We start from the raw sequence: 71,139 nt of genomic DNA on the forward strand, positions 1-71,139 counted from the left end.
TAAATAAATAAAATCTTCCTAAAAAATTAAAGTATAATGTAGCTGAAACAGTGTATTTGCTATTAAAAACATGATGGTAGAAAAAACAATGCTCTTAAAAAGATACAGCTTAATGAATTAATGACTTTGGGGAAAATGTTTACCAATTCCTGGATGGAATTTTAACATTTTCAAGCATTAGTACTTTATTTTTTTTTTAAGATTTTATTTATTCATGAGAGACACAGAGAGAGAGAGAGAGGCAGAGACACAGGCAGAGGGAGAAGCAGGCTCCCTGCACGGAGCCCGACGCAGGACTCGATCCCAGGTCTCCAGGATCACACCCTGGGCCGAATGCAGGCGCCAAACCGCTGAGCCACCCAGGGATCCCCGCATTAGTACTTTAAATTATGGATTGTGTGCAACTTCTCTAATTCTCCTAACAATGAATTTGTTCAAAATAAAATACTCTGTCATTTAGTTTCCAGATGAAACACAAATCAGAAATATTTTAAAATTTGGACAAGGTTCCCCAAACTATGTGATTAATTGGTTGTATAAGTTATTTTTATATTAGATATTAGGCCAAAAAGAAAAGGGGGAAAAAAAGTCTTCCTGAAATGTGTTCCTAAACCTCTTGAATCCACATCTAAATCTGTGTGTTGGAGGAATACTCCACGGTGCTTCTAGAGGCAGCCTGTTAACACTCTTTACGTAACGAGCAATTCTTTTCCTGTGCTGATAATTTTTCCATGTGAAAAGTACTTTACAATTGGATAGTTGTCTGCATAAAGATAAATGTTGAAACATGAGATAAAGGACAGAAATCAGAGAGCATAGACGCAATAGAAAGGACTAAAGACAGGACCAAAGGTAGCATCTGCTCTTAAGTGGTGGAAGGAGAAAGAAGTAACAGAAAAATAAATAATAAATGTGGCTCAGGGCGGGATACCCAGCAAGGATGCCCAGGAAGCTGAAGGAGGGGAGGTCAAGATGCAAAGGATGGTCCCGCAGCGTGTCGAGAGACCCAAGACAAACGGAACAACTGGTATACACCTGGACATTTCCACCGAGATGTCCTAGATTATGTCTTGAAATAGTTTTTCTGAGTTGGAAGTCTCATTTGTCTCTTTGCTCTCTTGCACTTAAAAGTGAGTACCAAGCAAAGGCTGAGTGTTTCAGATTTGATAGTATTCCCAGTATATACATTTACTAAGAGTATTTACCATAAAGCACTAACCTGAACAGTATTTACCCAAGCATAACAAAAAATAGGATTTAACTATGAAACGGTCGTATTACGACACTAGAGAAGACCTATTTTTCGTACTTGTTAACGCATTTATATCCTTACACACTCACAAATACCTCCAGGTGCTCCACACACGAGATAGCAAAGAAGTCCAGAGCGAGACCCTAGTTTTAGTCTCACCTCTGGCTCCAGCCCATTTCTGTATGAATTTTGGGTAGTTCGTTTTAAGTCTATGTCTGCTCTGTCTAATATGGTAGCCACCAGCCACTTGTGGCTGTTTAAATTTAAACTAATTAAAAGTGAATAAAATTTGAATTCAGTTCTTCTCTCTTATTAAGCTACATTATAAATGCTGGGTAACTGCATACCTAAGTTCTCTTGGATAACACTCATCTAAATCCTTTAACTGAAATTATTCATCACTGACCACAAACATAGTATTTGTTTATAATGAGGATAGGCAAATTCTAAATGTAACAAACTAATTGAAACTATATTATGTGCCCTTAGCATTTCTGTGCCTCTGCATCTCTGTGTGTCTCTCATGAATAAGTAAATAAATAACATCTTTAATAAGTAAATAAAATACTTCATCTAGTTTTTTCAGCATCAAACAATATATTGCAACGAACAACACATTTTAATTTATAAAAATATTATTAGTGGCTCTATAGAATTAATAATTCATTTAGCTTTCACTAATGATTTTTTTCTTACTGTAATTTAACTTCCATATTTTACCCTCACCATTAATATAAATTTCAAGTAGCAATCAGTACACTGTAGAGAAATTCTAAAATGTAGAGAATGTAATAGGGGATAAAGTATTAATCCTGCCATCTTACAAAGATTTTTGAGAGATCTTTATTTTTTTTTTTAAGATTTTATTTATTTATTCATGAGAGACACAGAGAGAGGCAGAGACACAGGCAGAGGGAGAAGCAGGCTCCTGCAGGGACCCCGGGGTCTCACCCTGGGCCGAAGGCAGACACTCAACCGCTGAGCCACCGAGGCGTCCCCTTAAGAGATCTTTAATAAATAAAGGATCAAGTTTCCAGTTTTATGGTCCATGTAAAAATAAGCATCCTTCCTCCTGGTCAGCACCTTGTGCATGCAACACATTGAATCTAGTTCTTTTGATTGTCGGGGTTTTTTTCTCAGGGGATTTTCACGGTAGACTGTGACTTCCAAAGGAATGGAAATGCACAAACTGGCAAAAGAAGATCGGTTTGGCCTACAGTAGCCATTCGTTAGTTTAACTCATCTGATATGGGAAAAGGGATGCGCTCAGAATCCAGCGAACCCCTAGAAAAGGAGAAATTCTACGGCTTCTAACCCACAGGTAGTGGGGATCCGCTGGCCTTAGACGGCAGGCCTCAGAGGCCCCCACTGACTTCTCTAGTGAATGACCAGGCGATGCAATGACCGCGCGTTGTCATTCAGTTGTGGTTGAACCCTAACTAGGCTGGGATGGCATTTTCTAGATGGGGAGAGAGTGGGGACCACTGCGGCTAAATATGAGGCATTAGTAACTGGTCGTTTACATCCCTTGTTTCCATTAGAGGCAACTACTCTGGATGTTCCCCTTTTGAACACCTTTTCTCTCCTTTTTCCTGACTCTGAGAACTGGGTAATCTTTAGTGACATAAATGGAATAGCTTAATTCTAAGGGACTCTTGGGGAGAACCACTGGCTCATTAAGATGGTTATTACAGAAAATGTTTTAAATACAGAAAAGTACAAAGAAAGGAAAATCATCTGTAATAATACCACCAAGAGATAATCATTGCTTACATTTGGACGTATAGCCTATCCTTTTTACATGTATACACAGGAAAAAATTTATATATATTTCTATTTATATATATTATTTACATAATTGGAACCTACTGTTCTATAACATACTTTTTCACTTAATGGTTGGTGACGTTTCCCACCTCTGTAAATATTCTTCAAGAATATGATTTTTTGGGCAGCCCCGGTGGCTCAGTGATTTAGCGCCGCTGTCAGCCCAGGGCGTGATCCTGGAGACCCAGAATCGAGTCCCACGTCGGGCTCCCACCATGGAGCCTGCTTCTCCCTCTGCCTGTGTCTCTGCCCCCCCTCCATGTCTTTCATGAATAAATAAATAAAATCTTTTTAAAAAGAATATGATTTTTAATGTTTATATATTCATTATATAAACAATTATATATACATTAATAATATTAATGTATCCTATTATTTATTTAACAAATCTCCCATGACTTAATTTTGAATTGGGTTGTTTTCAGTTTTTTCCTATTACAGACAATAGTATATTAAACGTCTTTGCACATCTTTGTGCAAATCTCCAATTTTTTTAAGATACATTCTTTGTAGTGAAATGATAGAAACAAAGAATATAAAAATGTTAAAGATTTCTAAAATAGGGATGCCTGGGTGGCTCAGTGGTTGAGCGTCTGTCTTTGGCTCAGGGTGTGATCCTGGAGTCCTGGGATCGAGTCCCGCATCGGGCTCCGTGCAGGGAGCCTGCTTCTCCTCTCTCTGCCTGTGTCTCTGCCTCTCTCTCTCTGTGTGTCTCATGAATAAATAAATAAAATCTTTAAAAAAATTTAAAAAAAAGATTTCTAAAATATATATATTGTCAGATTACTCTCAAGGAAGTTTGTACCATTGTAGACTCCCACTGGCATTGCACATTTCCCAACAACCATCTAAATTACGCATTGACATTTCTTTTAAATGTAGATTTTTTTTAAAACACTGGCACCTCATTTTAATTTGCACTCCTTGATTTACTGGTAATATTGCATGTTTTTCTTAAGTTTTGACCTTTTACCTATGTCCCTGTGACTTACTTGCTCATTGCCCACTTTGGGGAGGAGGATTTTTTTTTTTTAGTGTTTTTTTGTAACAACCCCTTGTAGTTGATGGATATGATCCCCTTATCATGTGTTATATGATTTCCCCCAAGCCTCTAGTTTGACTTTTGATTCTGCTTGTATTTCCAAAGTTATTTTCCTGTTCTGTATATGGAAGAAAATATAACATGTAAATGGCAACAAAATATTTTGTATCTTTACTATATAAATATCCTTCTAGGCAACTATAAACTATTTTTTCTTATTATTAATCTCTCCTTTGTCCTGAACATTGAGTGTGTGTGTGTGTGTGTGTATGTATTTTATATAAATATTTAGTGATTAGGTTTGAAGGTAAAATATCTAGAAAATAACCACCCACTTTTTCCCTATGAAGTATAAGTTAATTAAGCCTGACTTGACAGTGGCTATTTACTCTCCTTCCTATTGAATAGCTAATCCAATTCATTCAAAACTTCATTTGACCTTAAAAAGAAGCAAAACTGGGGCACCTGGGTGATTCAGCTGGTCGAGCATCCAACTCTTGGTTTCCCCTTGAGTCATGATCCGGGGTCATGAGAGGAGTGAGATGGAGCCCCTTGTTGGGCTCTGTACTCAGTGGAGAGTCTGCTTCCCCTCTATCTCTCCCTCTGCTCTCCCTGCCCCCATGCACTCTCTCCAGAATAAACAAACAAATCTTAAAAAAAAAAAAAAAGGGAAAAAGGAAACTGATCTGTCAATCATGTTCTTCACGAAGACGCAAGTAACCTATGCAAATCCTGCAACGAGACCATATAATGAACTGCATATACAACAAAAAATTCTTCAGAGCTGAAGATCATATTTTCTGAAAATGTCATATGATCTAGGATCTACTCTTTTTTTTTTAATTTTTATTTATTTATGATAGTCACAGAGAGAGAGAGAGGCAGAGACACAGGCAGAGGGAGAAGCAGGCTCCATGCACCGGGAGCCTGATGTGGGATTCGATCTCGGGTCTCCAGGATCGCGCCCTGGGCCAAAGGCAGGCGCCAAACCGCTGTGCCACCCAGGGATCCCCAGGATCTACTCTTATTTTGTTATAATTTTGCACCAATCGCACACATAGCTCATATAATATAGTTATAAAATGTTCTCTGTGATACACATTGCTTTACAATTTTTTTCTCCATCAAAGTACCTACACTACCCACAAAATTTCACATCATATTCTTTCTCTCCATGGTATCCTAATTGATAGAAAATTAAACTAACCTATTATTTGTACATAAAGGTGATGATGGCATAGTTCTTCTAAGTCTATATTTTATGAGTATATTAAAACAATTTGCTTCAACAAAAGTCATAACTATTTTGAGTATTTAATCCTCATTCTGTTTTTCTGCTGGAATGAGTTCTTTCTTGTGCGATGTTCTAAATTCGCAATATCTTTTAAAAAATTGACTGGTTATATCAGTTTTCCTTACAATGACTAAAATTATCATAGAAAATTTGTTTTTTTTTTCGGGACAAACTTGTCGGAATCAAATTTAAAACACTCACTAGCATATTCTCTATAATGCTATTCTTCCAAGAAATATAAGAGTAACCAAAAAAGGCATATTTTGAAGAAAAATACTTGTGGAAATAAGTATATACAGTACAATGTTGTAAGTTGTGAATATTCAGTAAATGAGCCATGACTGCCTATTCAAGACTATCTCACTAAAATTAATCAGTGTGCTTTTTAAAATAATTTGCTCTTCTGAAAAGAGTTTATAAACATGTAGGAGATATGCAAAATTTATAAAGCTGTAAATAGAACTTGCTAGTTCTGCATAATTGGCAAATTGCACTTGTGCTAAAATTCTCCAGGCCACAGCTGGAAATTGCAATGTAGATAATATTTTATGCATCTTATTAGAATGAGGAAGGTGATTGTATTTCTAGGAAAATATTTTACTTACAAATCGTGTATTTTGGACTAAGGATAAAATGTTTGGTAAATGTTTTCTTCAGTGAATTATACACGTTTTGCTCCTTAACCCTGGTTTTGAGAGGCCCCAAAACAAAGCGATCCTGGTATTTAAAGTGCGTGGGCTTAAGAGTAAGGATTTAAGAGTAAGAGGTTGAGAGATGAGGACAAGAGTCTCCAGTCACCTAGTACCTAGTGGTTGAGATCTGCATGCTCTTGTGACAGAGCAAACAGGCTTTGGATGTTTAGATAGTGGTGGGTGGAAGATTGAGGCACTATAAACACTGACTTTAAGAACTTTGAACCCCAGGAGAGCCCTCCCAGTACCAGCATTGGTGGAGAAGCTTGGAGGAGTCTGAGCTTGGCTGGTTAGCAGGTCGCAAAGAATCATAGGAATGGCTGGAAGAGCATGGGGAAGAGGATGCAGTTATAAAGACATATTTTTAAGCACTTTGAAATCGGTACCATATTTTTAATTCCTCTCAGTTAACTGAAAATCATTGTGTGGCTCTAAGAAGAGAGGGCAGTAAGTGCTGGGGCTGGAAGTAGAACTTAGGCCTGAGTGACTCCAAAGCTCAAGCTTTCCACCACTATGTCATACTGCCATTTGGTGCCTAACTGTGGGGCCTGTGGGTGCATGTGTGGGCATTACCCCTTATATTTTTAATTTTCTTTTTAAAATTAAAAAATGGGATGTTGACACTGTTTTGTAAAACTGTTTCCCTCACCAAGTATCATATTCATGTAAGACTTTAGGCTTCGGAGAACTCTGGTAACGATGGCTCCAGGTATGTAACCTCGAAGCTGATAACCGTATTTAAATAAAAACCAATTCCCTCCATAAGGAACAGTCCCAGAAGGCCACACCAAACCTACCACTGACTCGTGCCATTTATCTGACAGCCAGACAGCCAGCCAGCCAGCCCCGAAGACGTGATGAGGGAAAAGACGATGGTTCAATTTTTTTGTCTTTGTAAGAACAGTCCAATTATGGAGACCTCCACGACCATAGACTCACCAACTTTTTCCCACTTGGAATGATTTGCACTAGTGTGTAGAAATAGCAGGAACATAATCTTCTCCACTGTGTCCTCAATTAATGTTTCTACTCATTAGGTAATAATAAGTAACAGTGAACTTTCAAAACACTACAACTTTGTTGTTACAGTAAATAAATGCGTTTCCAAGATACACAAGAAGCAGATACGTGAAGTGAGAAAGTTAATTTTTAAACTACTTTTTAACAATACCAGTTATGTTCCACTATGGAGAAACATGTAGTCCTCCATGATAATGTTCTATTATCCTTTTTTTAAATTTTTTATTTATGATAGTCACAAAGAGAGAGGGAGAGAGAGAGAGAGAGGCAGAGACACAGGCAGAGGGAGAAGCAGGCTCCATGCAGGGAGCCCGACGTGGGACTTGATCCTGGGTCTCCAGGATCGCGCCCTGGGCCAAAGGCAAGGCGCCAAACCGCTGCGCCACCCAGGGATTCCCCCCCTTTTTTTTAAGAATAGATTGAGAGACAGAAAGAGAGGCGGGAGGCTTGGGGAAGAAAGGAGGGTAGAGGCAGATTCCCCGCGGAGCAGGGAGGTGAGGGGGGCCGTCTCAGGACCTGGAGATCATGACCTGAGCAGAAGGCAGACAGACGATCAACCAACAGAGCCACCCAGGCACCCCGATGTTTTATTATCCAATTTCCAAGTTGCAGTTCATGATTACATAAAGTCAGATCGTTGGTGTTACTAACATGGAGGCTGGCAAATCACATCCAGGTCCTTAAGATTTGTTCAGTGTTTTGCTCTATATATTCTCGGCCCTTTTCACGGGAGCAAACTAGTCTTTCCCTCTAACTCCTGTGCTATGTGAACAGAGAAATCACAACAAATTTTGGGGTCCCTGCCCCTTAGTAGGGTATAAACATTGTTACCATGAACTTGAATTAAAAATGGATTCTTAAAAAAATAAATAAATAAAATAAAAATAAAAATGGATTCTTGAAAAAAAGAATAAAAAAATAGAAAATGTGCCCCTCAAGCTCTCCATCCTTGTCTGGAATGCATTTTCTCATCTCTAGCATAAGGGATTTAGAATCGGTGAAGGCCAAGCACCATTTCTTTCAACTCTACAAATCTATGCTTCTATTGTTTCCAACAAACCTTATGAAACTTGCCAGAGCAAAACCAGGCAAGCTCCAACGGCAGGCAGTCTCTGAGAGGAGCACAGAGGCGCCTCTTGATTTCTTGGGTGCAGCAGCTAACTGGCTTCAGAATCTCACTTTAGTCGGCAGGCTACGGAACTGGGGCCGGCGGCGTTCAACCTGGATCATGTGGATCAAGGTCAGAGAAAATAGGACTTTCTTATTCAAAATTAGACAAGTGAAAATACAGTTTAAAAACAAAGCGAGAGGACACACTATGGTCAGAAAGCTCCCAGGACAACCTGGTTTTTTAAGGAAGAGGGGCAAGCATCATATAGAGAGATCATCCAAGGGGCGCCTGGGTGGCTCAGTAGGTTGAGCATCTGCCTTTGGCTCAGGTCATGGCCCAGGGTCCTGGGGTGGGGCTGGTGCTCCCTGCTCTGTGGGGAGCCTGCTTCTCCCTCTGCCTCTCCTTTTGCTGCCACCCCCCCACTTGTGCTTTCTCTTGTGCATGCACCCTCTCTCTCTCTCTCAAATAAATAAATAAATAAATAAATAAATAAATAAATAAATAAATTCTTTTTTAAAAAGAGATAGAGAGAGAGATCATCAAGTATTCCTCTATCACAAATCACATAACACTCCTTGGACTAACAGCAAATCACCAGACACTATTCAAAGACGCCTTTTGCAATCTTTTTTTTTTTTTAAAGATTTTATTTATTTATTCCTGAGAGACACAGTGAGAAGCAGAGACACAGAGGGAGAAGCAGGCTCCCTGTGGGGAGCCCGATGTGGGAATTGATCTGGGACCTTGGGACCACGCCCTGAGCTGAAGGCAGTTGTTCAACTGCTGAGCCATCCAGGCATCTCTGCTTTTTGCAATCTTAAAACATCCTTATTTCTGCTCTGTTGCAGCTAATAAAATACTTTCAGGGGCTTTTTTTTTTTTTTTTTTAAGAAGGAAGTCCACTAGGAGCTTAGATGTTAGACGCTAATGTTCCAAGAGATTCTTTGGCATGGAAATCATTTATACTGCCCAGAATCGTAGAAGAATAAGTGATAAGTGGAAAAGAGAAAAAAATTTTTTTAATATTTAGGAAAAAAGAAAAAAGGTCTTCTAAAATAGCAAGCACAAAAAAAGAATTACTTAACATTCATAATCACTGAAGGTATTTAAAGGCTCTGTTGTGTGTCCTTCCTTAAGGCCGCATTTCTACTTTTTAAAAATTCCAGATACTTCATTTGTCCACGTGTTTATTTTTCCTGCATTAAACCATTATGTAACGAAAACACTTCCTGACAATTCCATAAGCAACACAAAGTGCCAGGAAATGCGTGGTACAACATGCCACAGTATCAGTCGGATTCAATCTGCACTGCAGAAACGAAATCAAATCCACCACATAACCGCTCCTCTGGAATCTAACTTCTCAGGGGTGGAATTAGGTGGGTTTCAATCCCAGGTAATCGATGAGGTCCAGTCACCAGAATGGCAAGCATCCGACTGGCCAGCAGCCCATATTGTCACTGGGGCCCGCCAGCGACCGACAGGGAGGTGAATCCCCCCTCCCGCCTGCGAGCCCGGCCTCCTCCTGAACTCCCCCACCGCGGATCTTCTGCAGGCAGAGCTCTCTTTGGAGCTGTGAGAGTTTCATGCGTGGGAAATGAGGAGAATCAAAGCTGCTTTATCCAAAAGCATATGATTGGAAGCCCAGGGGTTGCTGGAAAGACCACATCCTAGTGGTCTCCCTGCGGGGAGCTCATCCAAGTGCGAGACCCTCACATCTTTGCATTTCTTGCACTTTGGGCATCGAAATTGCTGGCCTCCATCCTCTAGCACCGGGGTTTGTTTTCACATTGAGTTCCCTTGGATTTTTTTTTTTTTTTTAACCTACTTTGACAAAAAAAGAGGGAGCCAAATAGGAAAAGAAGGCAGGGGCGGGGAAGGAATAAATCATTATGCAGCTCTCAACCCCCACAGGGAAACAGCAGTACAAGCCCACAGATCCCGAATTGTTAAGCGATGGGGCTGTTTGTTTACAAGTCACAGAATCGGTTATGTAACCAGAAGTTAAGGAAATCAAGGGAATGCTTGAAGGGGAGCAAAGACTGATACTTTTTGAATTAGTCAAGAGACTTTTCCCTGAAAAAGATTCATAGAGACTTTCTGTCTACTTATTTTTAGTTGCTTTATGAATTTAGCTATTGAGGGCTTTTTTTTTTTTTTTTTTTTGGTACCAGGAGTACAGTGTTTCTATGTGGATAATGACCACTCATTTTTATCATTAATTGTAGATACAGAAATACTTCCTCACCGTGGCAGTCAGTAAAGTACCCCCAAGCATTCGTAGGGGAAATTGGATTAGCTTTTTATCTGCTGATCTAAAATTCCTCCGTCTGATTTAGTAGGAGAATGTGTTACACGACAATAGATCAGTTCTAATTTCTCTCCACTCCTCACCCCATAACTTTCTTTTTAATTGGTTGGTTGCTTTGTTTTTGTTTTTTGGTTTTTTGGTTTTGTTTTTGTTTTTTTTTTTTGCTTGAGTTCTGGGACCACTTAATGTTTATAAAATGAAGATTTAAAAAAAAACATTGCAATGTAAATAAAAATATTTTTTTTATCTGAAACTTTGTAAAAATTTCAACCCTAAAAAGTTAAAACATCAAAGTATTTAAGTACTTTGGTTATACGGGGCTCTAGTAAATTTAATAAATAATTTAAATTACTCTCATAAAAGCTCTTCAGACAGTTTTTATGATTTTTTAAATATCTGCATTTATATTTAATATTTTCTAAAAATGTGTTTTTTCCTGAAAACTGTTAGCCAGATTTCAGTGCCAAAAGAGAATATAATCTGATAAGACATTAAACTCAAACTACTGAAGTTTCGTCAAAATATGTTTACGGGATATTGTTTTCTTTCTCATTTAGTTAACTTGTTCTTCAAATTGGGTCAATTTAGTGTTATATGTTACTCCCTACGGAAAATCCTAGGGGAATTGTTGGAGAAGAATTATGTTTTTCACCAGGCAGACAAAAGCTGAATTCAGCCCCTTAGGGAGTCTTCTCAGGGTGTTTTCTGCTAATGGTGCCAGAGCCCCATGACCAGGAGGGAGCTGCACAGCTGAGACGTGGTACCCAGAGGGCTGCTCAGCTCTTGCACCTGTCATAATAGACACCGAGAATAGGGACTGAGTCCAAGTCAATCTTGCACGGTGTGTGCATTTTGTTTGTGTTTAATTTGAGTCTTGGCACAGAGCAGGATATTTGGTGGCCTATATCCTTCAACTAAGTTAGAGGTAGGGCTGAACAGACTCCCTGTCTAAAGATAAGAAGAGTGTAACCAAGTATAATAGAAGCTCTATGCCCATTGGTGATGTTCCCACAAACATGCATTTGCAGCTCAGGAGCATCACAGAGCCTCCAGAGTTGGGGGTTGGATGTTTACCAGCTTAGGACAATGATGTGGGTTTGAAAAGGTCTCTCTGTTGACACTCAGTGAATGTTAAACAGAGGAATATGAGTCCAAATGAAAGGATGAAGATGGATATCGACTCAAGATTCACTTCTCTCGGGACTCCTGGGTGGCTCAGCGATTGAGCATCTGCCTTTGGCCCAGGGCGTAATATCCTGGGGTCCTGGGATCGAGTCCCACATCAGGCTCCCCGCAGGGAGCCTGCTTCTCCCTCTGCCTCTCTGTGTCTCTCATGAATAAATAAATAAAATCTTAAAAAAAAAAAAAAAAAAAGGATTGACTTCTCTCAATTGCTATCCAAGGTTTTAGGTATTTCTGGACCTTAAGGCCATATCATTCCTCTAAAAGACAATGAAGATGATTTATGCAACTTGTGTGGAGGTAAATTGTATGAACACATTTTTATACATATTCATACTTGTACGGGTTATTAATCAGTGTTTACAGATAGTGGTAGTGTGCAGAGGCACCTATGATTTTTTACATTATCTCTATCTTGGGGCACCTGGGTGGCTCAGTCTGTTAAATGTCCGACTCTTGATTTCTGTTCAGGTAGTGATCTCAGGATCGTGGGGTTTAGCTCGGTGTGAGGCTCTGTGCTTTGCTCAGAGTCTGCTTGGGGTTCTTTCTCCCTCTCCCTCTGCCCCTGCCCCCGACCCCCGCTCATGATCTCTCTCTTTTCTTTCTCTAAATAATCAATCTTTAAATAAATAAATAAGAATTATCTTTATCGTGTCCTGTCTGCTGTTCAAAGGCACAGGAAAATATATCATTATCACTTAAAACAATGATAATTATAATAATATTTTACCAATGATACCTTAATTTACATAATGACCTTAACCTTTCAGAGCACTCTTAAGTATATGAGGTAATGTATAGATTGTTAGAGCTAATTCTTACTTGTATACATTTCTCTGAGATGTGAAATGGCATCACATCTTATGAGGTACAGATAGAATGGATCTTAGACATTTGTTTTATTTCGACAATATACTTCATTTCTGTGTGTATATTATGCTTCAATATAAAGTTTAAAGGGCTCTGCAAACATCACATGCCTTTTAACTTGGTATAAAAATCACTGAAACTAAGTGAACCTAAGTCAATTTTCAAGAAAGGATATAGGTAGCTACTGTGTCTTCAATGTAAATTTATAGACGTGTCTTTTTTAAAAGTGATTGTAAACTACCTATCCTTCAAAAATAACTGATGGTTTGATCTCTTCTGGGGATGAGACTCAAGTTTCCTTAGAATGGCTTAGTTTCCTCTCTAAGTCCAGAGGAAGGATAGGGATGGAAAGTATACGTGCACAGGGTATGGCAGCTCTCGGTATTTCCTGGAGATGGTCGTGGGAAGGAGTGGAAAGGGAATGGGCTGTGTGGTCCAATGTTGGGAGTTTGCATCCCTGCTCCGTTCCTTAAGCTCTCACCAAGCCTTCATTTCCTTATCTATAAAATGAGAGTTGCTTTGCAGAATCGGAGCTCAGTACTATGACTGCAGGCAGAAGGACGTCAATCAAATGACCTCTTGGGTTTCTGTTAAGTGCTAGAATTAAATAATTACAAAAAAGATGAACTGATTCCCCTTGAGTAGCGAATAGTTCGAAAACACAACCAAAGATGGCAGGATAAGCTATTAAAATGGCTTTGTAGAACCTCCTTCCTTTGGCTTTTATCAGCTCTAAATGAAGGCTACTCTATTCATAGCCTAAAGCAGTATTTTCACCTCAGGAAAATAATCGTTCCTAGGAAAGCCAAAGTGTTCCTATGCTTAATCCTACTGTTTGAAGTAAGAAGATTTGTTCCTCCCCCACCACCCTTTTTTTTGGCCTGAATTGAAAAACCAAGAACTGTTTTAAATACTTTAAGCAATGATCAAGAGCCATATAAATTCTAAGTTATGAATCACTTGAAGACCTTAATGTAGCACATTATAAATATTAATTAATTCTTACCAACACCTCTGCAGTAAAAGCATTATTATCCCTCCTCCCCTTTTTACCAGGCTGGAAGATGAAGTGTCCATGAGACAAAGCAGTTTTCCCTGGGGACGTGTGGGAAGAAGTTGCCAAGCCAGGAAAGGGAACCAAGGAGGTTGGAATTGGAGCCCTATGTGTTTACAGAGAAAAAAGAGACTCATTCCAGGGCACTTGGCTGGCTCCGTCCGTGGAGCCAACTCTTAATTTTGGGGTTGTGATTTCGAGCCCCACATTGGGTGTAGAGATGACTTAAAAAAAAAAAAAAAAAACCTTCAAAAAATAAAAAAGAGGAGGAAAAAAAGAAGAGACTTGTTCCTCACATATGAAAACATTTCTACTTCTCTTTAGATCGATACAGTTGAGGGGAAGAGGTTGTCCGTCCTACTGAGATCTTCAAAAATATTAGCTCTTTGTTTCCAGGAACTGTGTTCACAAATTATTTGTTGATAATGCCAACACCTCAATCTTTCAGATCTGAACTTACCTGGGAAGCTTCACATTGTTCCTGGAAGTGGATTAAAAATGGAATTTAATAACACTGAAGACCAAAAGCAGAAAGGGAAAACGAAAGATTTTCCTCTTTTGCAGACAAGTTATTTACTTGTTTATTGTAGTTACTACTTTCACATTTTTGTCTCGACAACTGTAATTTGTAAGATGATCTAGAGATTATTTTGTGATTTCTTTCTCTGTCCCAATCCTTTGATGTATAGAAGGCACTCGATAAAGGTTTATTGTCTGAAATACAATTTCCCTTCCAATTATAGATTAACCGATGACTAGTATAGAATATTGTGTACTGGGTAACACAATTTATAAGCAACTTCACTTACTACTCAAGCATTCAGTTAATATAGCACATTTGCTCCTTTCACTGAGTAATTTGTGACTAGAAGAATCCCAAGAATGAGACAGAATTAGCTGTGACTTCAACTCAGTTAGCTTTGGTAAATAAACACCTAGTGTTATTTCTTCTTCAAAAGCTAAACATTTGATAACAGCAGTATGATTTATGATTTAAAAAAAAAAAACAGAGATTGAATGTGTCAAGAGCTGGAATAACATACATTCATCCAAATTTTATTTTTCAAAAAAAACCCACTTATCCCAGCCAAGAATAAATGCTAGAGGCTGCTTGACTTTCAGAATTAGAGAGTATGAAAAATGGAATCCACCATCACTGGGTAGTTTTTTTTTTTTTTCTGTAATAAACTGCAATATTGGTTTATATAGCATCCATATAACTCTTCTCTGTCATACTTTTGGAGTTGTGATGTTTAAAATAACACCTTGAAATTGTTGACTGTAATGTAGAAAAATAGAATTGAATTTAGTCTTATGAGATGGGTCTCAACTTCGAGGCACTGCAGTGTATTTATGAAAATGAGCCTTGCAAATGTTTTCCACTAGAATATTTATGGATATAGTAATTTAGTTAGTCATTCCCCAGAGTAGATTGTGACATGCCAGTAGTAGTGTCCAGTTGCAACTAGAGAAAGACATTAAAAAAAAAACCAAAAACACTTTAAAAACCTTAAGGAAAACCCCACTCCTGTCTCGTTTTGCTTTTTGTCATAGATTGGTACTAAGTTAAAAAGGTCCACACATTTGAGAAACTGTCTTCATGACTTTTTTTTTCTAACAGACTGCTTCCTTTCCTGTTTCTGGGTTAAAATAAGTAACTCCTGAGATTTTAATTTTAGTTTCTCATGCAAGACAAAACCAGTTGCTTTATATTATTATGTCCTGAGCCAGGAATTGAGGCCAACAGTCACGAAAAGACAATTACAAGTTGACTTTCTGTCTCTTGTAGGTTAATACCAGCAAAGAAGAGAATGGGTTGTTTATATCCTTAAAAATATCTTCAGAAGAAAAGAAAGGGTCTTCATCTGACTATTAGTCATGTTGTTTCCTACTCTTTTTTGGGGGGCGTAAAGAATTTAGAAATATCAGTCAAGCCCTCATTGTCAGAAATTACTGAGTTTAAGTTCATGCTAATGCCACTACTGCTATTGATAGTTGTATATCCAATAAGACTAAAGCCATTGACGTACATTTTGAGAACCCTGGCAGACTGGTGTTCTTGCCACCGTGCATTTTAGAGACCTTTCTAAATCATCGGTTCCATGAAATAGAGCAAAGAACCTAAGAAAAAAATATTAGGCGAGATTGTTTCATTGAGCTCTTTCCCCTCTGGGGCCTATTAAGTTCTATACAAACAAGGCTGCCTCTTATTTTGGCTTATTTGGTGTTGCTACACACCTCTCGGGCAAGTGGAGCCAGCCCTCTAGAACTGCTTCATCTCGAACAGTTTGTTATTCACATTTTGGTTGCTTTTTTTTTTTTTCCCCAGTGCCTGTGTCTCTGTGCATGATGTCAGAGTCTCTGATACTGATAAAATCAGCCGAAGGTAGCTGGGGATGCAAGTGTTCCACGACAGGACATTCACGCAGCACTGAGTATAGCTCGTTCCCTGGCACGAGCTGTAGGACATCTGGGCAGCAAAACAACAACAAACCCCAGCCCTGTTCAGAAATGCCCCCTCCCCTCCCTCGCATGGTCACAACGGCTTGGTGCCCGAGAAGTACAGAGACAGGCCATTCTCAAAGCCCGTGTCCTCGAGGTGACGCGTGCAGAAGCCACCTGTGTGGACATTTCATCACTTGGAGTCTCTGATTCAGGGGTATCACCATTTGTCGGAGCCAAAGAGCAAAACCGTGTTTAGTTTGGCCTCGTGACATTCACGCTTGGAAAAATCTCAGGGTTGCAAAGCCTTCTTCACATTCACTCTCAAACACCCGTTGCTGTTCATGAGGGATAACCACGTACGCCGAAAAGAAAACATGCCCTTTAGAATTGAACTTGGACCTTGGGGATGAAGGGATCTCCCCAGCTAATAGCTGATGGGCATTGCACAGTCTTGAATTTGCTCCCTGCTGACCTGACATCATTGAATTTGGAGAGGCAGAGCCAGGTTCATCCAGGGGTAGTAGAGAAGAAAACTGTTTTGAAAAAATAAAAAGAAGAAGAAGAAGAAGAAGAAAGAACAAAAGGTGATTATAATTCAGGCTTTTAAATTAAGTCACAGAAATCCCTACCTAATTATACCATGAAAACAAGCTCTTGCTCCAAGTTCCTGGGAAAGACAAGGTTGTGGTGGATTTATTCTTGTTTACGGCTTTCCAACAACCACACCAGCTTGATCCACTCTTTTTTTTTTTCTTAAAGTAATATGATTAGACTCCTCGAAAAAAAAACTAGATGAAATATTTCAATTTGGAAACCAATTTTCATTTCATTCTTAAGGATTCGTGGTAAAGGGAAACAAATGGTAAAAAAAAAAAAAAAAAAAAAAATTATCTCGGCCCACAGAAAATAACAAACCTTGAGTTATTTTCCCATCATTAACCTTCTTGACGCCGAATGGGAACTAGAGGCCAGCCAGTCACCGACGCATCAAAGTGCAGAGAATCATAGGAATCGCCGAGAGGAGACAAAAAGCACCCAAAAGACAGTTCTTGCCTTTAAAAACGTGTAAGGCAAGATGTCAGTGCAAATCCCGTGGACAAGGTTACATTTACTTTCTTGCCTTGAACTTCTCTCTCTCCCTTTTGCAAAAGACAGTGGACTAAGGGGTCAGAGGAGGTGGGGGCGTGGGGGGTGGGAGGGGGAGTCGAGATCCTCAGTAATCTATGAAGTGGGGGTGTAGGCGGATCTCTGAACGATCGGGGCCCTTACCCATCTTCGTAAAAGCATAGGGATTAAGAGGACAGGCTTTGAAAATAGATGAATCTGAGCCTGGTCACTTGAACCTTTCCAAGTCCCTGTTTCCTTATCTGTCAAACGGGAGCTACACGGCTGCTCTCCGGTGTGGCCGAAGGATTTAGCAAGGGCTTGGCAAAGAGCAAGAGCTCAAATAAACAGTCGTCTTTATTATTCTCAACAATGGATAGTGGCTAATATCTATGGGACACTAATGCTGCTGGTATGCGGTGTTCCTGAGCCTCCCCTCTGGTATTTGTCAGTGGCCCGACCGGCTGTGCAGGAAGTGGCTCGTACAGCTGTGTAACCTTGGTAGTTTTCTTCTTGGGTTTGATCCAAAGGCTGACTCAATGTACTGCCCCTGCTGGAGGAGTCCGGTAGGGGTTGGAGGGGGGGTTGGAGGGGGTAAGAAGGTTAAAAGACTCCAGCAGGCCTAGTGAGGATTATACAACTGGGAACAGGCCTCGGCCACCTCGGCCACGCCAGAACCACGGCAGGCACCTCTTGGCCTTGCAGCCTTTGGGACTGAGTAGCTGTGGGAGTTTGGGGTGGGTCTCCCTGGTGTTCTGCAGACAGCACGGAGTGTTTTCACTGCGTCCGGCTAAGCTACGCTAACTCCGGGGTTGGGAGCCTGGGGTGCACGCTTTGGAGACGAAACCCTGTTTTAGAACAAAGGGACAACCAGTCCAGAACCCTCCATGACGGGAGAGGAGATACGCCTGCCTAAATGGGGGAAAGCCCGACATCACAGTTACTGAGTTATCAGGGGACATGGAAAGCCGATGGGTGGTAAGACGTTTTCGTCTCCTGCCCCCATCGGTTGAGGCGGGCGGAAGACGTGACCGTCCGGGAGAATTAAGGGTGAGTGGATGAAAAGGAAGGCCTCATTCTTGGAACTAGGAAACCTCAGGTCAAGGGGGACATCAGAGAAAAAGAGTTAAGTTATTTTTATGCATCCGATCAAAATTTGGCCTGGGAATACTAGCGTAGAGTGGAGATCTTGAGATCAATCTGAGAGAAGCACATGGACCACACTCTGTACAATTTATATAGAGGCAGTTTTTTACTTGAAAATATTTTGATAGGCCTGAAATAGAAAAATCTCTTACCTCCTATCCAGAGGGGGAATTAAAGGGAAGTCGGGGGCCCCCAAGCCCTAAGCTCTGGGAATATATGCTAATAACACCGGGTGAAGTTATGTGCATCACTCTCTACAGGTAAGCAGTTCCACCCAGTGCAGGTGCCCGGGATGAGCACGGGCCGCGGAAAGCCCGGCCAATCTGTCCTGCCACGAGTACCACCTAGTGGCAGCCAACAAGACGTGTAAGCAGCTGTTAACAAATGGCTTCCAAAAGTCCCCAAAGCACGCGTCTCTAAACTCATTGCTAAACACAGCTTGAAGACGCAGAGGGAGCCTGCACATCGGCAAGGTTGCTCGCGTCCCGTCTCCGGCCCCACCCTCCTTCCTTAGGAATGGTCACCTGCCTTGGCTGCGCACGCTCTCGGATCCCAACCTCTCTCCGTGTCTCTCGTTCTTTCGGTCTGTCTCCCTGACTCTTTCTTTGTCTTACTCCCCGCATTTAGTTTATAAAAATGTATAAATGGAGGGGACGTCTGGGCGGCTCGGTGGTTGAGCATCTGCCTTCGGCTTGGTTGTGATCCAGGGATCCCGGGATCAAGTCCCGCATCGGGCTCCCCAAGCAGCAGGGAGCCTGCTTCTCCCTCTGCCTCTCCTCTGCGAGCTCTCTCTCTCTCTCTCTCCCAAATATATAAATAACAATTTTGAAGAGTCTTCCCTTGAAGTGGTTCTTGGCTCAGACTAGCCATGATCCCTCGCCCTACCTCTGTCCCTACCTCCATCTCTACCTCTGTGCCCACCTCCATGCCTACCTCCATCCCGACCCCTGTGCCTACCTCCATCCCTACCTCTGTGCCCACCTCCGTGCCTACCTCCATGCCTACCTCCATCCCTACCTCCATCTCTACCTCCATCCCTACCTCCGTCTCTACCTCCATCCTTACCTCTGTGCCCACCTCCGTGCCTACCTCCATGCCTACCTCCATGCCTACCTCCATCCCTACCTCCATCCCTACCTCCATCTCTACCTCCATCCCTACCTCCGTCTCTACCTCCATCCTTACCTCTGTGCCCACCTCCGTGCCTACCTCCATGCCTACCTCCATCCCTACCTCCATCTCTACCTCTGTCCCTACCTCCATCTCTACCTCTGTGCCCACCTCCGTGCCTACCTCCATGCCTACCTCCATCCCTACCTCCATCTCTACCTCCATCCCTGCCTCCGTGTCTACCTCCATCCTTACCTCTGTGCCCACCTCCGTGCCTACCTCCATGCTTACCTCCATCCCTACCTCCATCTCTACGTCCATCCCTACCTCTGTGCCCACCTCCGTGCCTACCTCCATGCCTACCTCCATCCCTACCTCCATCTCTACCTCCATCCTTACCTCTGTGCCCACCTCCGTGCCTACCTCCATGCCTACCTCTGTGCCTACCTCCATGCCTACCTCCATCCCTACCTCCATCTCTACCTCTATCCTTACCTCTGTGCCCACCTCCGTGCCTACCTCCATGCCTACCTCTGCCCACCTCCATGCCTACCTCCATCCCTACCTCCGTGCCTATCTGTATCTCTACTTCCATCCCTACCTCCATCTCTACCTCCATGCCCACCTCTGTCCTTACCTCCATCCCTACCTCCATCCCTACCTCCGTGCCTACCTCCATGCCCACCTCCATCCCTACCTCTGTGCCTACCTCCATCCCTACGTCCATCCCTACCTCCGTGGCCACCCGAGCGGTCAGCCCTCCACCCCTCCACCCCTCCACGGCGTGGCCCACAGGGCACGGGCCAGGCTGCCTCCGTGCAGGCCCCCCGCTGCGTGCTCACCTTCATTAGCCCACGTCAGACCCCTCCTGGTCGGCGTGGGCCGCGCTCTCGCTGTGCCCTGCTCGCCCCCTCCTCTGCAGGTGCTGCCTTCCGTATTCCTCTCCCCGCCCGCGAGCCGCCAACGGGAGATAGTTCGGTGACACATGTCATTCTGGCACTTTATGCTTGGAAGATTCCTGCAGCCCTCGTTTCCTGCCGAACACAGCCCAACCCATGTGCGTCTGTGCAAGGCCCAGCCTGCGCCCCACAAGTGTTGGGGGAATGAGTAAAGGACATGGAAGAGAACAACTACAGTGAATAGACCGTAGGCAGGTTTTTTTTTTTTTTTTTTTAAGATTTTACTTATTTATTCCTGAGAGACAGAGAGAGGGGCAGAGACACAGGCAGAGGGAGAAGCAGGCTCCCTGTGGGGAGCCCGATGCAGGACTCGATCCCGGGACCCCGGGGTCACGGCCTGGGCCTGGGCCGAAGGCAGAAGCTCAGCCGCTGAGCCCCCAGCCGTTTCTGAACTTTGCGGTCACAAGGATCATCTAAGGTGCTTAGTAAGATGCAGATGCTTTGGGTTTACTCTCAGAGAGTCTCCCTACCTTGGCAGGTCTGCACAAGGTGGGGTTCGGGAATCTCCGTGTCAGCGAGCACCCCAGGTAGTTCTGATGGCCTGTGAGAAGCAGCCGTCCTTCCTTAGACCGCCAAGCAAATAATGGGTGGGGGGGGGAATAAAGCAAAGACCGTTTGTTCCTTGAGATGGCATTCACTGAAGAAGCGCTTATGCCCACAAGGGCTCCCTGGGGGCGGCGGTTCCGGAGGTGTGTGCGCGCCTAGAATAGACAGCAGGCTCGGTTAGAGAGCCCGGCAGGGCGGGGGATTCTGGGAAGGCCCTGGAAGTAGCAAGCTTTACGTACAAGGGCCGGGCCGTTTCTTCTTCAGAACCGCTGTCAAGTCCCATAGGTCTGTTTTGCCAGAAGAGCTGCGATCCGGGCAGCCCCGGCCCGTGTGGGTTGATACATCGCCCACGTCTCTAAGCTCCTCCTGGGGGGCCCTCCGAGCATCTTAGCAGCCTTCCACCCACCTCCCCTCATCCCCCAAGGGGGGAGCAAGCTCAGGGCCATGCTGGCTGCTTAGAGGCCCTGCCCGAGCACGGCTCCGGGGCACGGATGCAGGCCCAGGCCCAGGCCCTGGCCCCGCAGGCCCTCGCGCCCCCACCGGCTGCACCTGCTGGCTGGCCTCCTCCGGCCGTCACGTCCGCTCAGACACTTCCCTCCCTGCGAAACCGGTCCCCAGGTCCTGGACAACGCGGCCCGCCGAGGAACGCTCTGACCCCCACGACTAAATGGCAGGGCTGTGTAGACATGGAGCTGAACGTGCGGCGGGCCCAGGGCCTGCAGGCCGCCGAGCACGGTCCTCCTCCCAGGGCCCAGGTGCACACCTGCCTGCACCTGCCCGACTCCCTGTCCCCTGGCCGTCCTGGGGAGCCCCTCCCTGCGCCACGGAGCCCAGGGAGGCTGACCCAACTGACCGAGGCCCGCTTCTGCTCCGGGCTTCTCCTGCTCCGTCCGCGCTGCACCTGTCTCCCTGTCGCAGCCTCCTTGGGGTGCCGCGCCTCAGCCCACGCCCCACACCGGGCTGCTGAGAGTCCAAGCACCCGGCGCGGAGCTCTTCTCCCAGTGCCTCTGAGGAAGCCTCTGCCGCTTGCCAGGTCTCCCAGAGGATTGGTTCCCCCGCAGGAAAGAGGGGAGACCCGCACCTGGCAGCGCCCCTTCGAGAAGCCTGTCTGCAGGTCTGTCCCCGTGGAATCACTCCCCGATGCTGGAGGAGATGGACCGGCCTTGAGAACTTGACTTCTTGACTCACGGGCCACTACGTTAGTGTCTTCATGGGTTTTGCCTTTTTTTTTTTTTAAGGAAACAGAATAAAATGAACTATGCGTCTGTGTGTTTGTACAGTTCTGTGAGCTTGGACACGTGGATGGATTCATGCAACCACCACCACTGTCAGGGCACAGAACCGATTCAACACCCCAGGCAACTCCTACACGCTGCCCCCCTTGAAGGTATCCAAGCTTTAGTGGGAGGCTCAGTCTCATAAAGATCACCAGGGAAAGGTGCAGCCCTATAAAATATAAAAAGTGAAGAAAGTCTATATTCAGTATTTGAAGGAATTAGTCATTCGGGGCTGGATTACATCTACAGGGTAAGAATAAGTTCCCGTAACTCCAGGTGCTAAAAGGGTTCTTGGGTCGTCTTCCCAGGCCACACGGCTGGGCTGTGCCCTTTCCCCCCATAAGCAAGAGCTACCTTGCTTGGGGAAGAACATCCCTGCCCTGAATGGAAACCTGACGACTTCAAGTCCCGTCCCTCCCACCCTCCACTTTGGGTATGACTTACACGAATCTGAAATCACTGGGCTGCAACCGTCAAAATTCTAAACATGTCTCAGTGTGGTCTTCTTATTAAATTTCAAGGTGCGATCATCTAGGCTGGGGGAAATAAGTGCCCAACGTCTGCACACACACACACACACACACACACACACACACACACACATCTGATCTTCCACGACAAGATAAAAGCCTAAAGAATAAACTGAGAAGAAAGGAAAAAAAAGGATTCTGACCAGGTTTTGAGCTGAAGAAATGAAAAAAAAAAGTTCCATTTTTTAGTTTTTTTTTTTTTTTTTTTTTGATCAGAGAAAGTGACCGATGAAGCCAAGGAAAAACCAACTGTTACAGCTTTGAAAAATTCACAGTGCTCCTGTGGTTAATGGGCTTGTTGAATTTTTGGAACCTTCAAAAAATATTTTTGTTGAATAAGCTGATGTTCACAATTCCGCTCATCACTGCTACCCTACAGGCTTCGTCCTCTCTAGGAAGGACCTCATCAGCATGAAGGGAAAAGCTTCGGGGACGGTCAGGCGCCGGGAGCTTGTGGGCTTCCAGAGGTGGAGTCACCGAGCTGTCATTCTGCCTCTGCCACTCACACTAGCCCTGCGACAGCAGGTAGCCTAATTTCTCCGAGTTTAATGTCTTCATTTTAATGGTGGAAATCACTTACACTTTATAGGGTAGTTTGAAGGGTTTAATGAGATGCTGTATACAACAAGCCCTTAGGGAATGTGATGGGTGCCTTTCCTCCCCCCATGTAATCCACCTGCTACCTCCAGAGCCCCACCTCACCCAGCTCAGAGTTGATCTTTTTTTTTTTTTAAGTCCGTGAGAGGAAAAAGATGGTTTAATCAGTCTCCTAATTTATTCCAGGACTTTAACTTTTCCCTGGCAGGAAATGATGTTTTAGAATTAATTTTAAAACAATTACTTTTCTTTTTTTGGGGGGTGGGGCAGTAGTTCCAGTTTAGGGTCATCTGTTGAAAAGGAGAGTAGTGGGGTCAGGGCTCCTCAGTTGTACATCGGGAAAGCCTAAATTATACAGTCATAATATACAACCCCAAATCTTAGATGTGTCTTAGGCTAGTTTTTCATTCAAACAAACAAACAAAAAAGATAGACTCATACAGCATGGAAGGATGGGTAGAAGGATGGATGGATGGATGGGTGGAAGGATGAATGGACAGATGGATGGATGGACGGATGGATGGATGGACAGATGGATGGATGGATGGATGGGTGGGAGGATGGATGGATGGATGGATGGACGGATGAGTGGAAGGATGGATGGGTGGGAGGATGGATGGATGGACGGATAGGCGGATGAGTGGAAGGATGGATGGGTGGGAGGATGGATGGGTGGAGGGATGGATGGGTGGAAGGATGGATGGATGGATGGATGGGTGGATGGGTGGGAGGATGGATGGATGGATGGATGGATGGATGGATGGGTGGGAGGATGGATGGATGGACGGATGGATGGGTGGAAGGATGGATGGGTGGGAGGATGGATGGGTGGATGGGTGGAAGGATGGAATGATGGAAGGGTGGATGGATAGACAAGTGATAATGCAAATATTGCCAGTTGTTACCTGTGAAATCCAGGTGATGGGTGTGTGGACGTTTGCTCTAGAGTTCTCCCAACTTCTCTGTATATTTCAACATTATCAGATTAAAAGGCGGGGGAGGAAAGTTTATTTCTTACTGATGCTACGGGTCCAAGGAAGGCGGGCTAAGATTCTACTCTGTATCTTCCCACGCTAGGATGCAGGATGATGGATCGTGGTGAAAGTGCCTGGTGGCCACGGCAAAGGGAAGGGGAGTGCTGTTGGGCATCGCACGGACAGCTGGGTATTTCAGGCTGGCAGTGACAGGGTGGCTTCTGCTCACGGCCTGCTGGCCGGGGCCGCTCACACGTGGCTCTCCCAGGCCGTGGAAGTGTGATCCTATCACGCGCTCCCACAGGGGAAGGCTGGCAACACCTGGCGGGGAGCGCACGCGACCACCCTGGTGCGCACAAACTCCCAGAAAGGACTCCCCATCCTCGCCCCGTCATCACCGACAGCACCGACAGCACTGACGTTACAGGGCATCTTCACTGAGATCAGTGGCAGTAGAGACCTCAGAAGCTGGTTTCCTTTCTCCTCCCCCTTCCTTCTTTTCTGGGGAGCAGAACTGACCCCCCAAAGGGTTAACGCATTTCCAAACTTCTCAGCCGGCCACTCAGCCAGCCAGCCAGCTAGCTCTTTCTAGAATCTCATCACCTTTTTATGGAGTCAGCTCATTTTCACTGAGTCAGTGAGAACACGTGGAAGCCGTCCAGAACACTTAAGAAAAGCAGAAGTTAGATCGAGGCTGACGACGCTTTTCTGAAACGGGGTACAACAGAAAAAAGAAGAAAAATATTTGAGTAAACAAGGTTTCACAACTATTCTTGACTCAACGTTTCAGAGAAGTCAGGAAGGACGTCCGAGCTGGGGTGACATTTAAGCTGGCCCTTGAGGGCCTGGCTAGGTAGGGAACGGATGGAGCGTTCCAAGCAGAGGGAACAGGCTGTGCAGGCGCCCGGGCTGGGTGGACCGCAGGGAGAAGCAGAAGTTGGCCGCGGCCGGGGCTAGACGGGGGGACCACGGCTATGGCCTGCCTTGCACCCGGGAGCAAATGGGAATGGGCCTCGTCCTTGCCCCAGGACAACTGTCACGTCGTATCCGTGCGCTCACAGTACTTGGGATGACGTTAAAGACAAAAGATCATCTTTAAGAAATTTGCTGCGTAGAGTGCCATGGATTTCTTTTTTTTTTTTTAATTTTACGTATTTACTTGAGACAGAGAGAAAGAGAGAGAGAGAGAGAGAGAGAGAGCACGAACGGGAGGAGGGGCAGGGGGAGAGGGAGCAGCAGCCTCCCCTGCTGAGCAGAGAGCCCAGCCTGCCCCGGGCTTGATTCCAGGGCCCGGGATCATGACCTGAGGCCGAAGGCAGCTGCTTAACCGACTGAGTCACCCAGGCCATAGTGCCATAGTTTTCTTTTCTTTTTTCTTTTTCATTTTTTAAGATTTTATTTATTTATTCATGAGAGACAGAGAGAGAGAGAGAGGCAGAGACACAGGCAGAGGGGAAGCAGGCTCCATGCAGGGAGCCCGATGCAGGACTCGATCCCAGGACCTCAGGATCACACCCTGGGCTGAAGGCAGACGCTCAATCACTGAGCCCCTCCAGGCATCCCAAGTGCCACAGATTTCTATACTGAGCACTGAATTTTTAAAAATTCCATACTTCTATTTATTGGCAGTAATTTTTAAGTCCCATTTCCTCTGTAAAATGGACATGTGACAGATGCTGCCGACCTCATGGAACAGTGAGGACGAGTAAAAGACATAACAAAGAGAACCTGAGACATCATTCTAGACCTTTCCCAGATTTTAGGTGCTCTGACTCTGTCCTAACGTTTCCATCTTATTCAAAACTGGGTCTTCCTAAAAGAAACTTTACGGAGCCGGTTTGTGGAGAATTTCTTTTCCCAGAATGTCTTAAAATATGCTACTTCAAGCTATTTACTTTCACATAATTAAAATATTGTCTTTGCATATGTTTTTGTTTTTTAAGGAAAAAAAAAAGCATCGGTGCACCTGGGTGGCCCAGCGGTGAGCATCTGCCTTCAGCTCAGGGTGTGACCCCAGGGTCCCAGGATCAAGTCCAGCGTCGGGCTCCCTGCATGGAGCCTGCTTCTCCCTCTGCCCGTGTCTCTGCCTCTCTCTGTGTGTCTCTCATGAATAAATAAATAAAATCTTTAAAAAAAAGAAAAGAAAAAAATAGAGCAAAAACTTTGGCCATTACTCCACATCCATATCAGTAATATCCTAGGAGTTTTATCCCTTAAATACCTTCAGTTTTTCTCTTTACATTTTTAATATTTTGTTCGCAAATATATTTTGTCTTTTAAATAAAATGTACTGAATAATGTGATGTGCCAGTCACTGATACTAGGATAGTGATGTAATGGGACAGATCTGGCTACACGTGTGGTGGATGTAGCATAAGGTACAAACTTGCCAAACACCAAATGGCACATCTGAAACTAATGGAATATTGTGTGTCAACTCTATGCAAAAAAAAAAAAAAAAAAAAGGATAATTAATCAGGAAACTAATGTTAATGTGTCAGACATCATCCTAAAGATTTTACATTATTCCATTCTCATAACCATGCCTTTTGGGTAAATACTGTTACAACCTCCGTTTTCTAAATGAGAAAATTGAAGCAAAAGAGATATTAAGTGACTTACCTAAGGTCTTACAGTTGTTACGTGGATGAGCCAGGATTTGAATTGGGGTGTCTAGGTTCCAGAATCTGAAGTCCTTTTTTTCTTTTTCTTTTTTATTTTTTTTAAGATTTTATGTATTCATCAGAGACACACAGAGAGAGGCAGAGACACAGGCAGAGGGAGAAGCAGGCCCCATGCAGGGAGCCCGACGTGGGACTCGATCCCGGGACCCCGGGGTCACGACCTGAAACGAAGGTCAACGCTCAACCACGGGGCCACCCAGGTGCCCCCAGAATCTGAACTCTTAAACATGATGCCACATTTCTGAAGATAATGATGCATCGTCTTTCTAAGTAAATCAGGGTAATGACTGTGCACATCAATTTTTTTCTGATGTCCATGGAAACCACTAGCCTAGCACAGGACCGTGTCCCTATACTGTAAGGATATCCCTATCTATGATATTTTTGGACTTATTTTATCTGCTTTTTTTCTTTGTCCTCTCTCTGTGAAAAAAAAAAAAAAAAAAAAAACCAAAAAAACAAACTTATTTTCACTGTACCTACCCCTACAAATTGCCCTCTTTCCTCCACTCATTCTGCTTCCGCTTTCCTAAAAGCCAGGCACCAGCCCACCCTGTAAGTCAGAACTGCCTCTGCAGTAGGAGTCGCGAGGTCTTGAGGGGGAAGACCCCAGCCTTTAGTGAAGGGATTTCACAACATCTGTGACAGGGATCTTTGTCTTTTTTTTTTTTTTTTGGCATGTTTTCTGTTCTCGACTGCAATCCAGACAGTCTGGACGGCTGGGTAAGTGACCTCTCGACAAACGAGGTGTCACAAAATATAAATTCAAGGCATTTCTACTCTCCCACCTGCTCCGAAGCGTTTGAGTCATCATCATAATTAGAAGGATGGCCTAGTTCCTCAAGCTTCTGGGTGGCCATCTGATGCTTGGAAGTAGGGGGAGATGGCTACAACTCGTATAAAAATAGCCCTTCCAGATGGCCCAGGGGCAAAGTTACAACTCAGCAGCTTGATATAGCTGAGCACTCAGATTTTGGAGTAGGAGGCGAGCTCTCCGAGAAGCAGCCAGAGGGACCGGGCTGGAGTCCAGTCACAAGTAGAAGAGAAGCTGCCAGGAGAGATCGCTTACCGTGGCCGCCTAGCTGTTAAGATTTCCTGTTTACTTCGGCCTCATCTCCTCCCCACCTCCCTTGATCCAATCCGACCTCTGGGCCCCAAGGAAAGACACAAGCTTCTTCTTTTTTTTTTTTTTTTAAGGGACCGCAAGGTAGGGGCCTCCACCTTAAATCGTAAAGGGCCTTAGAATTCTATGAGCCTCACTCCGTGCTTCCAACGCGAGCCAAGTGAGACGCGCGGGGTGGTGAGCACTTGGGCGCGAGCAGCAGCAGGTGGCGGCTCCCGGGTCCGCGGGCAGGTGTGCGCGCTCCCACCCGGCCGGCGCCCAGCTCGGCGTGAGGCACCCCGCACTCAAAGATTATAGAGCCTCTTGTTCAAAGCAAAACAACAAAAAAAGGACATTTGCAGAAGCTGTGCTATTGCTTCCATCCCTCAACACAACTCCACGCAAGCTCTGGCAGCTGAGTCACGAGCTCGAAACCTCGTTCCACGCGTGGAAACCTTTACTCGTCGACACATCCAGCTCCCATAGTGCTCCACCATCTAATACGTCTGCCTTTCTACTGGATGTTCTGGAAGAAGACCTAAGCCTCGGTCCGGCGTTAATCTGTGGTTTATCTCAACCTGGGTGCCAGTAATCGAACGTGGGTTTTCTTTTCCTTTTTTTTCCCAAAGATTTTATTCATTCACGAGAGACACAGAGACACAGGCGGAGGGAGAAGCAGGCTCCCTGCAGGAGCCCGACGGGGGACTCGATCCCGGGACCCCGGGGTCACGCCCTAACCTGAAGGCGGCGCTGAACCGCTGAGCCACCCGGGGTGCCTGAATGTTGGTTTTCAAAATACAGAAATGGGGAATGGATTCATGCTTATGTTAGCAGCCGTCGTAACGCACACTGTTATTTTTTGACAAACAAAGGAATTGAGACACACACTGTTCTCTTTCAGCGCCCAGCACGGGTGGCCCAGAGCCCGGGGGTTGCTGTGCCTCACCGCGGGGAAGCGACCCAGAGGGGCCGCGGGTTTGGGGCTGGCCTTGCAAATACGGTTCCGCGGCCCTCCTCACACGGGCCCCCTAACCCGGCAGGTGCCCCCGGGGAGCCCTCATCACACGGGCCCCCTAACCCGGCAGGTCCCCCCGGGGAGCCCTCATCACACGGGCCCCTTAACCCGGCAGGTGCCCCCGGGGAGCCCTCCTCACACGGGCCCCCTAACCCGGCAGGTGCCCTTGGGGAGCCCTCATCAGATGGGCCCCCTAACCCGGCAGGTGCCCCCGGGGAGCCCTCATCAGATGGGCCCCCTAACCCGGCAGGTGCCTCCGGGGAGCCCTCCTCAGATGGACCCCCTAACCCGGCAGGTGCCCCCGGGGAGCCCTCCTCACACAGGCCCCCTAACCCGGCAGGTGCCCCCGGGGAGCCCTCATCAGATGGGCCCCCTAACCCGGCAGGTGCCCCCGGGGAGCCCTCATCAGATGGGCCCCCTAACCCGGCAGGTGCCCCCGGGGAGCCCTCCTCAGATGGACCCCCTAACCTGGCGGGTGCCCCAGGGAGCCTCAGGGAGCAAATGAGCAAACGCACAACCAGCTGCGCAACCAGCCTTCCGCAGGACGACAGGATCTGCGCTCACCAGGGGATGGCGACAGCACCGTGCACCGCGGGACTTCGGCTCTGTCGCCTCCCCACCTCCCTTGACTCACTCCGACCTCTGCTTCTGGAGGAAATGTCTGTGCTCCTTAGGGCCTCCATCCTCCCTGCGTGGGGTCAGGGACCAGCCCGTCGCTACAGCACCGGGGCGGGCAAGGAGGCGACCCTCCCGGCGTCCCTGCCCCATCACGACAGCACGTTGTCCCACGACCTGGGAGCCACGACGGTCATCACAGGAGGACGCAGGCCGGTGGGGCGCGGTGCCGTCTGACGGTGCACCCGGTGCAGCGTCTATGCAGCCTCGTCAGAGCGCTGCTGAAGCGCCCCGCCACCCTGGGGTAAGCGTGCTGCCTGCAGTCCCGGGGTCCCCCCACCCCCCCCCGCAGCTGGACACCTGGACGGGCCGGCCCGGAGCGGGGTCCTCCAGCTGGGCGGCTCTGGCCTCCAGTAGAAGAAGACTCGGAGCACGCCGTTCCAATACCTTTATTAAGAACTATCAGAAGTTCGTTACAGTTCCACAGGCAGGTTTACAAAGTCCCAGAGGAGGGGGACGCAGGGAGCCCATCATATGCGACACGTCGGGAGCGTGCCAGCCAGGTGACCCTACAACAGCTGTCCCCTCGGGTTACCCCAACAATGCCTTGGCCCACGTCTACCGGGCTGCAGAGGAATCCCTGAAGTTACCTGGAAGAGTTCTAATGTGTTCTAGATCGTCCTGAAACACTTGTCCTCCAGTCATCGTGGTTCCCCGGGAAGGGCCGACCTGTCCCCGACCTGTCCCCGGGAGGCGCAGCCTGGGGGTCTCTCCGGCAGCCTGGCCCAGCTGCACGGCGCCGCCACCGCATCACACTTGGGAGAGAACCCACACACATGGTTTTGTGTTTTATCTTTTTATTTAGCATTTACCAAGAACAGGGCGATCACTCAACTTGGCAACGACACACCGGCGGCCCTGCAGCCGAACCGTTGGGAGCGGGCGCCACCGGCCCGCGCCACTGAGCTCCTCGCAGCGGTCGGTGGCCGGGCGCAGGGACAGCGACGCGTTAGTACAGTGGGGGCTTCTCGGGGACGGGGCGTCACAACCTTTCACGTCGGGGACGGTACATCGGAAGGGAACGGACACTTGCAGAATAACCGGGGCCGGTGAGGGCATCGGCACCCAAGGGGCAAGAGAGGCTGGGTGCCTTGGTGAAGGCCTGCGCTGGGTTACCCGAAAGGGGGCCTCGGAAGGGGCCGACCCGCACCGTCGGGGAGAGGCGGCCTCAGAGGAAGGACTCCTTGTTCACCCACATGAGGCTGCGCGTCTCGTTGGGCTTGCACTCGTACTCGATGACGGAGAAGGGGCTTCCCCACTGGCAGTGATCTCGCTTGTGGTAATTGTAGAACTTGACCTGCCACACCGTCTCGAAGGTCCCAATGTCGGTGAACTGCGGGAAGACAAGCGCGCCGTAAGGACCTCACTCTGCGCAGACGGGGGCCTGCGTAACCAGGGGCGCACGGTCAGGACTCCTGGGTCTGCAAGGGTTAGGCCCCCACTGGGACGAGCTATTGCCTTTACTACGAGCTGCTTTCCAGAAACGCTGCCTGCAAGCCATGCTTCCCCTAAGACCCTATTCCCATCGTGCGAGTGCCGTTTGCTGTTGCACCGTCTTTAATAAACACGACTCCCCAGATGAACCCGTTTTCCAAATTCCACGATCGGAAGGAAACCACTCTCTGAATCTCGGGCTTTCTGAGCTTGCCACGAAGGGAGGGGGTGGGGGTTAGGAAGAGAAGAGGGGATAGTGTTTGATGGTGACCTTCTGGTTTCTTTCTTTTTTTTTTTAAAGATTTTATTTATTTATTCATGATAGAGAGAGAGAGTGTAAGAGAAGGGCAGAGACACAGGCAGAGGGAGAAGCAGGCTCCATGCAGGGAGCCCGACGTGGGACTCGATCCCGGGTCTCCAGGATCACGCCCTGGGCCGCAGGCAGGCGCTTAAACCGCTGAGCCACCCAGGCTGCCCCTGGTTTCTATTTCAAAAGACGGTCGTGCAAAATAACATAAGCACAAAATCACGAAACACAGGACACAACTGCCCTTCCATCAGTAATTTCGTTTCCAGGGAAGGATATTTTCTCGGAAGCATGTGTTTGGCAAAGGCCCTGCTTGAGCTTTTAAAAATACCGTTGAGGGTTTCTACGTTAGAAATCCGTGCCCGGAAAGCATTTATTTAAATATGTTTTCTTTTTTTTTTTTTTTTTTTAATTTTTTTTTTATTTATTTATGATAGTCACAGAGAGAGAAAGAGAGAGAGGCAGAGACATAGGCAGAGGGAGAAGCAGGCTCCATGCACCGGGAGCCTGATGTGGGATTCGATCCCGGGTCTCCAGGATCGCGCCCTGGGCCAAAGGCAGGCGCCAAACCACTGCGCCACCCAGGGATCCCTAAATATGTTTTCTTTTACTAGGTGCTCTTTAGTTTTCAGCCACTAGATGTGACATGGAGCCTTGACTAGAACTTGTTCATAACGGAGAGTATATTATTTACGTCTCTGGTTTGTGTGCTTAGTTGTCAGTCATCTGGTTATGGTGCCAACACATACCTTCTGTATTATCTACAGAAGTGCTTTGAACATCAATTTTTTTTTATCTTAAATGATAGTAGTTTGCGGTATCTATTTATAGGTAAATAAATCAGTGAATGTAATTCAGTCTTTTAAGTTAGGGATACTGTATAAGGCGATGGTGTATCCCATATATATGTCACGCACAGTATGTTTCTTGTGTGCCCCATGGATATGCCACTGTGTCAGACCTAGTTATTTATAAAAAGAAAATTGTTTCATAATAATGATCCTCTGTCTCCCATATTAAAAACTTTTTAAAATGCAAAAAAAAAAAAAAAAAAAAAAAAAAAGAAATCCGTGCCTGTGGCTCCGGCTTCGATTATCCACTAACCCAGACCCACATTCGAGTACCTGCTACGTGCTTTGCACACATGAAAACGTGCACGGTTCTTGCCCTCGAGAAGTTTGCATTCTGCCTCCAGAAGGTGGGCCTTGCAGATCGCGGCACAGAACTCGCCTGAGCCCTAAGCACGCAATTCCCATGTAGCTGAGAAAAGGGCAGAGAATACCCTAGGGGCCCCCGGGCAGGTGCTCAAGTGTCCTGCGGGGTAGCCTGACCCTGCTACTGCCTCCCGGAGCTATTTAGGGGATCTGGCATTCAGCAGCATGATGCCTGTCGTTATTTTCTCCTCTGACCCTCTCCCGTCATGGGAGGGGACAGGGACTGACTTGGCAGCTTTCTTAGACCTGTCGGGCGCCAGAAGACGTGGAGGGCGGCAGGGCAGTGAGCAATAAGAGCCTCAGCCTGAGGCCGCTGCAGGAGGAGGGCGATCAGGTGCTCCCCAGATGGCTTTCCAAGATGCTCTCAAAATTATATCCTGCACCATTGCCTCATCCTGCTAATTCGATCCCAAAACAAGGTTTGGCTTTCCTTTCCTTTGGGAAATGTGCCTGACTGGAAATACCGGGTGATCTACCTAGAGTCCCCAGCTCTTTCCCCAAGTAAGAGAAGAAAGTATCTTTTTCTAGAGAATCACAGCTTCGGGCAGCCCGGGTGGCTCAGCGGTTTAGCGCCGCCTTCAGCTCAGGGTGTGACCCCGGGGTCCCGGGATCGAGTCCCATGTCGGGCTCCCTGCATGGAGCCTGCTTCTCCCTCTGCCTATGTCTCTGCCTCTCTCTGTGTGTCTCTCATGAATAAATAAATAAAATTTAAGAAAAATCAGGAGGGGATCCCTGGGTGGCTCAGCGGTTTGGCGCCTGCCTTTGGCCCAGGGTGCGATCCTGGAGTCCCAGGATCGAGTCCCGCATCAGGCTCCTGGCATGGAGCCTGCTTCTCTTTCCTCCTGTGTCTCTGACTCTCTCTCTCTCTCTATCATAAATAAATAAATAAATAAATAAATAAATAAATAAATAAATAAATAAATCTTTAAAAAAAAAAGAAAAATCAGGAAAGACTGTCTTCTTCCCCTTAAAAAAAAAAAAAAAAAGAATCACAGCTTTGCAGCCTAGAAACCTGTACAAGTAAGAATACAGCAGCTTTATTCACGATAGCCTCAGACTGGAATCAGCCCAAAGTCTCATCACACACTTGGTGATAGAGTTTGGTGTATCTAGAAGATGGCATTTTACTCAACAATAAAATGAAACATACCGATTCAGGCAGCAGCAACAAGGATGGATCTCAAAGATGTGCTGGGCAAAACAATCCAGACCCCGAAAAACACGTATACTGTTTGATCCCATTTATATAAAACTCACACATCTATCTATCTATCTATCTATCTATCTATCTATCTATCTATCATCTATTTATCTATCATCTATCTATCTATCTATCTATCTATCTATCTATCTATCTATCAATCATCTATCCATCTATCTTCTATCACTATACAGTACATAGATAATCTATGCTTATAGGAAGCAGGAAACATCCATGGTTTACTCAGAGCCTGGGGCGGGAGGAAGGGATTCAAGATTGATGAAAATGTGCAAGAGGGAACTTTTTTGGGGGGGGAATGTTTTACATCTTGACTGAGGTGCTGGTTACATGAGTATATGTATATGTTTGTCAAAACTCATTGATCAATATGCTTCAAACAAGTGCATTTATTACATGTAAGCTGCCCCTGAATGTCGGTTCAAAAATAGAAAGATTGATTTTTAGTGAGCTGCAAGGAAACAGCCTAAACACGGCTAGCAGGGATGGAGTCGTACAGCCGCCGGAAAGGGTTAAAGGAATAAATACACGTGGGTAGAGCAATTCCACTTCTCGTTTATCTTAAGGATGTCACAGTGTTTATTGTGAAAAACAACAGTAAATGTCTATCTTTGAGACCTTAACCATGGCATATCTAGGTCATGGAAGTCTATGTAGCGATTCTCAGTGTAAATATTTAATAGCTATTTTTTTCTGTTATTCTACATTGTTACCTGAACTGAGTCAAGTATGAACAAGAATGTCTGGTATTAATTCAATTAAAATGATACATATTAATGTTAGAAACACTGATGGAATTATGTTTTGTTGTTTTTTGCTGTTGTTGTTTCCCATTCATGCATTCATTTCATTCATGAGACATTTATTTTATTTAAATGTATTTAAAACAAATTTTACCAAATAGTTAATACCCTTAGTATATATAAAAACTTATATGACTTAATTAGTAAGTATTTGGATAAAACAGAACACATTCATTAAAAAGAGAAAAAAATGGCTAATATCTGAAAAATATTCAAATGTAATATTATTAGTAATTAAAGAAATAGAAACTTTCACAGAGGTCTTATTCACCTATCAATTTGGCAAAAATGCCTAAATACCAGAAGCAATCTAACCATCCAACTTTAAGACAATATTGTGAAAATGGTGGCATATCCATATGATGGATTTATGGAACCATTACACAGGAATTTAGGGTTTTTAATGATGAGAGAAAATGCTTATACCAATGTCAACAGGAAAAATATTAATACAGTTTATATACAGTATGAACTCAAGTATATAAAATAAGACATATGGAAAAAAGAGAATGAAAATATGTTAACAAGAAAGCTTCTAACTAGAGGAATTGAGTGTTTTTCTATTTTTTTCTACTTGGATTTTCTGCAATAAATGTTACTTTTGGGCAGCCCGGGGGGGCCAGCAGTTTAGCGCCTGCCTTTGGCCCAGGGTGTGATCCTGGAGTCCTGGGATCGAGTCCCACGTCGGGCTCCCTGCAGGGAGCCTGCTCCTCCTTCTGCCTGTGTTTCTGCCTCTCTCTCTCTCTCTGTGTCTCCCATGAATAAATAAATAAAATCTTTTAAAAAATGTTACTTTTAAAATCATAAAGAATGTTAAAAATGGTGAAATGGATTTATCATCTCTAAAACAATAACATACATATCCTCTTAACCCTAGGCATTTTATGAATTCTATCAAGGATACATATACATGTCAGTGAAAAGATGACAACTTTGTTGACAGTAGGATAGCGGTGGGAAGAATAAATTGAAATCTCATTTTATAAATCACCAAGATTTTTAAAGAGGGACGATGATGAGGATTGTGATTATTACCATGATTTGACCAGCACAGGGCACTGCACATTTTAAGTGCAATTGAATTACATTACGTTACAACAATATTTTACAAACACCAATTAATCTTTGGAGCAAAGCAGCTCTAGACTATGCTAGGTAAGTGGGAGAAACAATACGGAGGCCTTTCTTGAGATGGATATAAATAAAAGTTGGTTGTAAAAACAAAAACGAAGATGATGATGACCACAGGCGAGAAAAACCTGAAGACGTGATGCTGTGTCTGAACAACCTTAAAATTAAGAAAGTCTGAATGTCACAGTGATGTGGGAAACAAAGGAGAGAACTTATTAAGTTCCCTCACTACCTACACCTAAGAATGACAAGTCCTTGAAACAGGCAGAGGGACCTTCCTCTAGGAACCCAGCGGCCTCGATGCTGATGCTTTGCTAAGGGCAACAGGCGATCTTAGCCTGACCCCCAGGGTCCTTAAGTCAACTTTACCATGTCAAAATTCCTTTGGAAACTTCCTTTATCTCTACTCCCTTTCCCAAGATCATCTTCCAAGCACACGACTCCCAGTATACATCTGAAGAGTCTCATGAGACGGAGTTTTTACTAAACAGTAATAAATGACATTTTCCTAACAATAGCTAGCCCCCTAGGGTCCTGGAAACCTGGGAGGCTTCCACTCTCCCTGACCCCCTCCCAACTTGAAAGTATATAATGGGCCACACTCTCCATGACCCCAGTGCGGCTCTTTCTGCCCCCAGGCCCATCCCTGTGCTTTAATAAAACCATCTTTTTGCACCAAAGACATCTCAAGAATTCTTTCTTGGCCGTCGGCTTCAAACCCGAACATCTCTCCTACATCAACCATTCTCAGGGACACAGGAGACCAGCGTAGAAATCTGCTGATGGCAACAGCGAGAGCTACAGATATGGGAGGTTTAGGTGCTTCTATTCCGGTTTGTCTCTCTTTTACTAGTGTTGGACCCCAGGTCATGTTGTAGTTAATTGCCGCCTACTATGCCTATATTTTTTCTGTGCCTTAGTTGTTCTAAGGCATGAGCCTTCTTCCTTTTCTTTCTTCTGGAGTTCTATTTCCAGGATGGATGCCTCACCACCTGGCTCAGAATTTCTTCTCCTCGAATGTAAGGAGCAGATGGGGTCCCGAAAGCTGACATTCTTCTTAAAGAACAGAAGCAACTACACAGGCTCTCTACTCCCTCCCAACCCATCTGTGCCTTCCAAGGAAAACCTACCCAGTCGGCCTGTGTGATGCAATGCACACACAGGTAGGATTCTGTGCAAATGCATGGCATTCTGTATTTTATACAACACCTTACATGGGCCATTCTGCTTAGGTCTTTTGATAGTTTTAGCTTCCCTGTTTCACAGATGAAAGAACTAAGATTCAGAGAGGTTAAGTGACTGCCCTACGTCTAGGCTATGCAGCCGACTAATGAGAGGAGAAGGTCAAGAACTTAGGATTCCTAATTACTTTTTTTTTGAAAGATTTTATTTATTTATTCATGATAGATACACAGAGAGAGAGAGAGAGACAGAGAGAGAAAGAGAGAGAGGGAGAGACACAGGCAGAGGGAGAAGCAGGCTCCATGCAGGGAGCCTGACGTGGGACTCGATCCCGGGTCTCCAGGATCACGCCCCAAACTGAAGGCGGTGCCAAACCGCTGGGCCTTTGGGGCTGCCTGGGATCCCTAATTCCTATCTAGAAACTAGGATCACTGTACCAAACTGCTTCTAGAAGGAAATTTGTTAGAGGTTAATTTTTCTCTGAGTGAGAACATATATGGATTGTCATGTATAGGATGCTTTAGGACACTACCATGCACTAAACGTGTGCATCTCCCCAAAATTCGTATGTCATGAGGGTGGAGTCCTCATGAATGGGATTAATGCCCTTTTAAAAACAGACACGGGATGGACGATCTCTATGTCCTTTTTCATGTGAGGATACAGCCAAGAAAGCAACTGTTTTGAACCAGCAAGAGGGCTCTCATCAGACACCGAACCTGCGGGTGCCCTGGTCTTGGACTTCCAGCCTCCAAGACCGTGAGAAATAAATGCTTGTTGTTTAAGCCGCCCAGTCTCTGGTATTCTAAAAGTGACACTCTACTATAGACCTGGATGTATTATTTTTCTTAGCGTCCTGCAAGTTGCAGACTTTTTTATTTTACGTTTTTATTTTACAACTGACATGGAAGAGAATCCTCGGATTCCAAGGAGAAGAGATTCATCCGTCATCTTCAGTAAGAAGGAACCCCCAAAGTTTGTTTTATTTATTTTATTTTTTATTTTATTTTTTAAAATAACTTCTATAGTCTTAGAACCAAATGGCCTAGAATCACTAGGATACTTCGTCCCATTCACCATGCCACTTAGAGACATAGGAAGTTCACCAAGAATTAGGTCCCTCAGAAATCCATTGACTTGAGAGCACAGAACAACATGATTATATTGGTAGAGACATGATGTCACCTCATCAGTGAACAAATTCAGTATAATAAGCATTTGTGGCTTTTAGTGTGGTATGACCTATGGATTCCTACTGGATTCACAGCCTCTCTGCTCCTGTCCTGCTTGAAGTTTTATGAGTAGATAGATGCTTTCCATTTCTCTTATTGAATAGATAGGACAAAAGGTTCTGAGAATTATAAAGTATGTTTAACTTTATAAGAAACTGTCAAACTTTTCCTAAGTGATTGCACCATGTTACAGTCCTACCAGCAATGAGTGCGTTAGCTGCTCTACATCCTCTCCAGCGCTTGGCATTGCCAGTCCTCTTAACTTTACTCAGTCTAGTGGAGAAGAATGATGATAAAGAACAGAAATTAAAAAAAAGAACAGAAATCAGTGAAATAGAAAAGAAAATAATGATAAATAAAAGACTATAAGGAAAAACTCTAGAGGAAAAAAATAAGAATAAGTAAAAAGTAATGAAACCAAAATCTGGTTTTTTGACAATGTCTTAAATCTTGATAAACTCCAGGGGCACCTGACTGGCTCAGCTGGTAAAGCATGCGACTCTTAAACTCAGGGTCATGAATTTAAGCCCCACACTGGGTGGGGGGAGTCTACTTTAAAAAATAGTAAAATTTAAAAACCGATAAGCCCCTAGAAAAACTGAGCAAAAAAAGAGAAAACAAATGACCAATATCAGGAATGAAAGAGATGCAATCACTATAGATCCTAAAGACCTTAAATTGGGAACTTTATGCCAATACAGTTAATGAAATGGACAAATTCCTGGCAAGATTCAAACTATCAGTAAACCTCCATCTACTAAAGAAATTGTATCTGTTGTTACAAATCCTCCTGGAGACAAAATTTCAGGCCCAAATGGCTTCACTGATAAATTCAGATATTAAAGGGAAAAATTCCAATTCCACATAAATTCTTTCAGACCACAGAGGAAGAATACTTCCCAGTTCATTCTATGAAGCCAATGTTAACACCAAAACTTGGCAAAGATGTTATCAGCAAAATTGTAGACAAAAATTCCTCATGAGCTTATGCATAAAATTTGTTTCTACTTTTTATTTGCTTGAAATATGAGTAAATCAAATCCAGCAATGGGCTTTTACAACAGTACCAAGAGAGTTTTATTCTTGGAACTCAGAGATGGTTCAATATTTTTAAATCCCTGTAATAGACCATATTGACAAAAATACAGGAGAAAAGCCATTATCATCATATCCATAGATGCTGAAAAAGCATTTGGTAATTCAACATCCATCCATGATAAAAACCTCTCAGCAAACTCCTAATTGAAAGGAAGTTCCTCAATCTGCCCAAGGGGCATGGACAAAAATTAAAAAACTGTAGTTAACATCACCCTTGGTGGTAAGAGACTGAGTTCTTTCCCTATAAGATGGGAAATAAGGCAAGAACATCAGCTCTTACTATTCCTCTTCAGCACTGTGTTGAACGTCCTAGCCAGTACCTTATGGCAAGAGGAAGAAAAAAAGAAAAAGTAATACTGTTTCTATTTACGGGTGAACATCTGTTTGCACAAAATACTAAGCAATCTAATAAAAAGCTACAAAAATTAATGAGTGAATTTAGCAAGTTTGTAAGACACAATATCAATTTACAAAAATTACTCTATTTCCTAAAGAAATACACCAGCACTGAACAACTGGTGTTATTTTTTTTTTTTAATAGTTGACCAATTCTGTAGCTGGAAATTAGCATTGCACTATTTACACGTATATTTTCACCAGTAGTGAAATTAAGCCATTTAAAAATATATTTATTGAGGGGCAGCCTTGGTGGCTCAGTAGTTTAGCGCCACCTTCAGCCCAGGGCGTGACCCCAGGGTCCCGGGATCGAGTCGTGGAGCCTGCTTCTCCCTCTGCCTGTGTCTCTGCCTCTCTCTGTGTCTCTCATAAATAAATAAATAAATAAATAAAATATTTTAAAAATATATATTTATTGGTCATTTGTATTTCTTCTTCTGTGAATTGCCTATTTATTTATTTTTGCTTACTTTCCCATTTCCCTATCCTATTGTTATCTTTTTTTCCCCTCACTGGTTTCGAAGAATTCTTTGTATATTAAGTTACAGATCTTGCCAAATGACTGCACCGAGTTGACACAAACGAACCACTCTTGTGTTTGGGAGGACCCGGTAGGGCTACCTACCTCCGCACACCTGGCCTCATCACAAGGCCTCCTTGCTGTATTCCCCCAAACTCCCTCCACCCCGTCCCCCACTGACGAGAGCCAGCAAGAGGGGAACAGTGGGACTGGTGCAGAGTCTCCACCTGGCGTGTCCCCCTGGAGGTGCCGCATGGGGCACCGGTCACGTTAAGGAACAAGCCAACGCTGCCGTTTGAAATGGAGCTTGAGAGCTTGAGAGCTGGTATCGCTGGAGTCACTCCCAGCACCGGGGCCCCTGGAATGATCTGAATAAAGAGATCAACTGCCATCAATCCAAGTCAGAGATCATTCAAGGACCTCCTGCCTTCAGCCTCAGTGGGCAGCAAAGGGCAGGCCGCAAACCCAGGTCTGCAGGGGCCGCGGCCGAAACCCAGGGTGAGTAGCTTGGGAGACCGAGCACGCTACGGACAAGTTTTTCACCGATTGCTACTTGCCTTTTAATTTAAATCCTCTTAATGAAGATTTACTTTACCGTTAGGATGTTTGACAGAAATTTTAGAGTGCATGTAATCAAAGCTTTTAATTTTTAGCTTTGGCCATCTCCTGTTTCTTTTCATTCAAGTTTTTTAAAAGTTGGCTTTTTACAGTTAGCCCCTTGATCCAACTGGAATATATTTTAGAGTACGGTATCGGGAAAGAGTAACAGTGACATTCCCCCCAAGTAGCCAATAGTCTCAGCATTATTTTTAGTTTTTTTTTTTAAGATTTTATTTATTTATTCATGATAGAGAGTGAGAGAGAGAGGCAGAGACACAGGCAGAGGGAGAAGCAGGCTCCATGCACCGGGAGCCCGACGTGGGATTCGATCCTGGGTCTCCAGGATCGGCCCTGGGCCAAAGGCAGGCGCCAAACCGCTGCGCCACCCAGGGATCCCTAGTCTCAGCATTATTTAGCTAATGATTTAAAAGTTAAAAAAAAATTTATTTTTATTTTGTTAAAGATTTTATTTATTTATTCATGTGAGACACAGAGAGAGAAGCAGAGACAAAGGTAAAGGGAGAAGCAGGTCCCCTGCGGGGAGCCCGATGTGGACTCGATCCCAGGACCCTGGAGTCATGATCTGAGTCAAAGGCAGATGGTCAACCACTGACCCACCCAGGTGCCCCCCCCCCCAAAAAAATACCTAAATACCTTGACGTAACTTTACACTCTTAAGAAGCTGCTCTTGTATACCTTTAATTCAGCTTCCCTTACTGGGTTCCCCTGCTTAATTAATTAGTTTACTCAGACATTTCATGACTTCCTTGTCTCTGAAAGTGTGGTTGTGTCTGTAATTTACAATACTGAAGCTTGAAACATTGATGACAAAAGTCATAAAATAGGTTCAAGGCCACGTGGGTCTTTCATTACTAGAATAAAATTCGAATTTAACATTAGAACTGCTGACTAGATCAGGAAACCTTCTCTAATTTCTATTGTTTTCCTTAGAATCAGCCTCTTGCAGATAAGATACAAATACACGGCCAATGCTCTTACCAACAGCCATGTGATCACTCTTGGAAAAATCAGCTGTCAATCACTTGCTGCTTTTGGTCATGGACAATATATGTAGGAACCTAGGCTTTACTATTGGGACTCATAAAATGCTAATCCCATCTTAAATCCTTTGTAAGAGGATGCAGAACTATAAACATATAAATCAAGATTGAACGAGGGGAAAGCAAATAACAAAATCTAAAATTACGGAAAAATCAAAATAGAGTGCCAACCGTGTGGAAAAATAACTTTCTCAAATTTAAATAGAAGAAATCCTAAAGGAAAATGTGAGAGATGTAATTATGTTTCTACACAATGGAGAATGTAACCAAAGCAATACTGGGAGAAATATGACAGATACGACAGATTTTTTAAAAAAGATCTTTACTAGGACTCTGATTTTTTAAGGTTTTATTTATTTGGGACAGAGAGGGAAAAAAGAGTGCATTGTGCATGCACACAAGTAGGGGGAAGGTCAGAGGGAGGGAGAGAGAGAGAAACTCAAGCAGGCTCCGCACACTGAGTATAGAGCCAGATGTAGGGCTAAATCCCACGACCCCTAGATCATGACCTGAGCTGAAATCAAGAGTTGGAGGTTTACCAACTGAGCCACCCAGGTGCGCCTCACGACTCTGATTTGTAAAAAATAATCTTTGATAGAAATATTAACAAAACATGAAAAAACCAATTTACACACACACAAATAAAATTAAATGTTGAAATAAATGTTCATTCTTATAAATGATCGTAAAAATTAAATTAGGAAATTTATTTTTTAAAGTAATTCCCAATGTTATCATAATTAGAGCAAAGCCACTAGGTTTCTCTGTTGTTAGTAACGCTGTAAAATGGCACGTACAACACGTTGTAAAAATACCTGAAATGGCCGGTATGTGGGAACAGCTGTAAAATGCATCTCTCTTGACCGAACAATTTTACTCCTATTGAAGCAGTAGCACAGAATTATTCATGATAGCACTTTTTATGATGAGAACAACTGACATATCTAACATCTGGGGAGTAATCTGATCATTACGGAACAGCATGACAGAGTCTTAGGTTGTCACTGAAATTCTAACAATGAATATGTAGAATGTTGGACAAATAAAATGGACAAATAGAATGTTGGACGTAATAAAATGGTTGCAAAGCTAAAATGTATAAATGTGGAAGGGAATCTGAAAATGAACTGGGTCAGAATGTGAGGATTACTGTTGCTTTAAAAATTTGCTCAGATTTCTGAAACTTGTGTTATTTCACATTTTTTTTAAAACCATGTCAATCTTTTCAGATGCTGGGATGTGTTCCCAGTCCTCCTCTCTGTATCTGTGCCCAATAAAAAGAAATCCTACAGGGACTTGTTGGCCTTCAGTTCTATCAGTGTATTCCTAAATGATAGTATTCAAGAATCTGACTTTCTTCATCACATAATGAGTATCATCCCCTTAAGGGTCAAAAAATAATCAATCAACAATTTGTAACCCTTATACCAAGTGTTCCTTCTTCTCTCAACTCTCAAATTCTCATTAATTATTTATTCATTTCTCCAAAAAAACTATCCCCAAAATTTTGGATTAGAATACAACCCTTGGCATATGCTCCAAGGGTACCACCACCCTTTTTTAAAAAGCATATTTTGTATGATAAAATCATTTCCTTTATTATCGATAATCATGTAAAGTTTGTTTTCCTCCTCTGGTTTAGAAGCTCCATAAAGCCAGAAATGTCTGTTTTGTTCATTGATACTCTCCTGCTGCCTGACAGGTAGGCTATCTCCATATATTTGTTGATGAATCAAACAAACAAAAAACTAAAACAGAAATCCAAAAACCCTAAATAAAATATTAGCATATTGAGTTTAGTGATATATTTTTTAAAATACTTAATTTTTAAGTATGGTTTGTTTTAGGAAATAAAGGGTAGCATGTTATATAATTATTACATCAACGTATCAAAGGAGACAAATTTTCTCCATAGATGAGAAAATAAATTAGATAAAATTCAACACATCTCCCAATCAAAAAAAAAAAAAAAAAAAGTCTCGAGGCGCCTGGGTGGCTCACTTGGTTAATTGTCTCTCTCTCAAATAAAGAAAATCTTAAAAAAAAAAAAGTCTCTTAATGAGCTAGAAAAAGGATGCTTTAACATGATAAAATATTTAAAACTAACATTGTACCTAATAGTGAAACCGTGAAGGCAAGGATGCCGCTTCCCATCATTAATAAGCAACATTATTCTAGGAACATCAGCCAATGCCACAAGGCTAGAAAGAAGAATCAGAAAATGATAGTTGTATGTAGATTACAACTGCCAATCTGAAAAGCGTAAGATTAAACGAAGAATTAAGCAAGTTCGGTAGGGCGGCCAGTTACAAAATACACGAACATACTATAAAAGCAATATACTTAAAACAGTACAGTATTAGCATAAGAATAGCAGATCAACGGAATAGAGTGTAGAAAGAGATTTGATTTTTTTGCCATATAAGAAATTACTACGGAACTGACCATTGAAGAAGCATGGATTATTTAATTAATTGTATTGGGATATTACGGACAAATAGACCCCAATATGAAGCTGTGCATTAATATAATATTTCATAGTTTCATGATATTTCTTTTTTTTTTCCTAAGGGGAGACACCGACTTTTCTTACCCCACGGTTTCCGTTTGCCCCGACTCCCCCATGCGGGCCTTACCGGCATCGTGATCTGGATGGGTTGCCGTTCTCCGCTCTTGGTTGGGGCCACACCTTCTGTGTCATATATGCCCGTATAAACAACTCGGTCCCCATCTGGCTCCTTCGACTTCAGCTCTAGCGGGACAAGCACGCCACCAATGGAAATGTTCCTGCAATGGACGTGAGGTGACCATATATGGTAGGAATTAACTTAGGCACCCTGTCCTGGTTTGGACCATAACCCGAGGCCGGAATCCTACAGGGTTTGGCTAAAGGGGTCATCTGATGGGGAGGAAAGTTCTGAAAGGTGAAGAAGACGCTTGAGTTCTCCAACTTACCAGTCATGTGACCATAGACTAATGACTTAATCTCTCTGGACTGACCTTAGTATTCTCATCCAGAACACTTGTCCAAGGTGGAGCTGGATTATCATTCGCCTCTATAGTTTCTTATCTCTGGAGCTATTAAAAACGTGCCCATCCCCAGTCTCATCTCAAACCCTAGAACTTAGAATTCAATATGGTCAGGTCTGGTTTGGCCACTGGTAAATTTAATTTAAGGTTCTCTAGGTGATTCCAACATGCAGGTACGACTGAAAAACCACTGAACTCGTTCTTTAATGATTTCTTCTGTTCGAAGAATCAGAGATCCCGTGATCTAGGGCCGCACAAACAGAAATTCTCACTGGCATCATTCCTTTATGTTAACTTAGGGATTCTCCAGGTTTAGTCCTTGGAGCAGCAGTGTCAGTATCACCTGCCCAGGTATCAGAAAACAAAATATTAAGCCCCACCCCAGACATAGTAAACTGGAAATTTTAGGGTGGGCCCGGCCATCTGTGTTTTAAGAAGCCTTTGAGGTGATTCTGACACTCAAGCTTAAGAACTACTAGGTTAGGGCAATGAAAAATCCGTGATAAAAATCAAAGTGCAGGGGCACCTGGGTGGCTCAGGTGGTTAAGTGCCTGCCTTTGGCTCAGGTTGTGATCCCCGTGTTCCGGGACCCAGTCCCACAACCAGCTGCCTGCTCAGTAGGGTCCGCCTCTCCCTTTGCCCCTCCCCCCTCCTCTTGCACAGCTTCTCACTCCCAAATAAATAAAATCTTAAAAACATTACAGTGTGAAGAGAAAAAAAATAGTCCTGTCATTTAAAGAAAAAAAAGATTTTATGTATTCCTGAGAGAGAGACAGAGAGAGGCAGAGACACAGGCAGAGGGAGAAGCAGGCTCCAGGCAGGGAGCCTGATGCGGGACTTGATCCCGTGACCCTGGGGTCACGCCCTGGGCCCAAGACAGACGCTCCACCTCTGAGCCCCCCCAGGCATCCCTAGTCCCGTCCTTAACACAGATTCATTTTAGATTAGTTTAAAACATAGAGAACCACCGTGAAGAAAATGAGATGTAGGATAGATAACTTGGGAGAAGAGGTTGCTAGGAAAGAAGGGACAGGAAAAGTCCGGGCTATGTGGAAGCGCAGGGAACGCGGGGAAGCGCGAAGGTAACCCATGCACGAGGCTGCAGGGCTGGTGACACAGGGGTGGGGAGCACCTGCCGCCTCGCAGTGGGGTTCTAGGGCCTTGGATTAGGGCCTGACACCTGGAAGGCCTACACCGCCCTGGATGAAGCCCTGCCCGCGGGCCCTGCGGCTCTGGAAGGTGTGCAGGGGGCTCGGGGCCTCCCAGGCTAGGGCGTCCAGGTGTGGGGCTGGCCCCCCGCTGCCCGGGTGGGGCGGGAGAGGTCACCGCCGCCACAGACAAACCAAGAGACATCCTTTGGTTGCAGGGATGGCGCCGTGTCACCGGGACGAACAGGCAGCCCCGGGGGGAGCAGGGGGGACAGCCTGCAGGACGAGCAGACATGCCCCGGGGTCGCGGCCGCGGGAGGGGGGAGCATCCCTGGGGAGGAGGGAGCATCCCTCGGGGACCCACCTCCCCGCACAGAGGCGCCTCGTTGCGCAGCCGGGCTCCGGCGGTGGGCGGTGGGCGGACTGCGGCAGGGGGAGCAGCGGGGAGCCCCGGGCATGGGGAGGGGGGTGCCGAGGCCTGGGCACCAGGGGTGGCACGTTGACAGGGACCCCCCCGCGCCCCCCAGCCTGGCCTCCTGCCGCCCTGGAAACAGCCCTGGGCGCGATGGGTGGACGGGAGCGAGAAGGGGAGGTGGGGGCACGCGCAGGGCAGGGGCAGGGGCAGGGGCAGGACCGGGGACCCCCCCCCCCCCGGCCGCGCCTACTCACTCGACCTGCAGGCTGCTGGGCTTGAGCTTCACCTCCACCTTGTAGGACGAGCCGGTGAGCAGCTTGATGGTGCGGTTCTGGCCGAAGCGCTGCCCGTCCACCTTGAAGAAGACCGGGCCGTCGTTGGGCTGGATGCGCAGCGCGATGGAGAGGCGCACGGCGCCCGGCAGGTCCCCCATGGCTGCGCGCGCGGGGGCGGGGGCGCGCGGGGCGGGGCGCGGCGCGGGGGCGCGGGGGGCGCGGGGCGCGGGGGGGGGGGCCCGCCTCGGGGCGCGGGCTGCAGGGGCCGCAGCATCCGCCGCGCTGCTCGGGGGCGCGGCCCGCAGGCCCGGGCTGGGCGGCGCGGCCGGAGGGGACTTAATCCTGTTTACGCGCCGCCATCCCTGCGGCCGCGGGGGGACGTGGGGCTCCTCCTGGAGACGTGCAGGGGTGCGGGGCGGGGGTGCAGGGGTGCGGGGTGCCGGGCTCCGGGGTGCAGGGGTGCAAGGCTACGGGGTGCAGGAGTGCAGGGGTGCGGGGGTGCCAGGCTCCGGGGTGCAGGGGTGCAGGGGTGCAGGGGTGCAGGGCTACGGGGTGCAGGGTGCAGGGGTGCGGAGTGCAGGGGCTCGGGCTCCCCACGCCGCCCTGCTCCGCCCGCCGAGGCCTGCGGAAGCCGTAGCTGGCGAATCGGGCGGGCCCGGGAGGAGGAGGAGGCCGCGCGGGCAGGGGAGACGCTGCAGGAAACCGCTACTCACTAGCCAGTGATTTAAATTTCAGGAAATACGAGTCTTTCCAAGGCTTAGGGGAAATGGCCGCGGGAAGGCGCAGGTCCAGATAATGCGCCCTGAAAGAGACCCTGGACTAGAAATGTGTGCAAGAAAAAGAAAATCACATATATATATATGATTTATATGATGATCATATATATGCAAGAAAAACAAAATCATATATATGATTTATATGATGATCATATATATGCAAGAAAAAGAAAAGCAATGTCATATATATGATTTATATGATGATCATATATACATGCAGGAAAAAGAAAATCATATATATGATTTATATGCAAGAAAAATAAAATCATATATGATTTATATGATGATCCTATATATATGCAAGAAAAAGAAAATCATATATATATGATTTATATGATGATCATATATACATGCAGGAAAAAAATCATATATATGATTTATATGATGATTCTATATATGCAAGAAAAAGAAAATCATATACATATGATTTACATGCAAGAAAATTAAAATCATATATATGATTGATATGATGATCATATATATGCAAGAAAAAGAAAATCATATATATGATTTATATGATGAATATATATATGCAAGAAAAAGAAAATAATACATATATATGATTTATATGATCATATATATGCAAGAAAAAGAAAATCATATATATGATTTATATGATGATTCTATATATATGCAAGAAAAAAATCATATATATGATTTATATAATGATTCTATATATATGCAAGAAAAAGAAAATCATATACATATGATTTACATGCAAGAAAATTAAAATCATATATATGATTTATATGATGATCATATATATGCAAGAAAAAGAAAATCATATATATGATTTATATGATGATTCTATATATATGCAAGAAAAAGAAAAAGAAAATAATATATATATGATTTATATGATCATATATACATACAAGAAAAAGAAAATCATATATATATGATTTATATAATGAATATATATATATGCAAGAAAAAAATCGTATATATATGATTTACATGATGACCATATATATATTATACATATGTATATATATACACACATTCCAGGAGCTGCACCTTCTGTAGGTGTGTATTTCTCTTATGCATATTCTTGGGTCAAGACTGACACGGTGTAGTCACATATATTTACACGGATCCTGAAAGGTGAGCGATTAACCCTGTAAAAGGCAACTGGCAGGTGCCTGAAGCATCGCTGGTGACGAAGGCCAAGAGGAGGGATTGGGGGCAAGATGACTGGCGGGGCGGCCCTTGCGACTCGGCAGATCTGAGATGCGCGGGATGGGATGGAGAGGTTGGTTGACAGCTGGCGACCCAGGGTGCTGGGCTCCACGGGGGACGGCTTCGCGGGCTTCAGCACCGCCTGCCTGGATAGTTACCGGGGCCCTGAGCTCACCTGGCCAAGGCCAGGGCAGGTTAGTGAGGTTAGTGCGTCGGGACCCGTCTGCACGGCAGCCCTCATTCAATCAGGCTAGTATTGCTTCTCTTTAGAAAAACCATCATCTCGAAGATGATTTGTTTGCTACATTATTTTACAAAAATACATCAGGTTTCATTCTTGTTTCAGAGTTTGCAATCTTGCCCACGCTACTCTTTGGTGTTAAATTCAGGGTTTTGTGTAATGGTTCGCTTTTCTACATCGATAAATTTGCTGATCATACCATCGTCGTTGACATTAAGTAAAATCTATTTTTTTTAAAAGATTTATTTATTTATTCATGAGAGACACAGAGTGAGAGACAGAGAGGCAGAGACACAGGCAGAGGGAGAAGCAGGCTCCACGCAGGGGACTCGATCCCAGATCCCGGATCACGACCTGAGCCAAAGGCAAGCGCCTAACCACTGAGCCACCCATGCGTCCCAGTAAAATCTCTCTCTCTCACTCTTTAAAAACAAAACAAAACAAAACAAAAACTAATATATATGTTCTTTACAAAACGTGTATAAGTTTTGGGGACAGGAGCTCTTTTGTCAGGTCACCCAATAATGCCTACTGTAGTGTCTTCTGCAAAGGGACCCATCAAATATTTGTGTTTATCCGAATCGTTCAGACTTCACTGAGAGGGAGGGAATAAGGCTGGAGGGAACGACTTGAAAATGTGCCTCCGCAGCAGAGGCAGTTTGTGTAGTAGTTGAACCCAGAAGCCTTCCAGTCAGACTTGTTAAAATCCTCACTCTATCACCTTGCCAGTTGTGTGACGTTGGGAAAATTTCACAACCGCTTGGAAAGTTTTTCTCATCTGTAAAAGGGGTAGAGGAAAGCAGAGGCTGGCTCTCTGGTAGGGTTATTGCGATAGTCAAATGAGACGATGCACATTCCGGTGCCTGACTCTAATATCGGCCACTATTATTAAGGTTTGGGGTCGGGGATACACATGGCCCATAAACATGTTTCAGGATGCTCAGCTATCTCTACTAAAAAAGCTGGAGGAATGTAGACTAAATCAATAATATAAAATGTTTTTGTCTATCAACCTGGCAAAATTTTCAAAGAGTTAAAATTCACTGTGGGTAAAGATGTAGGGATCAGCCCTGTCATAGGCTGGTGGAAAAATAGAGTGGCTACCACCTTTTATTAGAAGTAAAGTAGTGAATTTACTAAAAGTTAAACCATAAATGGGGTGCCTAGCTGGCTCAGTTGGTAGAGCATGCAACTCTTGATCTCAGGGTTGTGAGTTCAGGCCCCATGTTGGGTGTAGAGGTTACTTTAAAAATTAAAAATTAAAATTTAATTAAAATAAATAAAAATAAAAAATTTAGGGACACCTGGGTGGCTCAGTGGTTGGGCGCCTGCCTCTGGCTCAGGTCATGGTCATGGGATCCGGGATCGAGTCCCACGTCGGGCTCCCTGCATGGAGCCTGCTTCTCCCTCTCCCTGTGTCTCTGTCTCTGTGTGTGTGTGTGTCTCATGAATAAATAAATAAAATCTTAAAAAAATAAAAATAAACAACTTTAATTAAAAATTTAAAAATTAAACTATATGTGTATCTATGTGTATATACACACACACGCACACATACATCCTCAACAATCCTCCTATTAAAACCAATCCTTCAGGGATCCCTGGGTGGCGCAGCGGTTTAGCGCCTACCTTTGGCCCAGGGCGTGATCCCGGAGACCCGGGATCGAATCCCACATCGGGCTCCCTGCATGGAGCCTGCTTCTCCCTCTGCCTGTGTCTCTGCCTCTCTCTCTCTCTCTCTCTCTCTCTGTGACTACCATAAATAAATAACAAAAATTTAAAAAAAAATAAATAAAAAAAATAAAACTAATCCTTCAGCCAAACTAAAGGCATGACATTGGAGATATGCAATTTGGGTATCAATTGCAGCATTGATTGTAAATATCGAAACAAAGCATAAACTGAATGTCGACCGAGAAATAAACAGCTGAATAAATTCTTATATGCCCATGCTGTAGAATTTATGACACTGTTAACATAATAAATTGTATGCTGTACTGGCAAACACATGCGCTAAAACTCTTTTTTTTTTTTTGAAGATTTTATTTATTTATTCATGAGACACAGAGAGAGAGAAAGAGAGACACAGGCAAAGGGAGAAGCAGGCTCCCTGTGGGGAGCCCGATGTGGGACTCGATCCTGGGTCTCCAGGATCACGCCCTGAGCTGAAGGTGTCGCTAAACCACTGAGCCACCCGGGCTGCCCCTGCTAAAACTCTTCATGATAGAAGTGAGGTGGCTACACGGTGGCAGACTGGCAGCTCGAGGGCAAGCACGTCGTCTGGTTTGTTCATTGCTGTATCCCAGCATGCACAGAACAGTGCCTGGCACATAGTAGGTGCTCCATAAATATCTGTCGAGTTGAATTTCTGTCCTTAGTTTAAACACATTCATATGTAAATTCTCCTGTATCTTGAAAAGTAATTAGATCCAAGTGATTTATCTGGAGTAACATAAATTGAAAAAAAAATCTGATTGCAAATGCATCTATCGTATGATGGTATTTCAAAACACTAACAATTTTAAGACCATATAAATGTGTGTATGTTTTTTATTTATCCTTTTGAAAAATTGGAAGGTACACAGCAAACATAATGTTGGTGACTCTGGTGGATAGGGACTGGAAAGAGGGTGATACTCTTTTGAAATTATTTTAAAGTCTTTTTGGAAATTTTACTGTTTTCCTCCGCGTTTTGGTCAGCAATCCCAGTCTCAAGTCAACTTCCATCTGCGTATTGAAAAGAGCGTCGGAGTCACAGGATCGAGTCCCATGTCGGGCTCCCTGCATGGAGCCTGCTTCTCCCTCTGCCTGTGACTCTGCCTCTCTCTCCCTCTCTCTGTGTATCTCATGAATAAATAAATAAAAATCTTAAAAAAAAAAAAAAGAAAGAAAAGAGCGTCGGGTGTGGAGTAAGATGACTTCGGTTTGATTGCTGACTCAGCCACTAATTGGTTTCTTTATGCAAAGCACTTAAAATCTTTGCATTTCAATTTTCATTATGTATAAAATGGGAATTAAAATACACCCCCCCCCAAAAAAATACATCCTTCCCAATGCTATGAGAATTAAATGAAAATATGGAAAGCATTTGAAAAAATAAATTACTTTTCAAATGTGAGGTGTTGTGGATGCTGTGCATTGAGGATAACATTTTGAGAACGGAATATTTCCTGTGCAAATGTGCAAAGGGCACGGGTATGTAGTATAACGGATCTGTGCTTGTATTCTTGTTCTGCTGATTATAAGCTGGTGACCTTGAGCAACCCAAGCTACTTAACCTCTGAGGTCCCCAGGTTTTTCATTTGTTTAATGATAGTGGTAACATATATGATGCTCATGGAATCCAATGAGATTGTGTAAAGCAAGAGTATCAGTCACATAATAGATACTTAATAAATTGTAGCTATTTTTGTTTATTTGAAAATATGTTACTAGATTCTAAGGTCTCTAGTGTTATTACCTCAAATCTGATGTCCTTAAACGTTGTCTATCCACAGGGCCACCGTTATTGCTCTTCTTTTAGAGATTGGTAAGTTTAGCCCAAGTGAATGGTGCACATGGTAGAGGAATCAAGCTAATAATTTTCCATGTTCACGGTCCATTCTTTGGGCTAAATTCATATTATAGACTTCAAAAAGCAATCAGCATTATGACACAAGACGTAGCTGTGTGTGTAGGTGTGTGTGTATACATGTGCATATATATAAAGTCCAATCCCAGTACTCTTGGCTGCTTTCTTTTTCATTTAATCCATATTTAGCTACAGTTTGACATCTATAAGAGCTCTTTCTTTCTTTTTTTATTTTTTATTTATTTATTTTTAAAGATTTTTTAATTTATTATTCATGAGAGACACAGAGAAAGAGAGAGGCAGAGACGCAGGCAGTGGGAGAAGCAGGCTCCATGCAGGGAGCCCGACATGGGACCCGATCCCAGGACCTCGAGATCACACCCTGAGCTGAAGGTGGTGCTAAACCGCTGAGCCACCTGGGCTGCCCTCTTTCTTTTTTTTTTTAAATCAGTGTCAGTAATTTATGACGTACCAGACTCCTCCTGCTTCAGATGGACTTGGCATCAGAGATCTCAACTAGTTTACCCTCTATTTTAGACTTTAGACGACTTCCTCTCCTAGTTTCACTCGCTAGACTTGAAGTCAAAGCCGTTCTCCTAGGCCAATCCCAAAGAATCCACACCCTACGTTAGGCCCAAAGGATTTTGTAGTCATGGCGACCAGCAATGGGCCTCCTGTCGGTCTGCTGGACTCTTGGGGGAATTACCTTTATACACAGTTACTGTGCAGACTCTGGCTCAGGGATGCTGATCCTAACATCAATTCTTGCTTGCATTTGCTCTGGGCCAATTTAGCCTGAGAATTTACATCCAAATAAAACATTTGTTGATTCCTGCCATCGATGTTATCTGTGACCAACCAGGAGAACAGTACTCACTTTTTCTTCACAAATGTAAATAAATATTCAATGAAAGCTAGATTTCATAGAGATGGCTTTCCATTTGTTCTGCTATTAATACAGACCTTTAAAAAGCAATTGTGGTTAAAATACACATAATATAAAATTGACCATTTTAACCCGTTTTAAAAAAGTGTACAGTTCTGTGGCATTAAGAACATTCATCATTGTGCAAGCATCACTGACATCCAACTCTAGGATGTTTTCATCTTCCCCAACTCAAACTTTGAAAAACTAAGTTCCTGTTCTCCCCTCCTCCCAAATCCCTGTAATGCTATTCTTTTGCACTTCTGCGTTGCCTGTTTCTTTCTCTCCATTCAGGACCAAATGTTGCTCATTAGAAAGGCCTAAATTTAGCCTCCATGCCCCTACTTTATTATTTTTTTCAGAACATTTGTCAGCATCTGGAATTATAAAATATACATTTACTTGTCTACTTGTACACTTTTTACCAGCATGTAAATACCTTTAGGGCAGGGATTTTATCCTATTACAACCTTCTTCCCAGTACCTAGAAATGAGCCCAGCAAATAATAGGTGCTTAATATTTGTTGAATGAATCAGTGAATGATTAATTTTTCAGAATTATTAGTAATTAACCCATCCACCAAAGCCCAAGTCAAGTCTTGCCTTCTCCTTAAAGCTGTTACTGAGTGGCCCAGCCCTCACCAATATTCCCTTCCTTCGAAGTCTTAGAGCAATCACAATATAGTCAACTGACAACTAATTGGAATATTGGGGGCAGTGGCAAACTACAAGAGGAAAAGATGGACATGGATAGCTCTAATTAATAATAAAATCTAGTCATAGTCAAAATCTAGTACAAAATGAATATGGTATTTATAGTACATCTAAAATTTAATTTAATTTAATTTATTTGCTTGTTTTTTAAGTAGGCTCCATGCCCAGTAGGTGCCCAATGCAGTGCTTGAACTCACAACCCTGAGATCAAGACCTGACTGAAGATCAAGAGTCCGAGCCTTAACCTACTGAGCTACCCAGGCACCGCAAGAGTACATCTAATATTTTAGAGCAATATTTTTTGCTTTATAGATTCCTTCCAAAAGGTGAAGGTTATACAACTACTTTTAGAGTCTCGGAGAAGCTATCTTCTCTTCTTTGACTGCAAAAATCTTTAGTTCAATGCAGAAGAAACCAGAGCAGGGCATTCACCGAGTCTCCTGTGATAGGTTCAAACCATCACCGTATTTTCCCTTCCAATAGGAACGCTTTTTAAAAAAATGGCCTCTCGCTTTTCTCACTGTGTTTAATGCAAATGACAAGGATGGAGATGGGTTGATCTTTTCCCCTCTTGCCGTTTTTCCATTTGTTCAAATATTTTGAAATTTTCTTCAATGTCAGGATGTCGACATTTTGAATCATACTTAAACTTTCAGATGTCCAACAAGAGAGTGTAGCTCAGATTTTCATAGGACAATGACAGAATGTCTGTCTATGGCACAATATTGTAGATTGTCTCTGTTTGGTGGGGGTTTAATGCTGAGCGTATGATAATAACTAATAGATGTCTTTTAACACGCAAGTGTTGTGGCCATTTTAATAATTTTTTTCACAAATGGAATATTGCTTGTTTGTTTGTTTGTTTGTTTATTTATTTATTATTTATTTATGTAGGCTTCATGCCCGGTGTGAATGTTCCATGGGGCTTGAGCTCACAACCATGGGATCAAGACCTGAGCAGACATCAAGAGCTGGACACTTAACCCATTGGGCCACTCAGGTGCCCTAGAATATTGCTTTCGAAATGTTCTTTAGCTAATGTCCACTTAATACACCACCAAGACATGGTTACTATGATAATTATATTTATGTGCTCTCTTACATAATTCTCTAATTTTTTTTGCATGTCTTGTGTTTCAGTCAGGCCATAATTTCCTGTTCTTTTATTTACACCATGACACATAGCACAGTTGAATTAGGATGAATTTGCAAGTGCTCACAAGTCAAGGAACTCAGTTCTAACCAGTTTAGGTAAAGACGGACTAGGTATCTGATGAAAACCAAAGGAAGAGTCTATGCAACAGCACATCGATGAGGAAAAGTATCAGCTGGACCTCAGGAATAACTAGAAATAGAACCCTTAGCACCAAAATGATTAGAGAGAGAGAATCAGTATCCAGAAGGGGTGCTGTTTCCTAAAGGAGGACCAGTGAAGACTCTGGTCAGGCAAAAGAACATATAAAAACAAAAATAAATGATGGAAGGGGACTTTGAGTGGAGATGGCCCAAGTCTGGTGCCTGAACTCTAAGGACAGTGCCTGGTAAGCCCATCACCACTGATAACCCTCGTCCACTAGACCTACATGGTCACTAGACCCTGTCTAATTTTCTAGAGGACATAGCTATGGATGTCAAACACCAGATGGGAATCTTTATTATTATTATTTTTTAAAGATAGCATTTATTTATTCATAGACACACAGAGAGAGAGGCAGAGACACAGGCAGAGGGAGAAGCAGGCTCCACGCAGGGAGCCCGACGCAGGATTCGATTCCGGGTCTCCAGGATCACACCCCAGGCCAAAGGCGGCGCCAAACTGCTGCACTACCGGGGCTGCCCAGATGGGAATCTTTAATGATCTCTTGAAGTTTCTTCTACATTTAGAGTTCTCTGATTAATTGAGAAACAAATTGAATAGGGGAAGTTAGAACAACTGGGTATTTCACGCTTCCTGAATCCCACCTCTCTTCTGCTTATGAGCTCACATGCCCACATGCTCAGGTGCCTGAAACTCCCTCACACTGAAGCAGAAGGTATAGAAGGTATCTGAGGACATTAGGAAGTTCCCATGCCCTGAAATCACAAAGTATGATGAAATCACGAGATGATTTCTTGCTAATGACAACTGGCCTGGCTCCAAGCTTCTGTGAGGGTCATGTGATTGGCTTGGCAGAGGGAGTATTATTATTATTATTATTATTATTATTATTATTGCTTTTCCTGCCTTATGTTTTACAAAATGTCATCTTGAATAACCACAGGACCTTTCATACTGAAGAGTGATAGTGGAATAGATTGTGCATCATAAGGAAAATCAGGTAACTGAAAAACAGCACAATTCTCTAAGAACTGGTACTTAAACTTCAATATACTGTCTGGAAAGAAACTGGAACACGTGAGAAGGAAAGATGACGAGTCACATAAGTAGGTTAGGAAGGAGCAGATTAATTTTTTTTTTTCTTGAGAGGGAAAAATGCTGTTAAACTACTAGATTCAGAAAATCCAACCAGTGTTTTATGGAAAATAATGTGCAAGGAACTTTTCCTCTCTCCTTTTACTAGTTCCATATGTGACACACAGACATTCCAAAGGCTCGAGTTAAGTCTCAATTTCAGGGAGTGTCTGGGTGCAGCAGGGTTCATGGACTGGGCACCCAGACAAAGGGTTGGGTTTTACATCAGAGCAGAGGGGGCTTGAGAACAGGGATATGGGAAGGGTTGGTGTCAGGATCCCAACAGATCTTGGTCACGCATAGACACTGCTTTACTTATTTCTGGACGCGTAAAAAGTGACCCCAAAACTTTGTAGCTGAAAACAACACACATTCATTACCGTACAGTTTCTGGGGGATCAGGTGTTCAGGAGGCCTTGGCTGGGGGGTTTTGGTGCAGAGTCTCTCATAAGGTTCCATTCAAGCCATTAGCCAAGGTTGCGGGGTGTGCTGCTAAACCTGCTCCCACGGGTGTGATCCAGAGGCCTTAGTCCCCCTCTGACTGTCGGCCGGAGGCTCCAGCTCCTCGCCGGGTGGGCCTCACCACACCCCACGGCAGATTCCGAGACACAGAGAGAGAGCATCCAAGACGGAAATCAGTCTTTATAACTCCCTCCTGGATGTGACATGCCATCACTTGTGCCATATGCTAGTGTCGCACGGGAGGGGTGCTAGCAGGAGGCGGGCGTCGCCGGGCGCTGACTTGGAGCTAGTCTTTATTAAGACTGTTCCCCCTCGGAAATGTCAGGTTAAATCTGAAATCTTCCTAATAAGGCAGCCCCAAAGCATACACACGTTTTTGTTTGAGCAAATAGCATTTTGAGGGAGGTGGTCACTGTGCTACAAATATTTATTTATTATTATTTATTTATTTATTTATTTATTTATAAAAAAAAAAGTTTATTGATTGATTCATGAGAGACAGAGAGGGAGAGGCAGGCTCCCTGCGGGGAGCCCGACCTGGGACTCGATCCCTGATCCCTGATCCCCGATCCCCGAGGCGGACTCTCAATCGCTGAGCCACCCCGGCGTCCCGGTACAAATATTTAAAACATGGATCAGGAAACAATAGCCCTTGAGCCAGATTTGACCCTGCCTATTTTTGTATAGCCTGTGAACTAAGAACGGCTTTACATTTTTAAGTGGTTGGGGGAAAAAAAAGAAAAAAGAAAAATTTGTATCCGATGATGTGAAAATTACATGATTCAAATTTCAGTATCCAGGGATCCCTGGGTGGCGCAGCGGTTTGGCGCCTGCCTTTGGCCCAGGGCGCGATCCTGGAGACCCAGGATCGAATCCCATGTCGGGCTCCCTGCATGGAGCCTGCTTCTCCCTCTGCCTATGTCTCTGCCTCTCTCTCACTGTGTGCCTATCATAAATAAATAAAAATTAAAAAAAAATTCAGTGTCCATAAATCAGGTTCTATTGGAACACAGCTCTACTGGAATGTGTGTGTGTGTGTGTGTGTGTATGGCAGGATAGGGGGCAACTTTCTAGAAGTTAATTAGATATAGTGCATTTAGCCTATCCAAAACTATAATATAGAAAATATAGAAATATAATATAGAAAATACCTTTCCCAAAGGTATTTTGACTGCCATAACCCTTTCCTCAGAACTAACATTGACATCACTGAGTGTACCAGGGTCCTATAAATGGGTGTTCCCATAGCTGCGGAGAAATACTGCAGGAGATAAACAGCTGAGGAGGGTGCCCGTTAGGTCTCGGGTGTCAATGATATGCAACAGATTCGCATCTGAATTTTTAAAATAAAAATTTAAAATTTTTATTTAAAAAAAATTTAAAATAAAAAAAACATCTACAGTGAATTTTTAAAATAAAAAGAATCAGCCTTTGTTTTGCTCTAGTTGTGTGTGAGGCACTCAGGGGGACTCTGGCCTCCCGCCCAGTGCGGACCCCTGTTCTCCCATCCTCCAGATGCCCCCCGTCTTCGGTGGGGCAGGAAGGGCAGGAAGGGCATGCGGGCAGCCGATGCCCAGGAGCCCCCAGGAGAATGACAGTCAGTCCATGGTTTCTTTGTCACAGCAGCGGCATTAGGTTTGGGGCGACATAGATTCATTATCACCAGGCTTGGGCTACACAGGAGAGAGGAGGAAAAAACAGGTGGTGGCAGCGGTTCGAAACGCTTCCTTCTATTCATCCTGATTTTATGTCAGCAGAACCCCCGGTGCTCAGTGGACTGGCTCCCGGGCCCGCCCCACGCCGCGCAATCCTCGTGGGGCGCTGAATGCCTGCTTCACGCTGGCCAGGCCCCACGAAGAAAAGGAGTTTGGACACGAGTCAACCAATGGTCAAGTCCTGAGGAGGCCGGGATTTCCATCTCTGGGGCTGTAAACGGGGTTGCTGTCATTCTGAGGCCTGGGTGTTCCACTTGAATCGTGGGAGCCCTCCAGGAGCCTTCTAACGAGTAGATTTTACAGCTTCGGCAAGTGGGTGGTAGTGGAATCCCCCCCCCCCAACACGCCTCGGTACCTTGGCATGATGATTACTTTGAACAGAAGGCAACTGAGAAGAGCCATACAAGGAAAACTCTCTCCAGTCTCCCCATTTGCCTAAAAAAAAGAGGACATACGTTTGTAAAGATGTAGCCCCTGGGGCACCTGGGGGCTCAGTGGTTGAGCGTCTGCCTTCGACTGGACTTGGGGGTCCCAGGATCGAGTCCCGCATCGGGCACCTGCATGGAGCCTGCTTCTCCCTCTGCCTGTGTCTCTGCTCCTCTCTCTGGGTCTCTCATGAATAAATAAATAAAATCTTTAAAAAAAAGAATAAACCCAAATTCTAACTACATTTTTGAGTTACTCGCCACTGGGTACTCCATGAGTTAAGTGTGATGTACATGTTACTAAACCTCTGTTTTTCTCTTGTTAATGCGTCTTTTGTTGGTCTATTTTGCAGGGACCCAGCTGATGAACATGTGATGGGTAGAAGAAAAGGAAAATTTTCTTCCTAAATTTCCTTCCCTACATAAGTCAGAGTCAGTTCTCCTATCTGGCAAGGAAATAACAATAGAGTAGGGGTGGGAGTGGGGATGGTATAGTCAGAGGATGTACACTAAGGTTTTAATAGGAACAGGCTTTTAAAAAATTTTCTTGCCTGTATTCCCTAACGAATATGAATAATGAATATGCATTACTTTTATGATACGAAGTGAAAGGATAATCATGTTATTTTTTACAAACAGGATGAGAGACAGAAATGGGACCTGGGATGTACTGGTTACCCCAATTGAGCCCTTAGTGTAGATCTGATTTTTCTGGGAGTTAAGGAAAAAAAATTGAGACAGGAAACATATGGGTTATTTAGTTTGATAAAAAGCAAACATCTTTTTCTAAAGAGATGTGGCTTTTCCTGGCATTGAATATAAGGAGAAATCTTTTAAGTGTGTGGGTTCTTGTTTAAGGGACGCTGAGTAATTTAATAGATATCTTGAAATGTCGTTTTGCGAAAGACAGAATGTTCTTCAAGTAGCTTCTTTATAGAAGTATGCTCTCTAAACCAAGAGGCTCCCATCAAATCTTAACATGGTGAAGACGCTTCAGCAACAGGCCAAAATAATAAGCTCAAGGTAAGTTTGATTGTCCAGATACTACCTGATGTAGGTGATGGACCCGAGCTCTCACACTCACCTCCCTCAGAGTCACATAATGAAGAACCTCATTGATTCATCCAAAGTAGACCCAAATCACATTATTCTTAACAATGGATGCATTTATGGTTAGTTTATGGCTCACATTTCTCAGCAAACAGTGGAAACGTAATAAAACTCATTCAGTAGAGCTCGTTTCTCTTTTCTGGTCTCCAGATCGCTCTGATGCCTCTGTGAGGACCAGGTACAGCTTTTGTCCTCAGCAGGGGACAACCTAGCTCCTGTCTATCTTATTCAATAAAGCAAAAGTCCAGTTTGGTTCATGGAATAGCTGCCGTTTATTAGGATCAAGCAGGAGCCTGAGGGCCTTACCAACCTACCAAAAATGACATCTGAAGGACTTCTGCTTTTGATATGCCGTTGCACCAGATAGTCTCAAGAGAGTTCTCCTCTTACAAAACAACTAGAACTTACATAACACCCAACTTTTATGACACTGCTTTTATCACAGAAAATAGGGAATTTTCCAAAGGAAAAAAAAAATCCCAGTGAAAACCCCATAAATTCCAGTGCCTCTAAGAAGGTAGACTTGAGCAGGAGCAAATGAAATTGCACTATGAGCCCTGCCATCCAGAAAGTAAGTTCTTGGGCCAGCTTCAAGATGGAGGGGAGGGGGGTGAGGAATGAGCCTAGGGCTCCTCATGCTCCACATATGGGCTAAGAGTAGTTGTAGATTTGCAACAGTCCCTGGCTCCTCGAAGAAGTGAATAAAAAATCATATCTGGAGGAAGGAAGCATGCTCAACTTAGGCCACGCATAATTCAACAGATGAATATCAACCAAATACCGACTTTCAATCAAAGATCAACTAAACATGGGGCACTTGGGTGGCTCAGTTGGTTAACCAGCTACCTTCAGCTCAGGTCACGATCTTTGGGTCCTGAGATCAAGCCCTGCGCTTGGCTCCCTGCTCAGTGGGGAGTCCGCTTCTTCCTTTCCCTCTCCTCCTCCTCAGGCTCTCTCTCAAATAAATAAATAAAATCTTAAAAAAAAAAATCAGTAAAACCACACAGATAGAAGATTGAGTTTCCACACATATAATTAACAGCAAACTTAGACCATCAGGAAATTCAAATGTTAGAATCTCGGATAGGAAATATAAAATGGTTATGAATTACATGTTTAAAAACTCAAAAGATGAAATCACAAAGATGATCTAGGTCGAAAGAGACTGTAGCTATGAAAAAGCATTTCAAACCTGATGGGACTGGGTGACAGCAATCTATTTCCAAAAAAAAATCCCATAGATTTTGAGAAAGACTTGAATATCCGCCAACAATAGAATGGACAAATTTTGGACGAGAGAATACCATATTCAATGAAAATGAACAAACTCAGCTATATGCAATATCTCAATGCTAAACCCCAAAAAAACAAACCAAAACAAAAAACCAAAAAACCCAAACCCAAACCCAAACCCAAACCAAAACCAACACAAATCCCAAGCCAACAAAATCCTCAAGAGTACAAATAGGATTCTAATAGTTCCAAAATAAGCATAAATAAGCTAGAGTAGTCAAAATAGTTTGGCGTTGGCATAAAAGCAGACATGCAGACCAATGGAATAGAATAGAATAGAGAGCCCAGAAATAAACCCTTGCATTTATGGTCAAATGATTTTCAACAGGTGCCCAAACCCTTCAGTAGGGGAAAGGACAGTTCTTTTCAACAAATGATGCTGAGAAAAACCTGGATAGCCATATGGAGAAGAATGAAGTGGGACCTTTACCCCCCCCCAGCATATAAAAAAAAGTAACTGAAAATGGATCCAAACTATACCACTCTCAGAAGAAAACATAGGGGAAAACCTCCACGTTGGATTTGGCAGTGATGTTTTTGGTTATGATGTCAAAAATATAGGCAATAAAAATAAAAATAAATTGGACTGCTCCAAAATTAGAGACTTCTCTGGATGAAAGGACACAATCAATAGAATGACAAGGCAACCTATGGAAAGGGACAAAATGAGAGTCGTATTTCCGATAAGGGGTTAACATTCAGGATATATAAGGAGCTTCTACAACTCAGTAACCAAAAAACCCCCAGATAACTTCATTAAAGAATGGGCAAAAAAAAAAAAAAAAAAAAAAAGGAACAGGCAAAGAATTTGAATAGACATTTCTCCAAGGAAGATATGCAAATGGCCAATAGACATATGAAAAGATGCCGAGTGTCCCTAATCATTAGGGTAATGCACATCAAAACCACAACACAGTATCACCTCACATCCCTTAGGATGATTGTTACCCCAAAACACCCCAAAAAACCCCAAACCCCAAAACCAGAAAATAGCAGGTGCTGAAGAGGATGTGGAAAAATGAGAACTCTTGTGCACTCTTTGTGGGAATGTACAACGGGCAGCTGCCGTGGAAAACAGAAAAATTTCCGCAAAAAAATTAAGAAATAGAATTCCCCGTTTCTGGATACATACCCAAAAGAACTGAAAGAAGAGTCGTACAGTCACGTTCACAGCGGCAACATCCTCGATGGCCCAAAGGGGGGAGCAAACCAAGTGTCCACGCCAGGTGGATGGACCAGCGGGATGCGGTGTCCACGCACAGCGAGACATTACTCAGACCTAGAGCGGAGGGAAATTCGGATCCATGCTGCAACGTGCGTGAGCCTTGAGGATGCTCTTGCAGAAAAGCTGGTCACCAAAAGACAAACTAGTAGGATTTCGCTCAGACGAGGGATCTAAAGTCACCAACTCGCAGAGACAGCAGGCCTGGTGGTGACCAGGGACCCTGGGGGAGGGGGAAGGGGAGTGATTTAATGAGGATGAAATTTGGGGTCTGCAGGATGCAAAGTTCTAGGATCTGTTGCCCAACAATGTGGAGGCACCCAACATCACAGAACTAACTGTGCGCTCAAAAACGATCACGGCGGAAAACATTTGTGTTAACGCGAATCCCACCACCATGAAAACCTTTAGGAGAACAGGCAACATCGCCGTACGGTTTAGAAATCCCACTCGTCTGGGATCCCTGGGTGGTGCAGCGGTTTAGTGCCTGCCTTTGGCCCAGGGCGCGATCCTGGAGACCCGGGATCGAATCCCACGTCAGGCTCCCGGTGCATGGAGCCTGCTTCTCCCTCGGCCTATGTCTCTGCCTCTCTCTCTCTCTCTCTCTCTGTGACTATCATAAATAAATTTAAAAAAAAAATTAAAAAAAAAAAAAAAAGAAATCCACTCGTCTGTGGGCACTTAGGCGCCTGTGAATTGTGAAGGAAACCCTGAAAATGATGACCCTGGAGTCGGGCAGTTGTGGTCTCAGCGGGGAGGGAGGAACAGGAAGGGGAAGGGCCTAAGGGGGTGTGTAGGCTGTTGGGAATGTTCTATTTCTCTTGTGGGTGGCGGTTACCTACATATATTTAGTTCATAATTTTTCTTTGAACTGCTTATGTTGTATGTGTATATATGTGACTTTTTTTTATCTTCATAAAAACCATTTTCTTCAAGCTGTATGTGCACTCTAAGTGCATGTGGGTGTGTGTGCATCAGATTTTCACTGCTGCTGGAACAAGTCACTAAAAAATTGGGAGTGTAAACAATACAAATTAATTATCAGACCGTTCGGAGGTCAAAAATCCTAAAATAGTGTGTTGGCAGGGCTGCTTTTTTTTTTTTTTTTTTTTTTGACAGCCACAGGGGAAAATATTTCCTTAACTTTTTTTAGCTTCTAGAGATGACTTGCATTCTTTGGTCATGGCTTTACCTTCTGTCTTCAAAGCCAGCAGCAGAGCATCTTCCAGTCTCTCTCTGGGTCTCATCATATTGTCTTTTCCTGACTGTGACCCTCCTGTCTCCCTTTTATAAGAAACCTTGTAATCACATTCGGTCCCATTGGATAATCCCTGATAATCTCAGGGTCTCGAGATCCTGACCCTAATCATATTTAAAGTCTCTTTTGCTGTGTGAGGTAATATATGTACAAACCGCAGGGGTTAGGATGTGGGCATCTCTAGGGGAGCCATTGGTTAGCCTATCACAAAATGTTTATTTTTTTAATTTTTAAATTAAAAAAAAAGATTTTATTTATTTATCCATGAGAGAGATTTATTATCCACAGAGAGAGAGAGGCAGAGACACAGGCAGAGGGAAAAGCAGGCTCCATGCAGGGAGCCCGATGCAGGACTCAATCCCGGGACCCCGGGGTCACGCCCTGAGCCCAAGGCAGACACTCAACCACTGAGCCCCCCAGGTGTCCCCCACAAAATGTTTTTTGTTTTTTTTTTTTAATTATTTTTTTTCTTCATTTATTTATGATAGTCACACAGAGAGAGAGAAAGAGAGGCAGAGACACAGGCAGAGGGAGAAGCAGGCTCCATGCACCGGGAGCCCGATGTGGGATTCGATCCCGGGTCTCCAGGATTGCGCCCTGGGCCAAAGGCAGGCGCCAAACCGCTGCGCCACCCAGGGATCCCGCCACAAAATGTTTATTAATTTTTCTTTTCCTCTTTTTTTTTTTTGTATTGACTTGTTAGTTTTATTATTACTGGTTTTTGAGACTTCCTCATGTAACCTAGATACAGTACAGAAATGCGGTCTGCAAATATTTTCTCCCAATCTGTGCCTTATCTTTCTGGTTTTCTTAGTGGTATCTTTTAAGGACACAAGTTGTTAATTTTGAAGAATTCTAATTCATCACTTTGTTTTCCTTATGGATCACGAATTTACCGTGGTATCTCAGAAATCTTTGCCTAACGTGAGGCTGCAGCATATTTTTCCTCTTTTTGTTCTGCAAGTTTTCTAGTTTTATGTTTTGCATTTAGAGATATTACACATTCCGTGTTAATCCTTGCGTAAGGTGCGAGGCACGTATCTTTTCTTAGGACCTCAAATCTTGAATGAATAATGCAAAGACTAAAATATGGTTGGAATTCGTTGGTGGAACCGGTGGATCGCGGTGTCTGTTCCGTAGGGGCAGCAGGCTCTTGGCCGTGTCCCCCCCCCCACCGAGGAGCCTCGATCTCTCTCCTCGAGGATGACAAGGCAACCGGGCTGATGATCAGGGTTGTGTTTGTGTTCAGCAAAACACGTCCAGTATCCCCAGATAACATCAACCACGGACGAAAGCATCTTCCTCAAAACCCAGCTTGAGATGATACATGCCCTTTACCTACCACCTTGAAAAAAATACTAAAATCGAGGATTTATTATAGGGACTGAACACGCATAAGGCTGCTTTACATCGCACCCTTTATTTGAGAAGTTATGAGAGGAAACCTAAGCGGAACAGCATAATTTTTATTTATCCCAATGATGTTAGATTGACATACACGCTGATGTCTCAGAATATTGCTCGTTTGGCCCATTCCTTAACGCACGTCTCTGTTGATGTGTCTCTTCTCAGAGATTTCCCCCTTATTATTATTATAGCCTAATATTACAGTTGCTATTTGCTTGACATTTGGGAAAGAAAGGAGATGGAGTATGAGTCTTCAAAACACTCTGGACCTTTATCTTATTTGATTTATTTTTTAACTTTATTTTTATTTTTAATTATTATTATTGTTTTTCTGCATTTTTAAATTTTAAATTCAATCTGCCAACACATAGTGTAACACCCAGTGCTCATCCCATCAAGTGCCCTCCCCAGTGTCCGCCCCTGGTTACCCCATCCCCCCTCCTGCCTCCCCTTCTGCAGTCCCGCTCTGGACCTTTAAGTGCTTAAACACGATTTCTAGGTTCACCTTTACTTTGATGCTGTTGTTCGACCCCCCGGTTGACACAGATACTTTCTGAGCGAGCACTCAGCAGCGCTAAATGCTCCAGGATCAGAGATGGGACAACAGGGCCTTGGCTCTGGGTCGATCGGGGTTTCCATCCGAGCCCTGGCACTCACCAGACCTTAGAGAGTTTCCTGGTCTCTCTGAGCCTCGGTTTTCTCTTCTGCAGAATGGGCGCACCGACACCCTCCCCGGGTGCACAGACCCTGCTTCATAAACACGGCTCTGGGGGGGAGGCCCCGAGGCTGGGAAGGGGCCGATGACATTCTGCAGGGCCTTGACCGCAGAGGGCTCTGGCCTGGCGCCCGTCCCCACTGTATTCTCTGCCTTTTGCTTTTTACCTACTTTTTTTTGTCTCGGTGACAAAGCACGCGGCCCTCCCCGGTGGCCGGCTCTGCTGTTCCCATAGCAACCCAGGTTCTATTTAGCCCCGGTTTGTGGCACCACAGATTGGCTTTGTGGCTTGTGAGATCTCGCTCTCTAAAATAGGGGCTGAGCAGTCGAGCAGTCGCAGAAGCGGTGAGCACGCGGCATCTGTCCCCGAGGGGGAGCCTGGCCGCCTCGCCCTTACCTCTGGGGGGCCCCTCTGGCCCCCTGACCCCAGAAGATGCGGCCTGGCCACTGCCCTTAGCTCTTCCGTTTCCCTCCCCTGCAGTTTCCTTTTTCTGCACTGCCTGCTTTCTTAGCGGCCACCAAACCCCAGCTCTAGGCCCCTCACTGCTGTGAACCTGACTCTAGGGGTTTCCTGGGCATTACACAAAGTTTCTTTCTTTCTTTTTTTTTTTTAAAAAGATTTTATTTCTTTGAGAGAAACAGAGCTCAGGAGAGAGCTGGAGAGAGGGAGGGATGCAGGGGGAGGGGGTGGGAGAAGCAGGCTCCCCACTGAGCAGGGGACCCCCCCCCAGGCTCCATCCCAGGACCCCGAGGTCATGACCTGAGCTGAAGGTGGACCCTTACCTGACCGAGCCACCCAGACGCGCCCTAAACACAATTTCTTATATTTCAGAAAAGTCTTTATTCTGGGAAATTTCATACATAAAGTAGTGGGTGGTATCGATCACCCTGATTGAGTGGGTATCATTCATGACCTCGGTGGCGCCCACCCACTGTGCTCCTCATATCTCTGACTTGAATTTCAAGCCACTGCACGTCACAGGCCACGATATTCCAACAGCACCGCCCAGACACACGGATCATCATGGTCACGGGCGTCTGTGCGGGTTTAACACGAGCACAAGGGCGACCGTGACCCCAGAGGTCGCCTTCCCCACCCTCGGAGGACGGGATGCGGGTGGCACAGCTCTTGCCCTGAAGGTCGAGCTGCAACGCGGATTTCCCGCCTGTCATAGCGCTGCCATTCAAACAGCAGGAGCAAAGCATGTTCAGGTGGGGACAGAGGTGGCAAAGCCTGGAACCCAGAGGAGGGGGACAAATAAGCCCGAGCCTGATCCTCGCACTGAGCGTCTGACGCCACTTGGGGCCCTGGGGTGGGAAGGAGAGCTGGACCCGGGCCTGGGGACGCACCGAGGAGCAGAGTGACATGAGGGGACACTGGGGACCGAGGAGCAGAGTGACATCAGGGGACAGTGGGGACCAAGGAGCGGGGTGACACGGAGGGGATGGTGGGGACCAAGGGCGGGGCTGACATGGAGGGGACACTGGGGACCAAGGAGTGGGACTGACCCGGAGGGGACACTGGGGACCGAGGAGCAAGGGTGACGTGGAGGGGACACTGGGGACCAAGGAATGGGACTGACTCGGAGGGGACACTGGGGACCGAGGAGTGGGGCTGACCCGGAGGGGACACTGGGGACTGAGGGGACTCGGGACACTGTCCCCCGACACGCTGACGTGGAGGGGACAGTGGGGACTGAGGGGTGGAGCTGACCCGGAGGGGACAGTGCCTACGGTCACGGGCCATGGTGGCCGTGCTGGTGCCGAGGCTGACCGTGTCCCGGGAGCGTGCAGCCCGGTGGCCCGGTGGCACGACTGCCCCACGGAAGGGCTAATGCCACAAGGCGGCGGGAAGCCCGGGGGCGGGTCGTGGGCCGCGGGTGGCACAGTGGCCCGTCACCTGCTCCTGCGGAGGGGGGACCGCAGCCCGCCGGCCCCGGGACAGTCCGGGTGGGCGCAGCTCGGGGCGCCGGCAGGAGCTCGAGGCCGGGACAGCAGCCACCGCGCAGTGACCAGGCCGGGGACAGCCTGCGGAGGCCTGGTGGGGCGCCCGGTGTGCAGGCCGCAGGGCACCCCTCAGTGTAGCTCTTAGTGGTGTTCACAGGTGCTGGATCATCTGCGCGCGTCTCCTCGTTGCTCCATTTATTCCATGGACGAGAGAAAACTAGAGTTTTCTGTGTAGGTACGAGTGTTTCAGCCGCTGTGGAGGAGAGGGGCCCGCTGCTGGCCACCAGCATCAAAGGGGAATATAGACCTGGGAGGCCAGTCCTCCTCCTCCTCCTCCTCCTCCTCCTTCTCTTCTCCTCCTCCTCCTCCTCCTTCTCTTCTCCTCCTTCTTCTCTTCTCCTCCTCCTCCTTCTCCTCCTCCTCCTCCTCCTCCTCCTCCTCCTTCTCCTTCTCCAGCCCTTACCACAAAGCCTATTGATCGATTTTCAGCAACTTTGCAGGGAGGACCAGTCGGACGGAGTTCGTTATCTTGCAGCCTCCCTGTCCTGCGGGGACGAGCGGGCCCGCGCCCCCCGACACGCCTGTCCCCCCCTCCCGCCCCGCTCTTCAGCAGCGTCTGCTGGATGAGACTCCAGTTCAAAATCATCATCGCCTGCAAAATACGATCTCATCAATCGTCCGTGCATTTACATGTATGATGAAGCACACCAGCAACTGTTTTCCAGCAAAAACCTTTATTTATTTTTTAAAGATTTTATTTATTTATTCCTGAGAGACACGTAGACAGAGGCAGAGACACAGGCAGAGGGAGAAGCAGGCTCCCTGCAGGGAGCCCAACGCGGGAGTCGATCCCGGGACCCCGGGGTCACGGCCTGGGCCCAAGGCAGTTGCTCCTCCACGGCTGAGCCACCCGGGCCTCCCATTTTCTGTCTTTATCTTATTTTTTTAATGTAAGTTCTTTTTTTTTTTTAAGAGTTCTTTTTTTTTTAATTTTTATTTATTTATGATAGTCACACAGGGAGACAGAGAGGCAGAGACACAGGCAGAGGGAGAAGCAGGCTCCATGCACCAGGGAGCCCGACGTGGGATTCGATCCCGGGTCTCCAGGATCGCGCCCTGGGCCAAAGGCAGGCGCCAAACCGCTGCGCCACCCAGGGATCCCCTTTTTTTTTTTAATGTAAGTTCTTTATACACTAGGGAAATCAGCCTTTTGCGTGTGATGTTAGCATCATTTGTTTTCAGCTTGACATTTGTCTTTTCGATTCATTTGCGGTGCTTTCCGCAGACGGGATTTCTAACTTCCGTGCAGTTGAGCCCATCAGCCTCTTAGGGCATCCCCGTTCTGGGATCACAAGAATAATTTTATCCTGTGTTTTCTGATAGAGCTTTCCCGATATTTTTAATATGGACGTTTTTGATCCATCTGGAATTTATTTTGATATAAAGCGTGAGACGTGGAACTCACATTTACCAGTTTTCTTTTTCCCCAGGCTACGCAGGACACCCCCACTTACCGAAGGGCACCTCGCCATCCCGAGCATATGCGTCACCTGCCTGAGCAGCCACACTGGGGCCTTTGCCAAAGACTGTGACTTCGAACTTTCGGGTGCTCGACTTCGGTCTTGAGCATTGCGACGAAAAATGATTTGAAAGGAGGATTGTGTAAAGGATATTCATCTAAGGGTTCCCCCCGGGGGGGCTCAGCGGGTGAGCGGCTGCCTTGGGCTCAGGGCGTGACCCCGGGGTCCTGGGATCGAGTCCCGCCCGCGTCGGGCTCCCCGCCGGAGCCTGCTTCTCCCCCTCCGTCCAACACTCTCCCCTGCTCCTGCTCTCACTTGCTCTCTCTCTCAAATGAATAAATAAAGTTTTAAAAAAGGATATCCACCTCAGATTTTATCTATATGTGTATGGTTGTGTTTATTTATCCACCAGTTTTATTTCTGGATTAAGATCGATGATTAGAGAGTTTTCTATATGACTCCTATCTTTTATTTTTTTTTAAAGATTTTATTTATTTATTCATGAGAGAGGCAGAGACACAGGCAGAGGTGCCCCAACTCCTATTGTTTCAATGGTCTTCAGAAGAGAAGCCTTTTTCTTTTTCTTTCTTTTTTTTTTTTTTGAGAAGCCTTTTTCAAATGGAGCGTTTACTTCCTTACCTCAGATTTGTCAAGAGATTTTAAGACATTGGTACACAAAATCCAGGATTGTGTTTGTTGCAGGGATATTGTATTGATAGGTGTCTATACAAAAATACAGTGATTTTTTTTTTTTTTTTTTTTTTTTTTTTTTTTAAGGAATGAAAGATCAAGGAAGCTTTGCTTCGCCTGTGGAAACGGTGGCTCTCTTTGGGGCTGATGTGAATTTAATTAATTAATTTTGGCTGCCATGTGCCATGGACTGGAGGTGACCATGGGCCAGGTATTGCGTGGAGCTTGCAGGTTCTTTTTTTTTTTCTTTTTTTTGAGCTTGCAGGTTCTGGAATGAGGCAGGCCTGGAGCAAATCCCAGCCCGCCTTCTGTATGAACTCCGCTGATGTGGGCAAGTCATTGAACTTCTCTGGGCTCGCTTTCTCCTCTGTAAGACGGGATGATGACCATACCTGGCTGGTTAGAGTGGGGGGGATTAAATGAGTTTAAAATTAAGGATTTAACACAGTGCCAAGGCATAGTAAACATTCAATAAATGTAAGCTCTTATTATTGTGGATTCAGGTTGATCAAAGTGTTAAAGAGAACGTGATTCTGAAAACCATCGACAGCATTTGGGGAATTAACAGAAGCCTTAGGGGCACTGACATCCATCCCTCTCATAAAGAGGTGAATCAAGAAGTCAAAGACTTCT

General features: G+C 44.7%; 2 protein-coding genes and 3 long non-coding RNA genes across 5 annotated transcripts; 3 read left to right on the top strand and 2 right to left on the bottom strand.

Annotated features, from left to right (window-relative positions):
* The first annotated feature begins 8,228 nt into the window (after positions 1-8,228).
* Positions 8,229-17,577, top strand: LOC111097805. Its single transcript, XR_005365260.1, has 2 exons — positions 8,229-8,367; positions 15,985-17,577. It is a non-coding gene; the product is annotated as an uncharacterized LOC111097805 (long non-coding RNA).
* Positions 17,578-19,563: 1,986 nt separating this feature from the next.
* Positions 19,564-20,442, top strand: LOC119876753 (putative proline-rich protein 21). The gene has a single exon (XM_038551591.1). It carries the CDS (start codon positions 19,564-19,566, stop codon positions 20,440-20,442), a length of 879 nt encoding a protein of 292 aa, XP_038407519.1.
* A 2,261-nt stretch (positions 20,443-22,703) lies between these two features.
* LOC111097865 lies at positions 22,704-27,158 on the bottom strand. The gene is made up of 3 exons (XR_005365262.1): positions 26,966-27,158; positions 24,275-25,051; positions 22,704-22,778 (listed from the first exon to the last, which is right to left on the bottom strand). It is a non-coding gene; the product is annotated as an uncharacterized LOC111097865 (long non-coding RNA).
* A 3,441-nt stretch (positions 27,159-30,599) lies between these two features.
* On the bottom strand, positions 30,600-47,073 carry CNRIP1 (cannabinoid receptor interacting protein 1). Its single transcript, XM_038551476.1, has 3 exons — positions 46,864-47,073; positions 44,653-44,803; positions 30,600-31,152 (listed from the first exon to the last, which is right to left on the bottom strand). The coding sequence occupies exons 1-3, from the start codon at positions 47,040-47,042 to the stop codon at positions 30,988-30,990; spliced, it is 495 nt and encodes a 164-aa protein (XP_038407404.1). The 5' UTR covers positions 47,043-47,073; the 3' UTR covers positions 30,600-30,987.
* Positions 47,074-59,460: 12,387 nt separating this feature from the next.
* On the top strand, positions 59,461-62,539 carry LOC102155838. Its single transcript, XR_005365263.1, has 3 exons — positions 59,461-59,776; positions 60,255-60,367; positions 62,076-62,539. It is a non-coding gene; the product is annotated as an uncharacterized LOC102155838 (long non-coding RNA).
* The last annotated feature ends 8,600 nt before the right edge of the window (positions 62,540-71,139 follow it).

The sequence above is a fragment of the Canis lupus genome, chromosome 10, assembly GCF_011100685.1.
Source record: "Canis lupus familiaris isolate Mischka breed German Shepherd chromosome 10, alternate assembly UU_Cfam_GSD_1.0, whole genome shotgun sequence".
NCBI classification, from domain to species: Eukaryota; Metazoa; Chordata; class Mammalia; order Carnivora; family Canidae; genus Canis; species Canis lupus.

Excerpts from the sequence above, each read along its gene's own strand:
- LOC119876753 (XM_038551591.1), top strand. The coding sequence starts at position 19,564 with ATGCCTACCTCCATCCCTACCTCCATCTCTACCTCTGTCCCTACCTCC.
- CNRIP1 (XM_038551476.1), bottom strand. The coding sequence starts at position 47,042 with ATGGGGGACCTGCCGGGCGCCGTGCGCCTCTCCATCGCGCTGCGCATC. Across the intron at positions 44,804-46,863 it reads CCCAGCAGCCTGCAGGTCGA|GAACATTTCCATTGGTGGCG; the intron begins GTGAGTAGGCGC and ends CGTCCATTGCAG. Across the intron at positions 31,153-44,652 it reads CCATCCAGATCACGATGCCG|TTCACCGACATTGGGACCTT; the intron begins GTAAGGCCCGCA and ends GTCTTCCCGCAG.